We start from the raw sequence: 70437 nt of genomic DNA on the forward strand, positions 1-70437 counted from the left end.
GAAGTTTTTACATGATTCAAAACAGCAAATCAAATATCTTGAGAAGTTGAAATATTTTTTGGTAATTGAAATTGGTCGTTACCATTAAGGTATTTGCCTCAATCAACACAAATTTGCACTAGAGCTTATTGGTGTTTCTAGCAGCAAGCCTTTTGACACACCAATGGAGCAGCATGAGAATTTGACAATTGTGAAGTTGGATTCGATCATAATTCAAACTACAACTGTGCAACAAGATGATCATTTGCTCCAAATCAGGATGCTTATCAACGATTGGTTTGTCGTTTGATTTAACTTACTATCAGAAGACCATATATTTGCTAGGTTGTTCAACAACTAAATCAATTCATGCATTCTCTAAAAAAATCCTGGATGCTGCTGTTAGAGTGATAAGATTTTTAAAGGAGTCTTATGGTTTAGGGATTTTGATGTCTTCACAAGGTTCTATGTCTATTTCTGCTTGGTGATTCTGATTGGTCTTCTTGTCCTATGTCTCAACGATCTTTGACAGGTTTCTATATTAACCTTGGTGAATTTTTATTGTCTTTGTGTATCAAGATGTAGAATACAGTGTCAAGGTAATTAGCATAGTTAGAATATCAGACTATGACTGTTAGAACTTGTGAGTTTGTTTATATATGGAGTTCTAAATGACATGTGCCCAACAAGTTTATTATGTGATAATAAGACTGCTTCACACATCGCTGTGGCCTGCGAACCTAATGTATCATGAGAGGACTCACCATATTCAAATCGTTTGTCACTTGGTTAGAGAGAAAATTAAGTCAGACATCATTCACACGACTTACATTTCCATTTATAATAAACTCGTAGATATCTTCGCCAGGAGTCTGGGTAAAGATCAACATGCAACTTGTTATCCAAGCTTGATATTTGCAACTTGTACCAAGCTTGAAGGAAGGTGTGTTAGTTAGTGTTAGTGGTCAACAAATCCTTATTACGATTTTCTAGTTGTTCACAAGCAAGTTAACGTTTCTGTGGTTACTTTGACTAGATGGGTTTGAAATTTGTATAATAGGTTCTCCTTCTTCTATAAAAACAATTAAGCATATATGAAAATGCGTTCTTCAGATCAATTCTTCTGCATTTTTGTTAATTGTCCCACATCTGTTGGATAAATAACCTTTGAGTGACATATATAGGCTTGGACAATCCTCCCCCTTAGAGCTAGCTTTTGGGGTTGAGTTAGGTCCAAATTCCAATCTTAACATGGTATCAGAGCCCGCGCTCCAGATGTTCATTCCTGGGCGTGAGAGGGGTGTGTTAATTGTCCCACATCGGTTGGATAAATAACCTTTGAGTGACATATATTGGCTTGGACAATCCTCCCCTTGAGCTAGCTTTTGGGGTTGAGTTAGATCCAAGTTCCAATCTTAACAATTTTAACAAAGTTCGATCGAGCGAAGTGAGAAAAAACTTCTCTTTGAACAAAAGCGTGAAAAAATGGGTCAAGATTTTAGTTGATCGTGTTAAGAGTGTAAAAAACATGAAAAACGAGAAATACCGTAAATTTTAAATAAAATTTTAAGTTAATTTTTTTTAAAAAAAAATAAATTTAAAATTTATTTAAATAATAAATTAATAAAAAAATCTTAAAGGCGTCAGAAATAAAATTTGTCTCTTATAATTCATTTCTTTGTGATTAAGAGATGATACTTAACCTAACACAATTTTTATCCCACATTCATGGCTTGAAAATTTATGCACTAATTCAAAAAATTTGTATGTGTATATATTATTTAATATATTTATCAACTTAAAACAATTAAAATTATACTAAAATAAAAACGATTTTTCGTTCTTAATCTCGTTCTATACCAGCTTAAACTTGTGAAACTTGAAACTTGATAGTGACGCTTCACGCTTTAGAAACCTTGCATAAAAGATTAATTATAGAGTAACTTATATGTTTGATTTTTTTATTGCTATATTAATCTTAAAAAACAAAAATACACAATAAAAATAAATGACTAATCAAGTAGACCTAAAATATCAATTGGTTGATGAAAAAGTTAGGGATATAAATGAGCCAAGATGAACAATATCAGGTTCGAGTTGTTCATCTCGGCTCGTTTAAGATATATATAGGGTCGAGCTCGATTCGAGATTTTATCATGAGGCTCGAGCTTTCCAGTTTCAAAATTATTAAGCATGTGAATAGCTCAAGCTCAACTCATTAATAACTCATTTATCATGTTTAACGAGTTTGACTGGAGCTCGACTCGTTAAGCGGGTTCGTTTTCGAACTTGTTAAGCAATATCATTTTTGAGCTTTGTTGATAATTCTTAGCCAAAAGATTAAATAAGATATGAGTTTTAACGAAGTAGATTATCCATTTTATTTTATAGTCTTTCAAGCACTTTTTTTTACACTTAAATTGATACGAGACAATGCAAGTTATTCTTTACACTCAAAGTCCAACAAACTATTCGAGTGTAAATGAGCCGAGATCGAGCTTGAACTTACGAACAAGCTCGCGAGCTTACGAGCCGAATATCTTTAAACTCGAGCTCGTTTTGATAAGCTTAACGAACAATGTCAAACGAGTTTTTTACCGAGTCGAAATACACACTACAATTAACAACTCTCGACAATCATTTATTTTATGCAAATATTTTTAAATTTAATCAATCATTTTGATATATTTTTAATAGTTTTTTAAGCTTAGAGAGATGTATTAGTAATTTGGGAAAGCAAAGGAATGGAATAGAAGTTACAATTTTGCTATAAATTTATAATATTTCTAATAAATTTCATAATTTTGGGTGAACGTCGGTTTTGAATTTGATCGGGCAACGGTCAAAATCTTATATATTCTTGATTTCCAAGAATCAGAAGAACCTGTGATAGTTGTGTCGGTATAAAATGGGCCCTTGAAAACCAAGTCTGATCTTTCTGAAATACCCTTTCCCACCCATTACCATTTTCAAGATTGAAGGGTTTTATTGTTTTGCCTCCACTCGTCGCTTGAACAGAACGAAAAGAATCCAGTTTGGTAGAGTAGCTGTTGCCGATGTGATTCTTGGCCTATACTATATTGGCACAGAAAGGTCAGCTTTCAAATACAAGTTCTAGGATTTTTTAATGTGTTCGATTCAATTTGCTTATACTTTGACACATGTTTTTGATTTCTTTAACTTTACTCTCAATCCAAGATTATTATTCTTTGATGTTTCCGGTTTATCTAATTTTGGGTGGATATTTTCCCATCCAACTTTTGAGCTCTCCAAACTCCTACCTCATTTCCAAACATCCCAAGAATAAACGCATATTACAGTGCGTTTGGTTGTTAAATGATGGTTTTGTTGCATAAAGTTTCCCGAGTCCATAGAATATTTGTTCTTCCATTGAGGTGCTTTTTTGGGACAAACGTGTAGTTATGTACTGAAAGAAGTGTGATGGTGGTGGTATAACAACTGCCGTTCCTGAAATTTAAGAGAACAGCACGCAGAAAGGTGTTTGGTTCTATAAGGAATTGAAGGACTCAGAATAGTCCTGTTCCCCTTTAGGTCGGGGGTGCCTACGGTGATGGAGCACCAATTGAGAATGTCACAAAATGGTGATCCGTCTTTAGGTAGAAGGTCATTTGGAGGAGAGCATTATTGGGACAAACCTGGAACGGAGAAATGGTTTAAGAATGATAGAGTAAAGTACAGTGCTTGTAAGAGAGTTTGGGGGGGTAAAAAGCATATGAAGTGGCTACGAAGGCATATCAGGTCTATCGTGTTTACATTTATGTTGATGGTCTTTCTTTTTCTTCTGGACTCGTTATTGTCATCCGTGTTTAATCCCACACTTTTCAAGAATATGCAAGCTTCGAGAAAATCATATGATCAAGAGGTAAACCTTGATAAATTTAGCTTGCAGGAAGTGTAACTCACATATTCTTCAAATATCATATCTTTCTGCAGCATGCTTACCATTCGAGGTCCATTTTGACAACAATGCATCGTTCAGTTTATGTGTGATCTCAACGAAGTTTTCACTTTCCTGAGTATCCTGATTATAACTTTTCAAAGTAAATTGTTGTAGAACTTACACTTTGGCATAATTTATGATACTATCCAATATATGATCGCAATAGATCTACATACATAATAGAGTCCAGAAGATGATGTTTGTGCATTGTTTGTTGGTTTCAGGGGAGAAACACAACATATGATGACCAAGCGAAAAATCCAGTTATGTATTTTCGACTATTACATATGGCATCAGTTTCACTCGCAGAGGTATGATTCTAGACCTGGGATGATTTATAATGTCTTGTATAAAAAGATTTTACTGTCATGTTTAATGTTCACACTACAGAGAGAGATTGAGCAAAAGGAGTCAAATTTTTGGAAGGAACGATATCTTCAAGCTTCTTTGTGGAAACCTTGGGCTGATAATGGGTCACAAGGTACATCGTCATTACTAGATTTTAATAAGATTCGATCTATTCCCTTCGATACAAGGTAACTTTTATGACTTTAACTACTTATAGTAACCAGAGCTGTAACACTCAGGAACCACACTGGTTATGTATTAGTTAGTGCAAATGGTGGTCTAAATCAACAACGTGTTGCGGTTAGATTTCTGCTATTAATTTTTCTCTTGCTTATTGTGTCCCTCTTCAAGATAGATGCTTCGCTCAACTTTTGTTTCCCTTGCTGAATTTTGATTTATGACCAATAAAATCCAACCTTTTGTTCTATTTACAGGTCTGTAACGCAGTTGCGGTAGCATCTCTCCTTAATGCAACTTTAGTAATTCCTCGATTTCTTTACAGCAATGTATGGAAGGATCCAAGGTAAATAACGCTTCGAGACTATCAACAATTCTTTTGAATATTTCTTTAACCTCGGTTGGTTATTACACACCTGATTCATTTATGTGCACTCTATTGCTATTGCAGCCAGTTTCATGATATTTATCAAGAGGATACTTTTATGAATACACTGAAGAATAATGTAAATATTGTGAAGGAGCTCCCTTCGAATCTGAAATCAAAAGATCTCAAGGCAATTGGCAGTATCGTATGTGTCCTATATAATCTTTTTTAATCAAGAACAGGCTTTCTGGGACAATGTTGTAGTTTTCTGTTGCTGCTGTCAGGTAACAGATTCAGATCTTTCAAAGGAGGCAACGCCTGAAGAATACACAGAGAACATTCTCCCTATTTTAATTCGTAATGGAGTTGTTCACTTTCTTGGATTTGGTAATAGACTAGGGTTCAACTCAATGCCTTCTGATGTTCAGGTAAAAAAAAGTGATCTTCTTGTTAAGTACCTCTAGGATATACTTTTAAATTGATCTCTGATACCTTCAATTATTTCATAGAAACTAAGATGCAAGTGTAACTTTCATGCATTAAAGTTCGTCCCGAGAATTCAAAAAATCGGCTCTTTATTAGTGAAGAGGATAAGAAAATATGAGAGTGCAAAAAGCCTTTTAGACAAAGCGCTTCTTGGAAAATACATCTCAAGTATCCCTCCAAGAAAGCAAGTCGCCATAACAAGCTCTTCCAAATACCTTGCGTTGCATTTGCGGTTCGAAGTTGATATGGTGGCATATTCCATGTGTGATTTTGGAGGTGGTGAAGATGAGAAACGGGAGCTTCAGGCCTATAGAGAGGAGCATTTTCCTATTCTCCTCGAGCGGTTGAAGAAATTAAAGTATGGTATATGAGAAACACTTGAACTTTTGAGATCATTCTTTACATTAATATATCTAGAAAAATGCCCTTTTCTGTTAAATGGCTGCAGACAGATTTCTCCGACAGAATTAAGAATAACAGGAAGGTGCCCATTAACACCAGAAGAAGCGGCATTGGTTCTTGCAGGGCTCGGATTTGACAGTGGAACTTCCGTCTATCTTGCTGGATCAAAAATTTATGGAGGAAAATCAAAGATGAAATCTATTACTGGCCTTTATCCAAATATGGTTACAAAGGAGGATCTCCTTTCTCCCAAAGAACTCGAACCTCTACGGAATTTTTCATCTCAGGTGAACAAGAAGGATTAAGGCATATGCTTTCAGCTTTGCAAACTACTAATATATTATTAGCAGCAACTATTGAAAAGTAGTGGTTAAGCTTTTGTATATATTTTTGTTAGACGTTAAGACATAATGCTACCATTCACAGCCAGTTTTTACTTTTATTTTTGGTTTCAATGCATATACATTTTATGTACAAGATTCACAATATAACGAGACATGTTCCTTGTATCGGATGCAGCTTGCAGCTTTGGATTTTATCGCTTGTGCTGCTTCTGATGTTTTCTCCATGACCGACTCGGGAAGCCAGCTATCATCCTTGGTGTCTGGTTTTCGTACCTATTATGGTGGAAGAAATGCTCCCATCTTGAGGCCTAGCAAGAAGAGTTTGGCCTCAATCCTTCGTGAAAATAACACAATCAGCTGGCACAGTTTTGAGAGAAGAATACGAAGGATGATCGAGGAAGGCCAAAGAGTAGTGAATAACACGTGTTCTGGCAAAAGCATTTATCGACATCCAAGATGTAATGAGTGCATGCGCAAAGATCAATAGTCCATGCAGCTCGTTTATTTCTTGTTTCGGGTGTGTTTTCCCAGCTGATATTTGCAACTGTTCATCCCCTTTTTTCTGATATATCAGATTATAGTTGTAAGTATTTTATCCCGTTGAGTTAGGTACTTGTAAAAGATAGGCTACCTATAATCAGTGGCGGATTCACTGTAGGACTAAGGCCCCCCCAATTTTTTTTTTAAAATTATTATTATATAAGATATATTTTATTATTTAGTATATATATTATTTGACCTATAAAAAATATAAAGTATCTATAATTAGTCTAATGGTTAAAGATTTTCAAGGTTTACACATTTGGTCCGCGTTCCATTCTTCTTAGGCGTTCTGCAAATTTTTTTAATTATTGTATTCTTATTATTGAAATTTATATGCAAACATATAATAATTATTTTCCTATTTTTGTATGCGTGGGGTGGGCTGGCCCCCCAAACATATAATCCTAGATCCGTCCTTGTCTATAATGTTGAACTACAACACAAGGTAAAGACATATTTTTTGTCCCTATACTTACTTCATTACTAAAACATTTTGAGTAGGTTTCTTGTGAGATAGTCTCACGAATTTTTATACTGTGAGACGTGTCAACTTTATCAATATTCACAATAAAAAGTAATATTTTCATGGTTTTCCACGCGTACACATTGAATCCATGCAGACTATATATATATATATATAAAATTATATATATATATATATATATATATATATAATTTCAAATTTTACGTTGAATGAATAAAAAATATATATATATATATATAATTTCAAATTTTACGTTGAATGAATAAAAAAAAATCGAAAGAGTGGACCATGCATGCATGCATATTCCGTATATACACTATGAATTAATGTAACAATAATTAATTACATTTATGTATGGTGGATGGTCCATTCTCTCTTTTTCTCTGTCGTCCCAAATTTGTTGCTAAAGATTGTTGTTATGCACTTTAATGACAATGGAATATTGCTTTTATTGTTACGAATAGATACAAAAAATGAACCAACAAACCATCAAAAATATATCGCAAAAACTCGTGTGAGATGGTCTCACGATTAATTTTATGAAACGAATATTATATTCGTAAATTACGAAAGAAAGAAAAGAGGTTGCATGCATGTATAAGAGGGTTTAACATGTTCGGAAGGAAGATAATATATATTGATCGTGGGGAGTCTTCAGCAGTTGAACTTCTTCATCGGAAATTTTCTCTAAAAATATTACTTGTAGGAATTGAAAAACCTTTTCTTTAAATTTGAAATAAATTCCTCCAATCTATAATTGTACATGCTAGGGGCCAATTATGAGAGACAAGAAAAACGCACTAAGTCTGTTTTCACATGTGGGAGGCATCAACTCAAATCAACTCTAGAGGGGAAGGATGCAAGTCTTTGAGCAAACCCAAGACTTGTTGCATCGTGGGTCTCTTCCCCGGCGCTTGTGCCGTGCACAAGTACCCGACGCCAAGACACTCTGTCATCTTACCCACGGAGTTGCCACAAAGTTTCAGCCTCGAGTCCAGCGCATTCACCCCAAGCCCATCCTTCACCAACCGTCTCACCCAATCAACTGTGTCGGCCGAACCCAACTTGCCGGTCAGTAACTCCACAAGCACGACTCCGAAATTATACACATCGCCCTCGGAAGACCCACCGAGTCGACCTTTATCACCTAGAGAAAAACCCGCGATTTTAGGCTCTAGATCGTCCGTCAATAAGATATTTGACGCCACGAGGTTTCCATGCACCACGGGCTTGGACCGGGCATTGTGGAGGTAGGCCAACCCGCGAGCGATGCCTATGGCGATACGGTGGCGGGTGCGCCATTCCAGTTCTTCCGGGGAAGTGTAGTGGGACCCGGCTCTGATCTCCCACGTGTCGTTGCTCCAATCTTCAACATTTGGTGCTCCAGTCGGGAGTTCATGCATCCACCTGTGTAGATCACCGTTGGCCATAAATTCGTACAACACCAACTTTTCATTACCTGCAAAATAGGAAAGAACAATCCACAAACTAATGTTATCACCGAATTTAATGTTTCATTCTTTCATTGTCAAGTCTCTGTCGATTGCCATTCAGCACAAATATCTGCCTTTCATTAATGAAAGTAGGTGTGCAATTCAAGAAATCCCTCAATGCCTCAATGCATGATAGAATTTTCTACCATATTGACTCATTGGTATACTTCTATTCGTGTATGTATATATATATATATATTCAAATTTTGATTTTGTTATATCTAATATTAAATTCCTCTACAAAACGTTGATATGTATCTTTCCTGGAATAAAAATCCCAGTTGGCTAAAATCTCCAAGTTTGACTTTCTTGATGACACGAACATCAATGCATCCTCAGAAGGAGAATTTACAGAACTGAACATTTGAATTTTAGCGCTGCGCTCCAAGGAATTAATCACGAAAACCTATTTCTGGCAATAATCGAATGCGTCTATACTCTGCTAGACTGCTACTCTCTCAGAAACCAAATTTCACGTGATTCTATTTAATAAGGTAGCTAAGAAAATGCAAAATTAGGCAAAACAACAAATATCGTAGCTAAGAAAATGTAGAATCAAGCAAAACAACAATTATGCACAGTACAGTTACCTGCAATGCAGTATCCAGAGATGGGTAGTAGATTAGGGTGCTTGAGCTTAGAAATATCTTCAAAAATTGCCACAGCTTCATCATTGCTCAGGCTTCTGGCATTTTCTAGGACCTTGATTGCCACGTGGAGGTCTCCGGGCAGCACGGCCCGGTAAAGGGGCACGTTGTTTCCCTCTGCAAGAAGGTATTCTTTCCCGAAGTGCGAAGTCGAAGCGATAAGGTCTTTGAAGGTGAGCTTCAGCAATGGTTTCTCAAACATTACCACAGGAGCTGAAGTGGGCTCTTTTAGATCAGCTACCCACGAGGACCCGGATTCTGTTTCAAAAGAGAACGGACCCGATTTTTCTAACCTGAATGGGATTTGGATTGGCTTTGAGATTGCCCATTTGGTTCGTTTAGAAGTCGCTCTCTTCTTGCATAGGCAGTACGTAAAAAAACTAAGCAAGATTAGGAATAATGTTGAAGGTAGTAATATAGCTAAGATTAAGGCTTTTTCGGGTTTAACATTCTTGACAGGTTTGGGATTTTTGACAGTGTTTTTCTGTGGTGGTTTATGCGGTGGCGGGGCTCCCGGGTGAGGTTTAATGTGTAATTCAGGCCTGGCGGTGGCGGCGGAGGTGCTATTCCTAGTGATGAAATGTCCGGCGTGATTGAAGGCTGAAAAACCGAACTTTTGGACAAATTTTGAGTCCAATTCACCAGAAAAGTTATTGGATGAGACATTCAAGAACTTAAGGTTACCTAATGGTGGAAAATCAGCGGGAAAATTTCCAGTGAACCCATTGTTGGAAACATCAAGATATTTCAGGAACTGGAGACGGGAAATTGCCTTTACGTCCCCAGAAAAATTGCCACCAGAAAGATTGAGATATTCTAGATTAGTTAAGTTGGTAAACCAAGAAGGCAACAAAACAGCTCTGAAACTATTATGCGAAAAATCTAGATAAGTAAGATACTTAAAATTCGAAACGCGACCAAAATCCTTAAACCTGTTGAACGAAACATCAATCCTTCGCAACGATGAATTAAACTTCACCGAGCCGAGCTTCGGGAGCCCAAGTACACCTCCAAGCCGGTTGTTGGACAGGTTGATTTCAACGAGATTCGGAAGAAACCATATCACGGGCGAAACAGAACCAGCCAAAGAATTGTTGGAGAGATCTATTACTTGCAGCTGCGTCATGTTCGCAAGAAACTTCCATGAAATCGTGCCAGCGAGATTCCTCGAGGGGAGTTTGATTTCTGATATGGGAAGACTTGAACAGTTGGTGAAGGAGAACCAAGAAAAGTTGAACCCAGAAACAGAGGAGAATGCTTTGGAAAGTAGAGCTTGGTCTGCTATTTTGTTGCTGCATGTTTGTGTGGATTCTGCGACGAAGAAAGAGGTAATGATGAGGATTAATTTGAAAAGGGAATTCATGCTGGACGAGGAAGCAGCAATTCAAGCTCTGCCACTTTCATTTGTTTCCATACAAAGAGGGATGTTGGAGAGAGATGCAGCTGCTCATTATAACTTGGCTTGGTCTTTCTTGTTGTCTACTTCCCTTCTCAACTGCTCAACATCACCTAAAGCCAATTTTTAATATGAATGAAATATTTGAAATTATATTCAACTTTATGATATTTTAAATTTATCTATAAAAATATATCAAGCAGTTAAAATCTTGCCCATGTCTCTCTCTCGTTATGTAAAATGTATGTAACCATTCATATTGATATCCTAGAGTAGGGATGTAATTGAGTCGAGCCGAGCCGAACTCTTGAATGTTTGAGCTTGGTTCGTTTATAATCGAGCCGAGCTAGAGTTTTATTTAACGAATATATGCATGGCTCACGAGCTTATTCAAGCCTTTATCGAACTTAAACAAGCTTATAAATATGAATTATATATTTAAATTTTTATTAAATTAATTAAAAAATAAATTATATACTTAAAGAAAAATATATTATTCTTATTAAAATTTGTAATAAATAAATTTAATAGATTTTTCTATATATTTCATAAATAATATGCAAAATCAATAAATCAAATATCAAAACTATTATTTTTTCATCTAAAAGATTACTCATGAACTTACCAACGAATATGTTCACGAGCTAACGAGCCGAATACTGTAAAGTTTGAGTTTGGTTTGTTTATCTTAACGAGCCTCGTTAAACGAGTTCAAACGAGCTTTTATCGAATCGAGCTTCGAATAGCTCACAAACGATTTGGTTCGTTTACATCCCTACTCTAGAGGATAGAGTCGGTCCACTCTCGACAGCCCAGGTGGATTTGGGCTTAATATTCAGAAAAACCCGGAAGGTCATCTTCAAGAAAAGTCTGTCATAAAGTCGCGTCATTCATACGAAGCTGGTGAGAAGTCATCTCGGCCGATCTCCCATACGTCTGTAACCTCGTCAATCAGGAAGATGTGGTCGACCGCTCCTATCGACCTCCCATCATGACACGAGGCCGACCTCCCCGTTTTTGATATCGTGTTGATTGGGAATGTTTCGACCGAGCTCCCATAGTATCCAGATTGTAGACGGATCCTGCCTAAGAGAGCCTCCTACTCAGATATTAATGGGTAGCCCACAAAAATTCAACCCGCGAATATTTAATCTAATCTCGTCCAAGATTCTAAAAATCTAGACCTAACAAATCAAGATTTTATTCTTCTCCTATCAATATCGGATTTCATTTATTGATTCATATACTCACTCTATACACACAGTATTCTCTCTGTTTTCTATTATCTGACTTGAGCGCCGAAGAGCTACGCCGGAACAACCTTACGGCCCCTTCTAACGTTCTTGTTTGTGCTTCTAGATTTCGAAGGTCCGTTCCGAGCTTCCTGATAAGTGCAAGATTTGCACTTAATTTACATTTAAATCCATTTTGAATTATGCTTGTTTCGAACAGAATTATGCGTTTTTGGTTTGTTTATGTTGTCATTTCAGGAATGGAGAAAATAGCGAACACGAGGCCAAGTGGACCAAGAAGCGCACGACCACGAGCACATCACCGGACAGATGTGTGCGCGCGGCAGCGCCACTTCACGCGCAGGCGCGCGCACACCCATACAAATGAAAGACCAGTGAGTCGCGCGCCATCGCGCCACATCACGCGCACCCGCGCGCGCACAGAAGGGGCGAATGCACAGAAGCTGGCGCGCGGGCGCGCGAGATTACGCGCAACCGCGCGTACACATGCACGACCAGACACAGCAGCTCGCGCGCGATCGCGCCATTTCACGCGCTACCGCGCGCACAAACCCGAGAGGAGCACGCCATCGCGCGACTTCATGCGCAACCGCGCGCGAGCCAACACACAGCAGATGGTAGATGCTTGCGCGCCTCCGCGCCACATTTCGCGCAGCCGCGCGCAGAAAAGAGCCAGCGACCAGAAGCGTGCGCGCAGCCGCGCGACATCACGCGCCACCGCGCGCGCGGCGGCGTTCACAAAATCTATAAATACACGCGAGCTAGGTCAGAAAATCGGCAGCCGTTTTGGGAGAGAAAACACCTCGGAGGGCTGGAGAAATCAAGAGACGAAGATCCGGAACGCGAAGATCGATCACAGATACGAAGAACGACGGATCTGGACACAGAGACGACACTTCGGATTTGTCTTTTATCTTTCGTTTTTATATTTTCGTGTAACTCAATGTGTGAATCAACAAACATGCATTGTGTTTATCTAGATTTCGTGATGAACTAAATTCCCATTCTAGAGAATGACGTAACTCTGTTGATACGATGACTTGACACCGTTGTTTATGTGATTGAATTCCGCTTTCGTTTAATTGTGTTCTCTGCGTTTACTGCACTGCAATTTACTGGCCATAAATTGTTTGTTGTTTGATTAATCTTATAACTCGGGAGAGGGACTAAGATTATAGATCATTAGAGACACATCGTTGAATGTTTATAGCGTTTGGAAGGCGTATAACTTTAGCGAGGCCTAGTAAGAACATTGTATGCGCTTATCTATGAAACGTAGATTCTAATTAGGAATAATTGAATCGAAGTTGATAGATACACTTTATTCGTCACTTGGGAAAGGGGGAATAAAACAATCTAAGTGTTCTTGGCCATTAATCGATTGGAATTCAGGAATATAAATTAAACTGTGAATAATTATCGTGGAAACTTTGTGAAATCATTTCTCTAGATACTTTCTCTCATTATTATCTCTCAATCCGGTGATTTAATTTATTCATTGCTTTCAATTAATTCGTTTAAACAAACAAAACTGATTATTGATTTTTCTAGATAAAGTCTAGGCTATTTTAATTACAAGAATTGATATACATTTTTATACACACTCCTCGTGGGATCGATACCTGTACTCTAACCAGTACTAAAACTTGACACCGTATACTTGCGGTAGTGAAAACACGCAACAAGTTTTTGGCGCCGTTGCCGGGGAGTGTCAAATTTGAATTTATATCAGTATTGTTACCAAGTAGACTTGACTTTAATTTAGAGTTTATTTTTATTGTTTTACTTTGTTATTTTATAATCTTCTCTGTTTTTACAGTGCATGCGAAAATATACAAATCCCGACTTGCTGGTTTTTGATCCTGAAATCGAAAGAACTGCCAGGAGATTAAGGAAAGCAAGACGAGAGGAGATTAAAGAAATGGCCGAAAACAGAGATCATCAGATCGAGCTCCCACGAGAGGTGCCAATCCGAGAACATTTCCGCCCAGTCATTAACGCTCACTATTCTGGAATAGCTCGTGGAACCATTGCTGCTAATAACTTCGAGCTAAAGCCCGCACTGATCAACATGGTTCAACAGAACCAGTTTGGAGGTGCAGCCACAGCAGATCCCCATCTTCATCTCAGGACTTTTCTAGAGATCACGGACACGGTAAAAATTAATGGTGTTTCTGACGAAATTATTCGATTGCGTTTGTTTCCGTTTTCTCTCAGGGATCAGGCAAGGAGCTGGCTCCAATCTCTGCCGCTTGGGAGTATTACTACATGGGCAGATTTGGTCACAAAATTTCTGTCAAAGTATTTTCCTCCTGCCAAGTCTGCTCAGCTGAAAATAGACATCACTAACTTCAGGCAGAGGGAATTTGAAGTGTTATATGAGGCTTGGGAGAGATACAAAGAACTGCTCAGAAAGTGTCCGAATCATGGATATGCAGAATGGGTTCAGATTGAGCTCTTTTACAATGGTCTGGATGGGCCAACTAGAGGCAATGTGGATGCAGCCGCCGGAGGTACTATTTTTTCTAAAACACCTGATGAAGCTTATGAATTACTTGAACAGATGACCATCAACAGTTATCAGTGGCCAAGTGAGAGATCAGGAGTACAGAGAACAGCTGGAGTGTATGCCGTAGACCCGATCACATCACTGACTGAACAGGTTTCGGCATTGACAGCACAAATTGCAGCGATGAACAAGCCAGGCCAATCTACGTCTGATGTAGCTTTGGTAACTGCTGCGGAAGAGCCAGTTGTGGAAGAAGCTCAGTACATTAACAATCGTGGCTATGGAGGCTACAGAGGTAACCCTCCCCCTAACACTTATCATCCTGATTTGAGGAACCATGAGAATTTTTCATATGCAAACAATAAGAATGTGTTGAATCCTCCACCGGGGTTCAATACATCAAATGGGGAATGGAAGCCGTCATTTGAGGATTTAGTTGGGACATTCGTTTCTGAATCTGGCAAGAGGATGGCTAGGACTGAGTCTAGACTTGACAACCTCGAGACACACATGACAAATATTGGAGTTTCGTTGAAAATCCTAGAGTCGCAAGTTGGGCAGATAACGAAGCAACTCACGTCTCAACCGTCGGGCGCAGCACAAAAGACTGCAGATCCAAATCTGAGAGAGGTGAATGCCATTTTTATGCAGCATGAGGAGATTGGTGTGGTAGGCAGCGAAGAGAAAGAGGTTGAACTCACACATGTTCAGAATGAGAAGCCAACTCCAAGCAAAAGAACCCGAGGTAAGAAATCTGAGAGGTATGGTTTAAATCAATGCATTGATATTTCCTTACTTCCCTACCCTCAGAGATTTTTACAATTACAAGCTGAATTTAAAAGAAAAAAAGTCTTGAAGATCTCAAGACCCTACATTCTAATATTCAGTCTGCAGAGCAGGAAGATGTGGCATTTAATGGAGTAGATTGTAAGGAGAAGCAAGGAAATCTCCCTCAGAAGCTACAAGACCCCGGAGAATTTGTAGTACCATGTGAAATAGGGGGTAAATTGGTGGAAAATGCTATATGTGATTCAGGAGCGAGCGTGAATATAATGCCAAGTTCTCTTTACGAGAAACTTGGATTGAGCAGGATAAAGCCCACAAGACTAAGCTTGCAAATGGCAGATAAATCGGTCAGGACACCGCTGGGTGTTGTGGAAGATGTTGAACTTAAGATTGATAAAATAAGGCTTCTAGCAGATTTTGTGGTACTTGATATTCAAAACAGTCAAAACGTTCAAGTCATTCTAGGACGACCATTATTGGCTGCTGTTGGAGCTATTATTGACGTGAAACGAGGAAAGATGACCATGGAAGTTGAAGGTCAGCTGGTGGAAATAAATGCATCCAAGATATCATACGATCCACCATGAACAGGATTGGTATAGTCGGGCTGATGACGTTAAACCAAGCGCTGTGTGGGAGGCAACCCACAATTTATTTTCTTTAGCATTCATTTTTTTTATTATTATTTTATTTTATTTTACGTCATTAGTTGTTAATTTTACCCACCACCAGATCTATCACCTCCGCAGCCCATGGAAATGGATGACTCAGATGCTGCAGACAACAACTCGAGCGCCCGAGTTTTGACACTCGTGCGCGAGGTATGTGTTGTGTTCTTTATTTCTATACATCGAGGACAATGCATACTTTAAGTTTAGGGGAGGGTAAAATTGCGTTGCTCATTGCTTGTTAGAATTTTTCTGCAAATTTTTTTAATTTTTTGTTTTATCGATCAGTAGTTAGTTTGATTTTTTTATTGCATGCTAGATTTGATAGGAAAAGTCATGGATAAGTAAACCGTGTGGCCGATGATGAAAATTGAATTGTGGTCATGAGATTTATATGTGTTCATGAGAACCTAGGAGTCACAAATATTTTGCACTGTCGTGTTTATTGATACTATTGTTGCTTAGAGACAAGTTGTATGCCTGTGATGCTAAATAGACGACATATATATGATTCTTGGTAATTCTTGCATGACATTGATTGACACTTTCACAAACATAGAAATGATCTAGGCAGTCTTTCACAATATCTTTGGGCCTGTGTTCTTTGTTTACTGTCAGTTGTAGCCCTTTGTGCTTCAAGTTAATTGAGATGCTTAAATTTTCTTCGTGCACCTATTTCATCTACCATTTTTATGGAAATTTGCATGTGACTGGTTTGTATGAGTTGACTAATGGATTGACGGTAAGCTAGAACTTGTTTGAACACTTTTCGAGGCGAAATACAGATAATATGTGACATAGGAATGATTTAGGCGATCTTTGAAACCGTTGAGCCTTCGAGCCTACCAAATGAACATGAAATATCCCTAGTGTCCCATTTTGAGCCTACTAAAAAATCAAGTGGTGTGTGTCAATGACATACAATTAGCCCCCACTTGTATCTATTCTATATCCCACAGCAACTACCAAATGAAGCTTATACACTTAATTTCCTGCCTGCTTTTGAGAGAAATAAATTCATTGGTGTTGTAATGATTCAGATGCTCTTTGAAAAGAAAAAGAAAAAGTAAAGTGTGCGAAAAGGAGTTGGCAAAGAAAAGAGGAATAAAAAAAAAACAATGAAAAGGATCACACAAAAGTGGTGGAAAAAAAAAAGTGGAAAATAGAGGATATGATTGGGAAGAAAACAATAAAGAGATGGTGAATGAAATGCTAGCGAACCTGACAAAGATTCGATTATTTCTCTCAAATTTTGAATTCCATACCTTTTATTGTAGCCATGAGCCGTGGCCTAACGTTACAAGCCTACAAGACCTATTAACCTTGTCACATTTATCCAATATACTAGTGGAGAAAAGTTGTTCAAGTCAAGCCTATGGATACCTGAAAAACATTGTCAACGAGTATAGACTTTAATCACTTGCATGCAAGCATCTCATGGTGTGATTTCATCTTTGGTATACTTCTGTTGAATATTTATTGAGCCAATTGAACACCGATAAAGACCTTTGTGATCTATGAATGTGAATTTGTATTTTAATGAAATGTGAGCGGCACTGAGCTGATGATTTCTTGAGTTTGTAAGGCGAATGGGTACGACAACTTTATTTGAGCATTCGATTGGGTAAATAAACATTGACATAACACACACACACGTGACTCTTGGGAAATCGTGAATTACATTAAATGGATAAAATCTGAGGCCAATATCACTTCTTGCGAATCCATGACTTTTAAGAGTTTCTTTTCTTGTTAATTAACTTCCTGTTTTTATCTCATTTTGCTCGGGACTAGCAAAAGTTCAAGTTTGGGGGGTTTGATAAGTGCAAGATTTGCACTTAATTTACATTTAAATCCATTTTGAATTATGCTTGTTTCGAACAGAATTATGCGTTTTTGGTTTGTTTATGTTGTCATTTCAGAAATGGAGAAAATAGCGAACACGAGGCCAAGTGGACCAAGAAGCGCACGACCACGAGCACATCACCGGACAGATGTGTGCCCGCGGCAGCGCCACTTCACGCGCAGGCGCGCGCACACCCATACAAATGAAAGACCAGTGAGTCGCGCGCCATCGCGCCACATCACGCGCACCCGCGCGCGCACAGAAGGGGCGAATGCACAGAAGCTGGCGCGCGGGCGCGCGAGATTACGCGCAACCGCGCGTACACATGCACGACCAGACACAGCAGCTCGCGCGCGATCGCGCCATTTCACGCGCTACCGCGCGCACAAACCCGAGAGGAGCACGCCATCGTACGACTTCATGCGCAACCGCGCGCGAGCCAACACACAGCAGATGGTAGATGCTTGCGCGCCTCCGCGCCACATTTCGCGCAGCCGCGCACAGAAAAGAGCCAGCGACCAGAAGCGTGCGCGCAGCCGCGCGACATCACGCGCCACCGCGCGCGCGGCGGCGTTCACAAAATCTATAAATACACGCGAGCTAGGTCAGAAAATCGGCAGCCGTTTTGGGAGAGAAAACACCTCGGAGGGCTGGAGAAATCAAGAGACGAAGATCCGGAACGCGAAGATCGATCACAGATACGAAGAACGACGGATCTGGACACAGAGACGACACTTCGGATTTGTCTTTTATCTTTCGTTTTATATTTTCGTGTAACTCAATGTGTGAATCAACAAACATGCATTGTGTTTATCTAGATTTCGTGATGAACTAAATTCCCATTCTAGAGAATGACGTAACTCTGTTGATACGATGACTTGACACCGTTGTTTATGTGATTGAATTCCGCTTTCGTTTAATTGTGTTCTCTGCGTTTACTGCACTGCAATTTACTGGCCATAAATTGTTTGTTGTTTGATTAATCTTATAACTCGGGAGAGGGACTAGGATTATAGATCATTAGAGACACATCGTTGAATGTTTATAGCGTTCGGAAGGCGTATAACTTTAGCGAGGCCTAGTAAGAACATTGTATGCGCTTATCTATGAAACGTAGATTCTAATTAGGAATAATTGAATCGAAGTTGATAGATACACTTTATTCGTCACTTGGGAAAGGGGGAATAAAACAATCTAAGTGTTCTTGGCCATTAATCGATTGGAATTCAGGAATATAAATTAAACTGTGAATAATTATTGTGGAAACTTTGTGAAATCATTTCTCTAGATACTTTCTCTCATTATTATCTCTCAATCCGGTGATTTAATTTATTCATTGCTTTCAATTAATTCGTTTAAACAAACAAAACTGATTATTGATTTTTCTAGATAAAGTCTAGGCTATTTTAATTACAAGAATTGATATACATTTTTATACACACTCCTCGTGGGATCGATACATGTACTCTAACCAGTACTAAAACTTGACACCGTATACTTGCGGTAGTGAAAACACGCAACACTTCCCAAGTGAGATCAAACCTCCCAGCTACCATCTGAATTTCAGCAACATAACATATATAATATTTTAGTACGTCTACGTGAGACGAGTCAACCATGCTCATATTCATTAACCATATCTGTAATGTGCAAAGGTGAAGTGTAACCAAATAGGACCGTGTAATTGATAGTTGGAATTGTTTAACTAATCAATTTCAAAATTTTGTAATTATATATTCAAGATTTATAACATTCAAATTTTATTATATCTTATATCAAATTCTTATAATAATGTTGTTGGAGTAATTAGAAACATGCTTGAATAACATGTGGCTTAATTATGTTGCAATTGATACAGGTAACTGCATCATAGATAAGGTTAACTATGTTTTATGGCCATTAGGTATTTCAAGCCTCGACCATTAAAAGAATCAGCAAATTAATGCACGTGACATCCACTGAGAAATTATCCCATGCTAGTGTTTTTGGTGTTTACTGCTTGTCGGCCCTCGAGGTTGGTCGGAATGATTAGTGACTTAGGTAATATTTAACAAATTTCATGTGATATACTTGACATAAAAGGATATTGATTGAGCATAAATTTGAATCATGTAATTTGAGTAGATTTGATTTTAAATTCTCAAATCTATTATATTTATTTGACTCAAAATTAGAACGAAGAACTTGAAATCTCTTGTGTTGTTACATTATATATATATATATATATAAAGTACTCATTTGAAATGGAAAAATCCAATATTTGCACTAATATTATCGTCCTTGAAATCTCGTGTTGTTACATTATATTTTTTTCTTGAATTTCAAATTTGCTCTACAATGTACTAATTTGAAATGGATAAGTCCAATATTTGCACTAATATTATCGTCCATATTCGTACTTAGAGCAAATTTATGCTTTTTTTTGTAGTCGTTTGCAGTAATTAAACTTTAGCACATAACTTGCGACCGAAAGGGAGTGAAATGGAATGAAAACGATGAGCCTATGAAATGAAACAAAGTCCAATATGTAAGAATAAAGGTGCAGGACAACAACAAGCACATAGCTGCGCGAGATCCATGTGCAGTCGCGTGCCGGAGTGCCTAAGATGAATTAGAAGCAGCAGAACAGGACACAACACAACACAACACGCAGCATAGCGGAGTCTAAGAACGCATTTTCCGAGAGCAGAGTCGTTTATTCATATTGATCTTTCTTTTTCTATTTTTATTAGTTCTTTTCAGAGATATGATTTTGAATAGGACCGTAGTAAAATAAATCATTGACGTTTATAGAGTTTGGAAGCCCCCATTGAAGTCATTAAATAATTATTTTGTTATTTATATTATTTGATTCTTAGTTTGGTATATGGGATAAGGGAGAGATTGATAAATAATCATCTTTATCCCATGTTTGGTATATTTTTAAAAAGCTCATGATATTTATAAATAATTTTTTAGAAGGATAAAATATCCCTTCTATTAGGTGTGATATTTTTTATTTAAGGATAAAATACACTACAAATGACTTAATTACCCTCAATTTATAAATTATTTTTATAAATATATGCTAGTAGGTAGAAATTAAAATCAAATAAATATTTTTATTTATTTTTATATATTATATAAATGAATTCGAGATAATTATATAAATAATTTTTATAAATCTTAATAAAATTATTAGTATCACCCGATTAACATTAAAAATTGATATTTGACTTGACTCATAATATCAAGGGCTCAATTATCATATTATATAATATATAAAATTAGGTAAAAATAAATAAATCATGCAAGCACTATCGGTGTATGAACAAATAAAAAATATGAACTCAATTAACAACTTTGAAATTATAAAATTTATTATGATAAGGTTAATTTTGTCATTATAATCTAATATATAAATTTAATCACTCTTATTAAAATCATACCAAACATTAAATATAATATCCTACATCTTATTTATCCTTAACTTATCCTTATATTATATATCACATGCTTATCATATCATATGTACCAAACTATATATGCCTAAAGATATTAAATCGATATTAGATGATTAATTTCTACGTATCACTTGGGAAAGGGAGTTGGAAGAAGTAATAATTCGTGGTTAGTAAACATGTTGAATTTATGAAGATGTCAATAGTAATTAAATATAGCATCACTGATTTTGCATAGTTTGTATGATCCAATTTATCTTAGTTGCTTGTAAATAATAAAGATCCTTCTTAAATTCTCTACATAAAGTTCGACTATACTAATTACGGTACTTAATATAAATTTACATATACACTCTATGAGACAATATATGTACTTAATCTAGCATTAAAACTTGACACCGTAAACTTTCGACAATAATTCGTGCAACAAAAATCAACACATTTCAAAAAATTTCGCTTGAAATCCTCCAAATATCCAAATTAAAAATGAAAATGAACTGAATCGATTTGAATATTAATAAAAATTTAAGGTTTCAATTTGTCTCGAATTAATTATATTCGAGTTCGATTAGAAACTCAATTTTTTTTAAAATTTTTAGCTCGAGTTATGCTCGAAGCAAGTTTGAGTTTGAATCGAAATCTTCGAACCTATGCACGCGAGCTATTCAAACTATTGTTCAGATAATAAGGTTCGAAAGCTCGAACATCTGAAATGCTCGAAATATATAATTATATTACGTTCCTAATCTAAATCCTTCCATCCAATACAATCTTCTTGTTTTTTCTTAATCATTTTTTATCATTAATATGAGCTCATCTAATTAGATATTATTTCTCCTTCGTTACGGTTTGTGCGCAAGAGTGGACAAACAATCACGGATCTTTGTAATAATAATAATAATAATAATAATAATAATAAAAAGATGTTTGCATAAAGACTAAAGATGTTAATAATTGGTTAATTATGAAAAATGCATTGCTTTATTGATTGATTCATTAATTTTTGGAATCGGCCCTTTAGTCAATTCAGGCTTTTGTGGTGAAAAGCGACGTGCTTTATGTTTATATACGTGTTGTTTATATACGTGTCGTGTATTTGTATAGTTTTTTTATTTATTTGATTTATATTAAAATCGTAATTATAAAAAATAATGAAAGATTTTAGACAAAAACTTGTGTGAGACGGTCTCACAAAATACTCACGGGTCGTATTTTATGAGACATATATCTTATTTGGGTCATCTATGAAAAAATATTATTTTTTATGCTAAGAATATTACTTTTATTGCGAATATCGGTAGAGTTGACCCGTTTCATAGATAAAATTCGTAAAACTGTATCACAAAAGACATACTCAAGATCTTAATATTTAAATAGTTTCATACCATAATTATAAAAATTAAAGAAGAACTAAACTTTAATTCGAAAAGATGAATTTTTAAAAAAAATAAAAATTAGACCAAAATATTTTTTTTTGTCTCTGTTATATATATAATAAATCTCGAAGTTATTCTTAAATTTGTAGGCTCCAATTTAATTTAATTTAAATAGTAAATAGAGGAGACTAGGTGGTATACCCTAATTCGTTGTCAATGGATTTGGAAGCTAGCGGACGCACTTGCTCCATATGGGTTTGGTCATTATTTTGATTAGGTAAACAAATTATGCTGATTACTAATTTTGGAATCGACTCAATAAATATTCGACTTGTATTCGAATTTATTGAACTTGATTCGAACTCGAACATGTTCGAATTTTTTTCTAGTCAAACTCGAGATAAAATTATTTTTTCGATAGTGTAAAAATAGCTAGCGAACCATGATATTTTATTAATATAATATAATAATGAAATAAATATATATACATTTCGAACTTTCAACCAAAGTTCTCGAACCTTAATATCCAAACAATATTTCAAATAGGTTCGAATATTTCGACCAAACTTCATTGCGAGCTGAGATCAAGCCAAATTGTTTTAAAATTTCGAGCTTCAGACCAAGCTCGAAATCGAACATACTTAATTTGAACATAACTTTTGACTATAATTCGGCTCGTTTCCACCCCTAAACACACGATTATCGGAATCCGCTTAATGAATAACTAAATTCATTTTGGAATAATCATTCACCTAACCCGAGTGGAATGAAGGCCAACTGACTTCTGGATTTTCATCATATTTTCCGTCTACCTTAAATTTCCAATCCCGTTGGACAAGTCATATGTTAAAGTACACAAATAGAAGGATCCGTATAACCTAACACTGATTGTGTTACGATTACCACTAATTATTAATTTTGATAAATTTTGGTAAAACCACTAAAGTTTCTTTTGACACTATTTAGAACTTGTAAAACTAGTTATGGACATTTTAAAAGCTGAAACTACCAACCAACAATAAAAGGCTTCAAATCATCTTCTACTATTATTGGCACATTGTTATTAGGGGCAAAAACTTGTGTGAGAAGGTATCACATGTCGTATTTTATGAGACGAGTCTTTTATTTGGATCATCCATGAAAAAATATTACTTTTTATTGTGAATATCGATAGGGTTGACTCGTCTTGCAAATAAAGATTCGTGAGATCTTCTCACAAGATACCTACTCCTGAGTAAGAATGCTAAAATCATCTAAATGTTGACATAAATATTTAAATTTCAAGAATCGTATGTGCATCAATATTTGTTTAATACTTGTTCACATCGCAATACTTTTCTTGATTAAATTATTTATGTACACACTAGATTTTAGACATAATACTATATTTTTTAAGCTTTTCGTGATATTAATTAAAATCAAATTGAAAACAGAACAAACAAAATGAAAATATTAAAAGATAATAATTTTTAATTATTTTTCGATTGTTTTAGTTTGAAATTAAACAAAATAATGTATACTTTAAAAAATTGATAATTATTAATTAGTTTATCCAAAATTAACTTCTTCCGACGGACTAAATAATGGAATTGTTGGGAGTTTTGAGTGTCTTGGTCCTTTTGTTGGCAGAATATCTAGCTTCGCGCTCATCTTAATCGAAATGGGCTTTTATTGATCGAATGGGCCAAGTCCTAAAACCCATATTTCAAGAGTTTGGCCCATTAGTTATTAAAGAATAAAATGACTACTATGTGATGATTGATATTCCATATGAAATGTTGTTTAAATATTGTGATTATCCTATTGCAACAATCATAGTAGTTATATATCTATTGTTTGGTCGTATGGTAAGTGATACGACGTATTTCCAATAGAGACCTATATTATTACTGATACTCGAGGTTGTTCAGTTAATAAATGAATACATGATATCCATAAAAAAATTTGTTGGGAAGATGATATTTAAGTTCTGATTCGGCATGTGATGCAGATATAAATATTGATCTACTGCACGATGTGCATACACCCAAATTTTTAAATGGAATTAGCTGTATCGGAGTTCCGAAACACGAACTAAATTTGAAGGTTGGAACTCATGTTATGTTGTTACGGAACGTAGATTATTATTTTGGATTATGCAATGAAACTAAATTTTTTATCCGAGAACCGTGTTTTGAAAAGAAAATTTATTACAAGAAATAATGTAGGTCACAAAATCTTTATTCTAAGAATGTCATCGATCATTTATAACCCAAGATTTCATTTCAAGTTCAAACAGAGATAATTTCTCCTTATTGTTTCGTATGCAATGACAATTAACAAAAAGTCGTAGATAATGATGATCATATATCATATCTTCTTTTTTTTTTTTTTTGAAAAAACTCGTTTTCAGTCATGGTTTGTTGTACATTTCTGTATCCAAAGTGGCAAATCCTAAAAGTCTCAAAATTTTAATATGTGATATAGACGGTAGCCAAAAAAACTCCACGACAAATATTATATTCGAGGAAATTATTCATAATTTTGTAATAATATTTTTTTCTCATGTTAAATATATTATTAGTGACTGTCAAATTAGTTTTTGTTTGCATAGCCAAAATTTTCATATTATCTATTTTTAATCAATATATATGATATACAGTTCGTATATCCGATATCGCACATGTAAAATATTAATTAAAAATTTTAAAAATAACTTTCAGATCAAATTGTAACCGAACCAGAACTAGAACAAGAACCTAAATAGTAAAACAAATTTTAAAAATTCAAAACCGTATCCAAGAATTTGTTTTTGGTTCTACAATCCGTTCAAAGAGTGAGTTTCATGTGAGACCGTCTCACGGATCATAATCTGTGAGACGGGTCAACACTATCTATTTTCACAATAAAAAGTAATACTCTTAGCATAAAAAATAATACTTTTTCATGGGTGACCCAAATAAGAGATCTGTCTCACAAATACGACCCGTGAGACCGTCTCACACAAGTTTTTCTCTCGTTCAAATTGGAACCGTTGATCTTAGAAGCATATAGTTGGAACTTGTAGATTTGGTAAAATATGGGACGTGATATTCACTTCATCTATTTGTTCAATTAAAACGTTTCTCAGTAGAAATTTGAAGTTTCAAGATATTTGATCTCACACCACACGACACAAATATATCCACGTTATTAATTACTTAATGGTAATGTTTTATTAAATATCTACGTTATTAATTACTTAATAGTAATGTTTCTTAGGTCTAGGTGGTGTCCACATCGATTAATTTTGTGTGACAAATATTTTATTTGAGTAACCTGTGAAACTGTATTATTTTTTATTATAAATATATATAAAATTGACTCGACTCACGAATAAAGATCTGTTGGACCGTTTCACTATAAACTTACTAATAAAAAATTACTTTTAGAAATAGACTGTGTTTATTGTCTAGATTCGTAATGAAACACATTTCGTATCTAACAAGAATACTTTCAAAGATACGATGTTTTGATTAAGAAAAGGTTTGATTTGGTCGAGAAAATTCTCCTAAGTTAGTTATTTAAAGGGAAATCCTTAATATAATTTATTATCAAGTAAGATAAACAAATCTAGTCAACAGTTCAACGTAGTTACCTAAATTTAAGTCCGTTCAGAAATATTTATTTAATTTTACACCCTTTCGATATAAATATATTAAGTGTGGCTACATATTACATTTTCCAATTCTTTTCCACGCAATAACATCAAATAATGTAGACTACACAGAGTTTGGATCGATTATTCGTGGCTGTTGTCAGTTGTTAGACGCTCATCTTTATTTCAAAATTCAATATGTGCGAAGACAAGCAAATTGGCGGCTCACACATTGGCACGAGCGGCACTATCTTTAGCAGAACTTTTTATTACGTATCACCCTCTAGATATTATTTGTAATGTCATTAATCACAATTGTGGGACTCACAGCTGATTAATGGAACTTTTCATTTCCAAAAAAAAAATCTAACGACCTCTATTGTATATAAAATTTGTAAATTTTAATCAATGATAATTTTTCAGATTACACCTCGCCGCCATGTTAATTATTGACTATTCATCAATATTGATGAACAAGTTAGGCTACGTACCACCACCTAAACTAAAAAAATTCCATGTTCAAGAAAGGAAAAAAGAAAAATTCAAAAATTGGTAGAGGAAGAATTGAAATTTAGGTATAACCAAATTTTTTATGGGTTTTTGAGAGACCAGACTTGTAACGCAGTGGTCTCACCTAACCAGATTAGCTGACTTCCGTCATCAAAATTCGATCTTCCATCCTCTCTTCTGTTGTAATAAAAAAAATAAATAATGTGTATTTATGGTAAATTGATAAGATATACTTCTGGGATTTAATTATTTAAATCAAATCCTCACATTTCCCCATATGGGTTGACTTGACTATGGTCTAGTTGCACGCGTGACTCACGAACAGCCGTCGGCAAATGAGGCGTGACTCGTCACCAAGTTCTCCTCTATTTTTAATAATTATTTTTTAAGTAAAATTTAATTCCCCGACTATTTTTCAACTTTTGACCCTTTTTCATCCAATCTGATTTTATACATGTTTTGTATTTTTATTTATTTTTTTAAAATATATCATTCTTTCGTAAAATAAATTAAACGTCGTATCTTTTGACCAAAATGTCGATACATTACCCATTTATTTCCAATCACAATATAACTAATCTCAAAAAATCAGAAATAATATAAGCATACCATAACAATTTATCAAATTTTCACCCATTTATTTCCAATCACAATATAACTAATCTCAAAAAATCAGAAATAATATAAGCATACCATAACAATTTATCAAAATTTTCACGTCACATCTTTCAATAAACCTTCTTACATATCAGTAAATTTTCATATTTGGAAAAAAAATATAAAAATGAAAAAAAATTCAAAGTCGGAGAACTACAAATATAATTTATTTGTTAACAGAATTAAAAATAAAATGAAAAAAAATAAAACTACATGATGAAAAATTCATTTTTCCGAATTACCAGACAGATGACCGCCACCATTGTAATGGATCCGTTTGTAGCCTTGCAGGGTTTGGCATTTGAATCAAATTAATGTCGGTTCCAGTTGTAAGCGGCATTCTAAATTGAGTAGATCTCTTGTGATACGGGTCAATTCTACCGATATTCACAATAAAAAATAATACGCTTAGCATAAAAAATAATATTTTTATATAGATGACCAAAATAAGAGATCTGTGAGACCGTCTCACACAAGTTTTTGTCTTCTAAATTTATTTATATATATATATTTATTATTATTATTTGTTGTTTAATTTTTTTTAAAAAAATTACAAATAATTTTCGGTTTTAAAAAAAATGTAGTTAAGAGGATGTAAACAGATAGGGGTGATCAAAATTTTTTATTAACCGCCCGAACCGCCCGAACCGAATTTCACCGCACCGTTTTTCATAATATTTTATAAAAACCGCGATTAAAAATATTAATCATAAACCGCACCGCATACGCGGTTCGGTTATTTTTTTTGCTAAAAACCGCACCAAACCGCACCGCCTAAACCGCTTGCCATAATATTTGGCCTATAATTATAATAATTTGTAAACAACATATTCAAATAAAGAAGTCATCATTCATTATATCCTAACTATCTTTAAAATTATTATTCTTACAAATAAAACTTATCTTTTTCTTAATTATTCTTCATATTAGTCTTTTATTAAACTTTTTTTTTTTTGCTACAATATTTTGTTTGTAGTCTGAAAGTAAAAAAATGATAAAATAGTGTAAATGCCATTTTTGTTGTGAATGTGTTGTGTTGTTAAATTATTAACTTAGTTTTGAATCTTGATTATTGTTTAATCTATTTTGATCTTTATATGCTTTGAACTATATTTTATATTTGAAAACAATATATTGTTGTTGTTTTCAAATAAATTAGAATATATGTTCTAATATTTTTCATTAAAAAAACCGTAAAACCGACCGCAACCGCTCAAAACCGCTCAAAACCGCAAGGCTGAATTTTTACGTAAAACCGCAATTAATTTTTCAAAATACTAACCGACCGCATATGGCAATTCGGTTTGAATTTTTTTAAAAAAACCGCAAAACCGCACCGTGATCACCCCTATAAACAGATGGTCCAACCCCAACATTAGTTCACAAATACTTCGAATATCTCACATATCAATTTTATGAGGTAAATATTTTATTTGAGACTACAAATAAAAAATATTATTTTTATATCAAAATATTAATTTTTAATGTAAATATATCGTCTCACAAAATACTTATTTTAATTAATTTCGGATCCAATCCAAACATAAAAATTGAAGAATGCAAGTTTATATTGTCTGCATACTCTATATTTTGAAAAGTTCGAATTTTAATAATAATGATGATGATAAGATAGTGAATAAATGAAAAAAAGATACAACTAGTATAGAAGATATACATCCACCTTTTAATTTTAGAAGACTGAAATTATTCTTATATATTTTAATATCATTGTTCTAAAAAATGTCGTCGGGAAACTTAAATTTATACAAAGTTTACTTTATATGTTTACATCACATTATATTATAAGGGGCAATTGTACTAAAATCCCTAATATCATTTCAAAGTTTGTGTTCAGTCCCTAGTGTAAAACAAATATATTCTCATTCTCAGACAAAATCATTTCATATGTTTTAACTCCCTTGTAACATCAAAATACCTAATTGACCTCATTTGTAATTAAAACTCATTTTTACTCTTATTTATTTTGTTGAATTCATCTGTATTTGAGATTTTAATATCATCACCCCAATCCCTCCTTCGGCTTCGTGAGAAGAAATCACATGGTGGGTGTGGGGACCCGGACGCTAATCATCTTCTTAATCATCTTTGGGATTTAATTATCAATTAAATTAAACAGGGTCTAAAAATTTTTCTTTTAAAATACAAGTGCGGAACGTAATGGAATGTAACTAATATACATCTCAGTATATAAGTACAATAATGTACAACAATTATTCAAACTAGTACTAATTTTCAAGTAGTAAACCAAATCTACAATAAGTCCGGAATCACCACTCTAAACTCGTCTTCTCTCATCATCTTCTTGACCCCGATCTTGTCCCACCTGTTGTCATGCACACATACAAAACAAGACAACAGCCGGATACTCCGGTGAGAATAAATCTCAGTATAAACAATGTAAGCATGCAATCATATAAAGCATATAAACGCATAAACAATCATTAAAACATGTATCTAATCTGACTACTTGAAACAATACAAATCTGTATTTAAGTCAATGACTCGTTATCTCATCTCAACTTATTTCTAATCTAGGGATCCCGATCTAAGTTAGACTTGGACATGCTATATCGAATGTCTACAATAGAAGTCGATCTACATCTAAGCTCATCGATATACCACAAGTCTAGGGTCTTCGCGGTTCTGACAAATACTTGGCGGTTCTGCCCTAGCTAGGCTGATCTGTCCTAGACTCGGACTCTTGCTCTGCTATAATTCAATAGACTAAACGTATCAATCTGATAATCTGTAAATATCAATGCAATAAAATAAAGTATGTGATTTAGGGAAACTCAAGTCAAACTTAACTCGAGTTGTGCAATCCCGAATCAACATTTATTTATACATTTATCTTCTCGGTCTGATGAAGACGAGGTCTTGTATTCCAATCTTTCCATACCCAGTCTGGCAATGACAATCACATAAATACAATATCAATATATAATTCGACTCAAAACCTGTTCTGATCAATACTCAAATCAGTATATAATCTGATTCATATCTGAACAAGATATAATCTAATTCATATCAACGATATCACAATACAATCGAAATCATTACTGAATCTGATCAATATCAATCAACTGATGGTTCGACAACATAACAATACAGTCTTGATACCCCGTCAATCTCAACATCACAGATTTAATACCAGAATTCATAATCTCAATATCGGTACACTTAAAATCAGTAACAACACAACTCTGATATCAAATTTCAATTAATTCAACTCTGAAAATCATAACAATTGTATAAACAATCTATTCTTTAATCTGAATTCAATTATACAATTTCTACTGTAGCAGAACCACTATATCTGATTCATATTCAATTCTGACAATATCGTAATTTCAAATCATGTCTAAACGTAATAAAACTTACGTCCAGTTGTAGCCTGTGTTGACAGGAACTCGGTACTGTATTCGGATTCAAAAACAGACTGACGGATTTTGCGCACATTCAATTTCTCACCCGCAAGGACTTGGAGCTCTCCTCCTTCGATTCTTTTCTCTTCCACATTTATCTTCTCGCGTATATGCGCGAGATGTTCTGTCTCGCACATCTCTTCACTCGCGCATATGCGCGCCTCCAGCCGCGCATATGCGCCCAAGGTTCTGGACGTTCCGCGCATGTGCGCGCATTCAAGCCGCGCAGGTGCGCGCATGCTTCTGACTTCCTCGCGTATGTGCGCCCATATATGTCGCGCATGTGCGCGGGGATCCTTACTTGCACCTCATATCAAATCTTCTTTCGGCTCTCCCGGTCTGATCCGTTCCGTCTATAATCATCTCAATTAATAAATAATTCATTTCAGATTAATCTCAAATTACAGTAATAAAATCTCGAGCCTTACATTTCTCCCCCCCAAGATCTGATTTCGTCCCCGAAATCATAGGCACTCAACTTAGCTATATCAGAAGAAATGTATAACAAAGTCTAATCAGAAACTCATCTCAATGAAACCATTTTGAAATCTCAATCTTATATTAGATTCTATCTTCCACGTAGTCTCTTTGATATATAGAAATTCTTACTGTGGTTTCAACAACAGAATAATCTTCATTTTCTTCTGAATCAGTTTCATTTTTCTTGCCCTATTTCTGACTGTATCAGATCTTATATCAGATATCTTTGAGACATTATCCTTATATACAGGAAATCTGCAGTTCTCATTGTACCATGTGCCGTCTATAGCTATCCCAATACTCATCTGATGTTTCTCATTGTACCCGAATGAACAAAGTGACAATGCTTCGTTTTCACTAGTGCTAACATCCAGCACTACGGCTCCATAAATAACTTCCCAGATCTGGATAGTATAGAAAAGAGTTTGTGGTATATTCTGCCACAAGTATAAAATCAAGCAAAATCACAATCTGATATACTCTACTTCGGCATTCTGGTTACTTTGACCACTTCTCTGACATCGATCTGTGTCATTTGGTCATGTTTGTACGTTATCTGGTACAAAATATTATATATAGATTGAACAATCTGTCAATCATAATCACATTCCATCACACTCGTAGAAAAATTGTGATAGTTTCGTTACAAACTCTATAGGAATGTACTCCCATTCCTATTCAGATCTATACAAAATCTGCAATAAATATCTTGGTTTATGTCTTTCTTTCTATTTTCATTTGTCGGCAATTTAGACATCTCAGTACAAATTCTGCCACATCTATTCTCATCTGTTTCTATCAAAACATTTTCTGCTATCAGGATACATACTGAATCGATTATTGGGCGTTTCTGACCATATCTGTCATTTCAATTCTAAATATCTGGTACAACCAAATCAGTTAATAATATAAATTAAAGAAAAATACCTACCTGGTATTAGGTTCTGACTATCGATATTAAATTCCGCTGTACAATTCTGAAACATTTGACATCACAAGATAATCATCCTCATACAGTAAAAATCACATATTTGTCACTCTGCTCTGATTATCGAAATTAAGTTCTGAACATTCTGGTTAAATCTCTGAACTGCGTAATTCTCGAATTCAGCTCTGATTCGGTTTGAATAATCTGTATCAAACACTGACTCAGAATAACAGTACTATCAAATCAGATTCACAATATCAATAGTCTATACTGATCTAGTGAGTTCAGTAAACTCATAAAACGGCAATTTCTGGCAATATTGTTAATTCTGACTAATCATTCACGTCTTCATGTCGTTCTGATCAACTGCTATATATCATCTGCAAATATCATATGCCTCTAAACAATATAAGTTGTCTCAAATACTGTTTTAGAACAATAACAATAATCAAGCAGATACAAAACAATAATTGTATAAGAAAATCTGCCTACTCAGACCAAAAGTAAATTTCTGACATTTCTGAAATTTCTGAAATTTCTGATCTTTCTAATATCGGTATCATTCTCAGTCACTGATCATGATCTCCAATGTGTTAAAATCAATCGGTATACTAACTTCAGATATCACATACTCTGAATACAATCTGTTTCAAGCCGGATTCATATCTGAATAATTTCTGTATACAATAATCACAGTTCTCAGAGTATTCAATACAATCTTCAGATATTTGATTCAATCAATCAGATGCTGCAAGTATATCAAAATATCATAGATACAACAAGCATGAAATCAACAGAATATCTCTGAACATACTGAAACATGCCAAAGAGAAACACTAAATCAGATGTAACTCTTGGTCGGTACTCTACTACTGATCTTTCAATTCTTTCAATTCATTCAGTGTCATTCTGTACATTCAATATCATTCTGTACTGAATTCTAAGACAACAAACATACCTGGTATCGATTCAATTCTGAAATTTATCTTTCTAATACAAGGCAAATCTGAAATCTTATCTGGGCAAACATCAGTCAACTCGTACATCACTGACAAATCTGCCATTGCTAGGCTCGATTTCAGTACATCTACTGAATACATAAGGATACCATCTGCTCCTTTCTGTATTAATCGAGTCATAGACAATACAGATATCAAAGAAATTCTAGATCTAGAATCATTACCGTAGAATTCCTGCTGATCAGTCTTATCTGGTCTGAATCTTATATTTTTCTGGAAGGAATCTACAATAGTTCTGTACTTGTTCAACATATTAATATCAATAATGCGGTCTAATCAGAAACACAAGTACATCATAATCTACCTTGACCTCATTCTCATCTTACTGTAGTATACAATATTTTACAGAAATCTGTGATATCAATCTTTCTTTCCCAAAAAGTAAGGGAATCAATACTACAGTACAAACAGACTCAACAGATACAACATATATCAATGCAATTCATTCACAATTACTCATAACGAATGCATTAATATATATCAATACATATGCAATATAATCATAAAAGAACAGTACCTGCCACTATATCATTAAGTGACTCTTGGGTCTATTCCTCGGTCACTACCACCAGATGGTCCTGATCCCTGAAATCTTCGGGAATCTCTCTGTGGACAAACTCTAGCTAAGTGTCCCCGCTGTTTGCAGATATTGCAAATACCAGTCACTCCCTGGCATTGCTCTGTAGGATGTCTTCCTCCACAAGTTCTGCAATACACTACAATGTAACTCGAGCTAAAACCACTGGAGCTAGATGACCCGCTCCCTAACTTCTTGAACTGCTTCTTTCGAGCTTGTAACGGTTCTTTCGTCCCACTACTGCTACTGCCCATCTCAACTCTGTGGGGCTGTTGCTGCGAACTCGATACTGGAAGAACATACGATGCTCTCTTTTGTCCTATCAGAACTGTTTCTGCTCTTTTAGCTCTGTTCAAGGTATCAACAAAATTAATAGGTCGTTTCACATTCACCAATGTACGTATCTCCTGATTCAATCTCTGAATGAACTGACCAGATATAGTTTCATCATTTCTAGCCACAAGCGGAGCAAAACGTAGTAAAGTAAAGAACTGGGCCAAATACTCCTCAATACTCAACTGACCCTGTCTCAAGTTTGCAAACTCTGCGCCTTTGTCCTGTCTGTATGATACAGGGAAAAATCGTTGATAAAATTCAACCTTAAAAATTTCCACGAAATTACTGAATTGCGCTGTTCTAGGGCTTCTTTGGTGACCAGCCACCAACTTCTTGTAGCTTTCTGTAACTGATGTCCAATCAACTTAACTCTACACTCATCTGTGAAATAAAGAAATTCAAATAGCATTTCTATGTCTTCAAGCAAATTCTCACAATCTACTGGCGTCTCAGTACCCTTCAGAATCGGCGGTTGGAACGACTGAAACCTCTCCAACTGTGTTTCTATCTGAGTTTCTGATACATCTATCTGCTCAGTTGAAGTATTACCCCTTTCCGGAATTCTTCGAGGAGGTATATCTACTTATGAAAACATTAGTAACCAAATACTACAAATCTGTTCCAATCTTTCTCTGATCATCTTACTGCTGATCAAGAATCAAATCTGATTCATACTCAATAATACATAATACCAATTCAAATCAGAAAATCAGGTAACATGTAGTTTAAAGCAGTAAAGCATAATGAAATGCTAGCACACACAATGTAAGTCAACATTAGAATAATCTCATGCTAGCAATCACATGCAAGGAAAGAAAACTCAATCTACCCCGCTCATTCTCTTCTATCTCAGTCTAAAGGATCTATCTCTCTGATACCACCTGTTGTGGGGACCCGGACGCTAATCATCTTCTTAATCATCTTTGGGATTTAATTATCAATTAAATTAAACAGGGTCTAAAAATTTTTCTTTTAAAATACAAGTGCGGAACGTAATGGAATGTAACTAATATACATCTCAGTATATAAGTACAATAATGTACAAAAATTATTCAAACTAGTACTAATTTTCAAGTAGTAAACCAAATCTACAATAAGTCAGGAATCACCACTCTAAACTCGTCTTCTCTCATCATCTTCTTGACCTCGATCTTGTCTCACATGTTGTCATGCACACATACAAAACAAGACAACAGCCGGATACTCCGGTGAGAATAAATCTCAGTATAAACAATGTAAGCATGCAATCATATAAAGCATATAAACGCATAAACAATCATTAAAACATGTATCCTAATCTGACTACTTGAATCAATACAAATCTGTATTTAAGTCAATGACTCGTTATCTCATCTCAACTTATTTCTAATCTAGGGATCCCGATCTAAGTTAGACTTGGACATGCTATATCGAATGTCTACAATAGAAGTCGATCTACATCTAAGCTCATCGATATACCACAAGTCTAGGGTCTTCGCGGTTCTGACAAATACTTGGCGGTTCTGCCCTAGCTAGGCTGATCTGTCCTAGACTCGGACTCTTGCTCTGCTATAATTCAATAGACTAAACGTATCAATCTGATAATCTGCAAATATCAAAGCAATAAAATAAAGTATGTGATTTAGGGAAACTCAAGTCAAACTTAACTCGAGTTGTGCAATCTCGAATCAACATTTATTTATACATTTCTCTTCTCGATGAAGACGAGGTCTTGTATTCCAATCTGTCCATACCCAGTCTAGCAATGAAAATCACATAAATACAATATCAGTATATAATTCGATTCAAAACCTGTTCTGATCAATACTCAAATCAGTATATAATCTGATTCATATCTGAACAAGATACAATCTAATTCATATCAACGATATCACAATACAATCGAAATCATTACTGAATATGATCAATATCAATCAACTGATGGTTCGACAGCATAACAATACAGTCTTGATACCCCTTCAATCTCAACATCACAGATATACTATCAGAATTCATAATCTCTATATCGGTACACTTAAAATCAGTAACAACACAACTATGATATCAAATTTCAATTAATTCAACTCTGAAAATCATAACAATTGTATAAACAGTCTATTCTTTAATCTAAATTCAATTATACAATGTCTACTATAGCAGAACCACTATATCTGATTCATATTCAATTCTGACAATATCATAATTTCAAATCATGTCTAAACGTAATAAAACTTACGTCCAGTTGTAGCCTGTGTTGACAGGAACTCGGTACTGTATTCGGATTCAAAAACAGACGGACGAATTTTGCGTACATTCAATCTCTCACCCGCAAGGACTTGGAGCTCTCCTCCTTCGATTCTTTTCTCTTCCACATTTATCTTCTCGCGCATATGCGCATATCGCATATGCGCGAGATGTTCTGTCTCGCACAACCCTTCACTCGCGCATATGCGCGCCTCTAGCCGCGCATATGCGCCCAAGGTTCTGGACGTTCCCCGTATGTGCGCGCATTCAAGCCGCGCAGATGCGCGCATGCTTCTGACTTCCTCGCGCATGTGCGCCCATACATGCCGCGCATGTGCGCGAGGATCCTTACTTGCACCTCATATCAAATCTTCTTTCGGCTCTCCCAGTCTGATATGTTCCGTCTATGATCATCTCAATTAATAAATAATTCATTTCAGATTAATCTCAGATTACAGTAATAAAATCTTGGGCCTTACAGTGGGTATGTGTGAAGCATCATTTACTTGAAACTCAAAATCTTGAAGACGTCGTGCAGAAAAAATTAATCGAAGGGAAAATAAAGTGAATGTGAGTTTTCTTTCCTCAAACTTTCTCATTTTTCGTGAAATTCCAGCCTCTAGGGCCAGTGAGTTTATGTTTATTTTTTTCAATTTAATGATTCTCATGTTTCTTGATTGTTATTGTGTGTTTTTATTTTTTTAAATTCACTACTTTCTGAATTCCACCGATTGAATTTTGAAAATTTAGGGTTTTGTATTATGATTGATTTTTAGAATAACTTAAAAGCAATACACGTATCTTGTGGCCTTAATCATACGACTGCCTAATTTGAATACAAAGCAGTGCAAAGTTCAGTGCATAAATTATTTTTAGATTTCTCTATTAATATAATTTTATCCTCAATTTTTATGTTTTAGTTCTTGAATGAGAAATTTGTTAATTTTGTTTGAAAATTTTCTGAAAATTCTTTAAATTCTTGAAATGTGCATATCAATTACTTTTGTATTTTTTTTGTATTAGGTGCAAAATGGAATATGAAAGTGGGTCTTGCAACATGTTGTTTGTTTGTGATTTCAATTTTCAGCGGTTGTAGTTTGATGGACATTTTTGAGAGGCTTGGAAAAAAATGTGATGAGATTACTCCTGAAGCTATGATTCTGAAATACGTAGCCCCCCAACACAAGATGCACGTGAATTTGAATAACGATGATGATGTCCTAAATATTATTCATCTTCATATGTGTATGAAGCTCAGCATGATTGAATTGATGGCAGAGAGTAAAGACGAACGTGTCCACAACCAAAATATTCGGAGGTAAAATATATTAGATTTATGTCCCTGTTTAGTATGATAATTTTTTTTATATTTTAGTTTATCAAGCATGAAATTGTGCATTAGTTGAGATTATTGTGGTTATATAATTTGTTCTATGTTATGATAATATAAATATGTTTTGTTGCCATGATATGAATTATTTGACAATACTAATATTATTTATATTCCATATTTTGCATTTCTTTATGTTAAGTTATTTTTGTATATTGCACTTAACAAGTTTATATCATATTGGTAAGGGTTGATGAGGAAAACAGACAGAGAAATTGTGGTAACGAAGCTGATCAAGCCTCTTTGAGCAATACACTAGATGCTTGGATTAATTGCATTCGTGATGTAGGTCAAACATTCAAAGATGCTGCTGACTTTAGAAGATGTGCTAAAAATTATGATGTTGCTACAAGACATTTATTTTCGTACAGAAAGAATGATAGCGAAAAAATCACAGTTACTTGTACTGAGACTAGTTGTGGATGGAGAATTTATGCTTCTAAATACAAAGTAGACAATATATCTGCGATTCGAAAATGCAATTTAGAGCATACATGTGGTGAGAATATTCTACGTAGTAGAGGACATCTTAGAGCAGATGCAACATGGATAGCTAATGTGATGAAAGACAAACTTATAGGAGAGCCCTCTTATCGTCCTTGTACAATTCAAAAAGACTTACAAAGAGATTATGATGTAGAGTTAAACTATCGCAATCAATGACGGATCTATGCTTGGCACGTCCTAGGCTGTAGCTCAGCCCATTTTTTTTACAAGGATTTATATAAATTCAAGTCAATTCTAATTTTACTTTTTTTTTGATAAATATATATAAAGATTTAAGCATATTTTGATTTTTTTAAAAAATATTATGAGATTCAATGTGTCCATAATATCAAATTCTTTGTACCAGGTATAGAAAAGCTAAAGTTATTGGTCACTTCATTTTTTAATTCTCCCACGTCAGACATTAGTATCTCCACGGGTGCAAGCCATATATTTTTAAAACTTTTTTAAGTAATACTTTTTATGTGGTTACATATTAATTTAAATAATATATAAATTTTGAAAATGATATTGGTTAAACTTCTTTTTTGAAAAGTAAATCTCTTATTTCAAATACGCTAGAAACAATAGTTTTTTTTTTAAAAAAATATGCCAAGATCATTTTGCTAACTATTTTCATATTAATATCTCATATTTGAGATATATATACACACACATACACACACACACATACACACATATATTTATTTATTATATTAAGTTCAAGCCCACCCTAACTTTAATTTCTGTATCCGTCTCTGATCGCAATGTGTGGAAGGGCAAGGAGTTAGCGATGCATGATATTCATGGCACAGATAAGGGATGCTATGATAGACTAAGATGGTATTGTCGAGCTGTTAAATAAACGAATCCTGGAAGTGTTTTTGAGTGTGAGATTGATATCGAACCTAACAAATTTAAACGACTGTTCATTTGTTTCCACGCATGTATAGTTGGTTTTGTTACTGGTTGTAGACTGTTGATTTTTTTGTACGGGACTCATATAAAAAGTAAGTTTAAAGGTTGTATCCTACTTGTTGTGTCTAAGGATGTCAATGATGATCTTTTCACAATTGCTTATTCTATAGTGGACGTGGAGAATTATATTAATGGGAATGGTTTTGTTATCATCTGAGAAGTGTTTTGCTTTCGTATCAAAGCATTCCATTCAATGAGTACAATTTTTTCTCTGACAAACATCATGAGATTATCAAGGCAGTTAAGCTACTATTTACGGGCAGTCACCATTTAAAATACAACGTAAACCAAACTCTGAAAAATTAACAGATGATACACCAAAATTTCCCAGAAACAAATAAATTTTAACATAAATAGATATTGAAGTGCGTAACAGCTAACACAAACACGATAATAATCAATTGTGTGTCTTCATTACATAATTTAAACCAACAAAACAACAAAAAGTTGAAATGTTCAAACTTCAGTACTACTATAACTTCTTAACCATCAGAATAGTGAGGAGTAATTAATTACTCAAACTTGTTTTTCAACAATCCATTTTCATCAGATAATATTGTGGCTGCCAAACGTGCTCGATAAGTGTCCATCTTCACATCCTGTGCATAGCTCCAGATCTCATCTGTGTCACAGGCTAGACACTCCAACAACATGCATGCATAGACGCCACAATCGAGGGTTGCACCTTGTTGAATACAAGGTTATCTTAACACTGGCTCACTTACAAGGTTGAATCTCCATAAGTGACGTACGGAACCAGCCAAAAACTTTGTCTGCAACAAATAACACTTTCAAAATTTAATCTTAATTTGTATTTAAATATATTATGGTTAAACTTACATAAACTTTGGCTTTCCCAACTGCGAATGGATCATGCATGGAGTTCCACAGTTTAAATATCCCTTCATCTCTTTTGTAAACCAACAAAAACTAATGCCACCTATCATTCATATGGAAAATGATGTATCTGCATATTCTAAATAATTCTCCAGTCAGTTCCTGCAGTCTACCCATCGTGAAAGATGTCATCAGTGAAAGAAATGCTCCATAATCATCCCGATGTACCATCGATCTTTTCCCATGTTGTTCCAATTTCGTAAGGACTTCTTTCTACACATTCAAGAACACATATACTCATTTATCTTAATAAAGTAAAACAAAAACAAAAAAAAATGCAAAACTAGGACTGCTACAAACCTGCACCATTGTGTCCATGCAATAAATCTCAAATCAATACTGGAAACTTTGCTTTTACATAATTCTCATGTAAACATTAATTATCTCAGACTCAACAGGATCACCAAAAAGAAAATGGTATAATATCGGTCCACTTAAACTCATAACCGTATCGTGCCAAACGACAACACTACAAAATAGAAAATCCAATTTCATTAAAAAAAATTAGGACACATTATTAAGAAAATAAGAAGAAGAAACATACGGAAGATCAACGTACTCCAATTCTTTTCTAGCAAGAAAGTTTGTCACCAATTTTCTCTCTTCATCATCAGCTTCTTCATGTCCACATAAATCTGATCTACCTTGAAACTCATCCATGGCAACCTTGCTAGGAGTATTGCCATTCTTCTCAACGTTTTTAACTTCCTGTCCAAAAGCGACGATATATTCAGCAATATAACAGAGAATCCAAACATCAATAACAACAATAGTACTGAAAAACAAAAAAACTAAATTAAACTTAATACAATCGATTTGGAAATAATTGACACTTCAGTTATCTGTTTTGTCACCTTCCTCTTAAGTCTTGTTGTTGAGCTAGGTGGAGTCACAAATATGGAACCTTTTTTTTTCTTCACACGATCATCCCTAGCCGTCACAAGATCCACAATTGAAGATTGAAAAATAGTTTTCTTCTTCATTTCAGAAGTGGCAACAAAACTACCTCCTATGCTCTCATCAACCGAAGCATTCAAGATGAGATTCATCTAACTCTTTCCTTTCTTTAGCCAAATCAGAAAAAACTTCTTTTATCACTACATCAACAAAATCACCAAAGTTAGCTCTTGCATCATGTGCTAACTCAGAAGTCATCTTTTCTTCTGTTTTATCAACCTTTCCTCAGATTCAACAACATTGTCACGTTTATCCACCACAAACCTTTTTCCCTTCATTCTACGTTGAACCTTTTCACCCTCTAATTCAGCACATCTCTTTCTCAACATCTTTATATCATTCATTTGTTTCATGACAAGTTTCTCAAAACCTTTTACTTCAGATCTATTCGTTTCTTGCTTTAAAACAATATTCATGTCCACTAACAACTTCCCCTCCTCATAAAATGGATGTATCGATAGAACCTATTCACAAATAAAAATAAATACAACTGTCAATCAACTAAACATTAATTTTGCACAACTAGATTAATAACTAAAATAATTATAGTACCTAAGTTGAATTTGTGCGTTTCAAAAATGTTTCAGTGTCACCTGCATTTAGTGGGATCTTGCTTTTCCCCCAACAAAACAACCAAGAGTAAACATTTAAACCACGTCTTACTCCTAAAACTAGGACTGTCTCATATAACCAAGCCTAAAACAAAAAATAAAATAAAATTTAATGAAAAATACTAAGATCATAATTAGTAAAGCTGAATACTAACCATCAATCCAACCGTGCATCCATCAATATAAAGCTTTTTCTCGATCTGACATATTTCTCGATATAAAAATCGGAAGGCAGCAACTCTCCTAGCATATTTAAAAAATATTGTAAGATCATCGAGATAAGGAAATATAAATCCAGGAGTGATATAATTGTCTGTGGGAAATATTATGCAGTTGAAAATGAACAAAATGAAACTTCTCACAAAATCATCAATATCACATTCTTCGTCACTTCTTGCAAGGAAAATCAATTTTTCATAAATGGCTATTTGGTTGGCATTGGTGACCTTGCCGTCAAAATGACGTGTCAAAAATTTGGACTTCGGTTTCATGTCCAAGTCAACTGGTTGCATATACACAATTAGAAACACAATTACAAAAAAGAAGAAGAACAGAACATAATTGCATATACACAAAACAAAAAATAGCATTTTGACATGTCTATTTGATGTACAAATCTAGCCATGGTATTAGACGCAAAAAATTTAATTGCACTGGCCACAACAGTAGACGAAAAAATAAATAATCACATAAAAATTGAATTGTGCATAACACAAATAATTTGGAACAACAGCTTCGAAATCAAGCACAACTACTAATTTTGAATTTAATCAAAATTTCATAAAATATTAACAGTATGACTAAAAAATCGAATGAATAACAATATCAAGAACAAAGCCTATAAATTGGGGAAAAAAAGGTTGTCAATAACCTAAAACAAACAATAACAGTTTCAAGACCACAAAAAAGTTTCCACAATTAACAAACCCCAGACATTGAGGAAAGTGTGGTTCTCGTTCGTACATTGCTTGGATTTCTTCTTATTTCTAGTTCTTCGACATTTATTCGAGGTGCTAGCTTCTGCAAATTTGTTTGTCGCCTTTTTTTCCCCATTTGCTGCATCTCAGTTGAAGCTTTCCCTCTTTGTGGTGATATTCTTTCACTCGGTCGAAGCAGCTCTGCAGAAGAAGGGAGAGAAGATATAATACAATAATAAAGTAATAATATCAGCAAAATAATATAAGTAGGAGTGTAGTAATGTGTTTCAAATATGAGGGTAATTCGATATTTTCCTTTTCATTGAGGAATTTAAACATACAAATACAATTTTTCAAGCATTGAATATAAATATATTAATTATTGGGTACTGATAGTAAGGTTCAGAACTCAAATAAGAATTTATGGGCAATTTGTTGATATTATAATTTAATTTCATTATTATTTTTTAATAAAATTTAATTAAGCTGTGAATGCTGGCGGAAGAGCTTTCCGTGAAATGAAACAAACATTTCTTGCAAAATTGTAGGCCTTACAATTCAACAAAGGGACAACAAAAACAGAACACAGAGACAAACCCCAGCTCACAACCTCATACACAATGGCAAAATCCACCACAATCGCACACCACCAACATTAAATAGGACTTTTGATACTCTCAATCCCAATTGGGTTTCCATGGCCGCCGCCAAACCCTCCACCTCCACCGCCACGAAGGTTGGGAAGCAGAAGGAAATGAGCGGCTTTCTGTTGGGCCGATACGAAATCGCTAAACTCCTGGGGCACGGGACGTTCGCCAAAGTGTATCACGCCAAGAACTTGAAAACCGGGGAAAGTGTTGCGATTAAGGTGATCGATAAAGAGAAGATCTTGAAAGTTGGGTTGATCGGTCACATCAAGCGAGAGATCTCCATTTTGAGGAGGGTTCGCCATCCCAACATTGTGCAGCTGTTCGAAGTCATGGCAACCAAGACTAAGATCTTCTTTGTCATGGAATATGTCAAGGGTGGCGAGTTATTCAACAAGGTTGCCAAGGGCAGGCTTAAAGAGGAAGTTGCCAGAAAGTATTTCCAGCAACTGATTTCTGCCGTAGCCTTCTGCCACGCCCGCGGCGTCTATCATCGCGATTTGAAGCCCGAAAATATTTTGCTTGATGAGGATGGGGATCTTAAAGTGTCTGATTTTGGGCTGAGTGCTATTTCCGAGCAGATAAAACAAGATGGTCTTTTTCATACTTTTTGTGGCACGCCGGCCTATGTGGCGCCGGAGGTTTTGGCTAGAAAGGGCTATAATGCGGCCAAAGTTGATATTTGGAGTTGCGGTGTGATACTGTTTGTTTTGATGGCGGGTTACTTGCCATTCCACGATCAGAATGTTATGTCTATGTATAAGAAGATTTACAAAGGTGAATTCAGGTGTCCGAGGTGGTTTTCTCCCGAGTTGATTCGATTTTTGACGCGTTTGCTGGACACGAATCCTGAAACCCGGATCACGATTCCGGAGATCATGGAGACTAAGTGGTTCAAGAAGGGGTTCAAGAATGTGAAATTTTTCATTGATGATGATAAGTTATGTACTGTTAACGATGATACTAATAACACCGATGTTGAGTGTTTATCGGATCAGTCTTTGTCCGAATCTGATTCTGAGTTGGAGACCCGAAGGAAGATCAAGAGTCTTCCGAGGCCTGCTAGCTTGAATGCTTTCGATATCATTTCATTTTCGCAGGGTTTTAACCTGTCAGGTTTGTTTGAAGAAGGATCAGATGGAGGAACAAGATTTGTTTCAGGGGCACCGGTGTCAAAAATCATATCAAAATTGGAGGAAATTGCGAAAATAGTGAGTTTCACCGTCCGCAAAAAGGATTGTCGAGTGAGTCTCGAAGGATCCCGGGATGGTGCAAAGGGACCCTTAACGATTGCCGCAGAGATATTCGAATTGACACCATTGTTGAGAGTGGTAGAGGTAAGGAAAAAAGGAGGGGATGGAACGGAATATGAGGATTTCTGTAACCGTGACTTGAAGCCGGGATTGCAAAGCCTTGTGCATGAAAATGTTTCTGATTCTTCTTACTTGCCCTCAGATACCGAATAGATGAGGGAGAAGGGAGAAGATTCTACTTTTCTTTTACCTCCTTTCTTTTACATTCTGTTGCTTTTGGTTTTTTTTTTTTACCCTTAGTTACACTTCTGTACGTGCTAGCTGAATAAAGATCGAATCTTTCCTTATGTTTTGTTAGATTTTTCCTTTTCTTTTTGTGCTACGGCTGGTCTTGTTAAACCCTCTAGAAGATTAATTTACCACTGTATCAGTGTCTTGATTAATATTTTAAGATCCCTCGTATCAAGTAAATAAATAAAGCTACCTTGTTATTGATCATGAGTTGTGACCATGCTCCCTTTTACTCTTTAATGAAACAGTCCAATTCTTGCTATGCATCTCTCTTGTATACCACAAGATGGAAAATGTTTCTAATGCTGCATAAACTGCATTGGTTTAGGGAAAAGTTTTCTTTTTGAACGACACTTTTACGTTTACTAGTTATTTGTTGAACGGCTCTCTGCCGGGCTCTTTCTTGAAAACAATGCAATATTGATTTTTGATTGTAAAGATGATCAGTTTCAAAGGTTTCACAGATTTCTGGTTGTGTGGAACAAAATTTGGTTACTCTGTCATTCGGTTACTCCTTTATTCGGATTGGCGCCATTGGCGCCTTGTGTGCTTCGCTGCTTTAGATCCTCGTGGAACAATTGAACTTCTTGCATGAGTTGCATCAAACTAAACAATAGGTCTTTGATTAGAGTTAATAGAAATGTAACCTCACTGGTCACTTAAGGACTAAGGTTTGGTAAAATCTCTAATATTAAATGAAATACGACTGTTAGCCTTTAATCTGATGGAAAGAACTTATTATTCACTATTTTTTGTACATACTACTTGGAATCAATATCTGTTATGCAGTTCTTATCTGCAAAGGCATTCCTTTTTTGCGGTGCGCAGCAATAAATCTATGCTTATAATGCATTGCTTCTCCGTTTAGCAGCAAATATTACCCTCTAAACATGGCCTTGATCTGATAATTTCTTGGTTTCAGGTCGTCTTCTTTTACTTTTTCCATATTTCCCAAACTTCTTGTTCGTTTACGGAAAGTTTTAAGACATACACAAAGAAAGAAACAACCTCGTCTTGATTGGCCGCTCAGCTTTTTCGGTACACATTTTGTGCTTTTGCATGTATTAAGTTACATTTGTTGCAAAGAATCTTGTAATGGTATTAGGTGGGGTGAAGTAACATCAAAACATAAAACTCCCATATATTATATTCGTTGTTACAATGGTTGAATATTCTTTTTGTTGAATTTAGGATAAATGTGGTAGGTAATTATTCTCATCATATTCCGACATTTTTGGGTGATCATGGGCTATCCCGATCTTAGGCTCCCTCAAGGGACCTCTGTCCCTCGCGACTTTTTCATACGAGCCATTACTCATAGGACTTCTCCTGCCCAAGCACTGAAACTTTCATCTTCCTAAGATTCGAACCCAAGATATTTTGGACAGCAATCCTGGTATCAGTTATATATCAATTTTCATAAAAATACGAAAATTCCACACTATATAATAATAATGAAATAAAGAAAAAAACATTCTTAATATAACATAAATTAAGATGGTTGGGGACCTCAATTCCTACCATAACATGGGGGACCATTTGTTAGTGATTTTTACACTTGTGGATGTCATGTTAGGGGTTGTGATTGCAACTTATATGGACATTCGATTTTTAATTTGTTTTCCCTTCTTTCCCAAAAAGTCGGTGCTGCGGAAATTTTTGAGACGTGTTCGTTTTGTTATTTCAAAACGTGTTTGATTTGATTTTATATAACAAAACGTGTTTGATGGATTTTATTTAAAATAAGTACATATTTAATATATTTAAATCGTGGGGTGACAATTGACATAATAAATATATGTTAATCGAATTATTATTAATTTCATTTTTCAAACATTGTAACGATTAAAGAACCAAACCGACATGTTTTTTTTTTTAAACAAAAAATATTGGATTGTTTTCGGAGTATGATTAATTTCAACCATCGATCAGATTCTCTAAATCACTTTGCCAAAGTGAATGCTTAATTTGTTACAATACGCGACCGAAGCAATTCCATTTTTTATGATCTCGAACCAAAACTTCAAACATGATACATTTGATTCAGTATTTCTTCATTCACAAAAGATAAGTGATGATATTCAAGTGAATCGGGTATGATGTAAGTGGGTGATCCATCGGATAATGAAAGTGATTGAGTGTTTAGGAATTTGAGTGAAGATAATGGCTTCAACAACACCTGCAAACAAAAAAGAACTCGTGAATGGGTGCCGGAGGAGTCTCCGGCGTAACCACTCCGATGCTTAAGTCAGCTGGTTGAAGATGAACACAAGCGATATATGTGAGGATATATGTGAGTGCTTGAGAATTCAAAGATTCAAGATCATTAAATGAGAAATATACTTGCTATTTATAGGAGAAAATTTTATCATTATCTAGTTTTCAGTGTCACCTACTAAGTATGGCAAGTCGGCTGCCCATACTATAGCTTATGATGACTTCTAGAACACTCCAAACCTATGTTGCTCTGATAAATTTAGAAAACCCGTATCAATCACACTCGAGTGCGGTACAATTCTCTAGGTGGCCCGGGTGGGAAGGTGCCCGAGTGCTTGTATGAGGGCCCGGGCTATTGATTACCCAGGAGGAGAAGAAAAACCCAGCTAATGAGGAGAGTACCCGACATATTGGCTCTGATCTGGACTATCTAATTAATATCCCGGGTTATCAATAACCATGATCCTTATGAGGTATCACCGGTAAGTAACGAGATTGTTAGGGCAACATATGATTCAATCCAACGACAAATATTCTGACACATGTTTTATCATTTCAGCTCTCTAATTTTTTCAAGCGAAGACTAAAGATATGTAATTGAAATCGTGACATAAATGTAAAAATTATTCATATCCATAAACTCTAGTTGAGTATATCACATTGTTTTTGGCCAATATAAGTACATAAAATTGAAATTATGGTACAAATTTACATATTTGGTGTATCAAGTGGCTCAAATTGGGTAAGAAAGCTATAATTTTTTGCCACAAAATTAGAACAATTTTGGGGACCGACAAAAAAAAAAGGTGTTATGTAACACTCAAATTACAAATTTGGGGTATACAAGATTCATTTGATTTACCCATTCGATACTAACCGACTCAAATTGGGTATGGAAGAAAATGGGTTAAGAACATAACTAAGCAAATAGAGATCAAGCTATGAACTTTGTACTCGTCGTCGAAGAGTAGGTTTCTTGTGAAACGGTCTCACGAATCTTTATCTGTAAGACGGATCAACCCTACCGATATTTACAATAAAAAGTAATACTCTTAACATATAAAAATAATACTTTTTCATTGATGATCCAAATAAGGGTAAAGTAGACCCTACCCCTGCGGGCACTGCCCGCAGGGTAGATCTAACGGCTCGGATTTTTCCGAGCCAATTTTTTTTTTTTAATACATGGTGGTGGGCTCGGATCACTCATGTGGAGTGATCCGGGCCGTTCCCTTCCCGTGCAGGCACTGCCTGCACGGGCAGGGTGAAATAATCCCCAAATAAGATACTCGTCTCACAAAATACGATCAGTGAAACCGTCTCACACAAGTTTTTACCCTCGTCTAATTATGAGTGAAGTCATCTCTTTTATTATATAAAAAAACGACGGAAGTTTGTAAAAGAATTATGCATAAATCTAAATCGACATGAAAAAAATGGATAATAAAATCAACAAAATCGAATATTATGTTTATAATAAACAGTAATTAATTAAAATCGCCTTCTTGCTGCTGTAAATTGTCCCCACTACCTTGCCAACTCCACACTATGTCCTTCAATGAAGGCTTCAAATCTTGGTCATAAAACTTGCGGTACTCCATGGTGTCGCCGGCAGTTTTCTTGACCTCCACCACATGAAACGACGGCGTAACCTCGAATATCTCCGCGTCAATGCCCAACTGCCCTTTTCTCCCCTCTTTGCTCCCTTGCATTTTCACCACTCCATCTAGCTTTTTGATCTTGAAACTCTCCATTAATGCCACTTCCTCCAGCTTCGAAACCACCATTGATGGTGGCTTTTGGGTCGTAAACCACGCTTCCGCCTTGCTGTTGTTCGTGTCCTCTTCGAACAGTCCTGAGAGATCAAATCCCTGGGAAATATTGGATATGATGTCAAAAGCGTTGAAGCTGGGTAGTCGTTTCATCGAACAGGTTGGCTGCGCCTCATCTTTCTTCCCGGAGCAGGATTCTGAATCCGAATCCACGACTTCCAGAATGCTGCGCGGAGAATCCTCCTTGTTTACATCAAAACTAGCGCATTCCACCCGCTTGAACCCTTTTCTGAACCAGTAATTTTCCATCAGGCTTGAGACGCTGATTCTTGAGTATGGGTTCGGGTCAAGTATTCTGGAAAGAAGTTTCTTGACCTCCGGGGGAAACCAGTTCGGGCATTTGAATTCCCCTCTACTGATCTTTCTATACATTTCCACGAGATTGGGATCTTGGAATGGGAGATAGCCCGCCAATAAAACAAACAGAATTACTCCACATGACCAAATATCAGCCTTTTCTCCATCGTATCCTCGCTTGCTGATGACCTCCGGAGCAACATAAGCCGGTGTTCCGCATGTCGTGTGCAGAAGTCCGTCCTGTCTTTTCGATTCAACCAAGGCGCTTAACCCAAAATCCGACACCTTCAAATTCCCTGACTCATCAAGGAGTAGATTTTCTGGCTTCAGATCACGATGATACACGCCACGGCTGTGACAGAAATCGACAGCAGCGATCAGTTGCTGGAAATACTTCCTTGCAGCATCTTCTTTGAGCCGCCCTTTCGCCACCTTGTTGAAAAGCTCGCCACCCTTAACATACTCGATCGCAAAATAAATCTTAGATTTGCTCGCCATAACCTCGTACAGCTGTACCACATTTGGGTGTTTGATGCGCCGCATCACGGAGATCTCGCGCTTAATTTGATCTATCAAACCTACCTTGACGATCTTCTCTTTGTCGATGATTTTGATCGCTACGCTCTCGCTCGTTTTCAGGTTTCTTGCATGATAAACTTTTGCAAATGTACCCTTCCCAAGCAATTTCCCCATTTCGTATCTGTGCATCAAAATATTGGTTCTTTTCTCCATTTTTAAGACACCCTCTGATCAAAGCACCAAATTTCAGAAAATCAAAGGATCCCAGTAAGATTCAAAAAAAGGCGTTAACCCATTAAAACTCAAATCTTGGTTTAAAAAAAAGATAGTGAGAAGTTCGAAGATACTGGAAAGAAAAATTAAGCCTTTAAAGGATGTTAAAACCTTGCCTTATGGGCAAGGTGAAAGAAATCTCCTTGCAGTAAATTAATGAAACGATGGCCTAAGGATGGGACGAATACTATGAGAATATGGAGGTTCCATCATCCATGTATTCTTTGCCTAGATTAAAGGAAGGCCGAGTAAAACTTTGTAAGTTTTATAACAAGTAAAAAAAACAATGTCCACACGGTTTTTTTATCTGAGCTAAACGTAGGCTTGATAAATTAGTTAATAATCAGACTTGTGTGGTTGGAATTTGAGGGATCATGCAAAAGAAATGCACTAAACAAATTACTGTTCCTTTCTTTCCTATATTTAGCTTCAGGAGTTGGTGGATAACGGGACAACTGGGCGAATATTTCTTTGAAAATCGTATCAGCCACTGATGTATATATGATATTGTGCAAATTTTGTTTCAATATTAAAAGCGACGAACTTAATTTTATGTTTTAAGAGTTGAGTTTCTGATATTATGCAAGAATGCTATTCAACACTGAACGGGTTTCAAATCTGTATTTGATTTCTATCATCGGATGTGGTGGAGTAATAATAGCTAGCTACTCCGCCCTTGTAGAATGGGAAACCATATTTCTCATTTAGTCCAGATCTTGATACGCGGTGTGAAAATTCTGTTTTCTGTTGTAATGCATACAGATTTTTTTCTGGGATAAGAGGCAGATATTTGTACAATTGTATGCATTGTTCTTGGAGGCTTATCTTTCAAAACTTTCGAGAGCATGCATGCAGACATCACGTTTTCAAACTTATGGAGTGAAACAAACCATTTTGGCTAGGGGACTGTGCAGAACTTTCTTGGAGGTTTATCTTTAAAAACTTTCCAAGCTCCCTTTTTCTGAAGTCAATATGGAACTTGTAATTGAAGGTGGTGATGTAATAGGAGCGTTAAGCGACGTAGTCGTCTGTTGCAGTGTAGGTAATGGAAGAGGTGAATCCTGCATTAACAATTTTTAACATGTAAGGCCAGATTTCCTTACTCGAAACACAAGCAATAATTTATAAAGATACTCGAGTTTTTTAAAAAACTAATATTCCATCGGTGTGATACATAATGTTATTTTATATAATTAATTATTAAAATTAATAAGTAGTGACGTTTGAATAAATATTTAAAATTATTGAAAATAAAGAATATATTTAAAATTTAAATATTATTATAATAAATTATTATATAAAAAATGTTTATGTAATTTAAGATAACTATTAAATGAAAGTAAAAATATTATATTTTTCAAATTAACTTATTTATTTTAATTGACTGAAACTCTTACAAATAAAAAGAATGAAAAATATATTTTAAAAATCATAATTATTTTGTCTATCAAAATTTTAAAAATAAATAAATATTTTTCAAAAAATGAATTTTTTTGCCATATATTAGATGAATAAATTTGATTAAATTTTTTAATAATTTTTGAAAACATGATAAAAAATATTTATATTAAAGTTCTAATGAAGATAATTTTAATAATAATAACAATAGCAATTTACGGACAATCAATATATCAAAAATTTGCGACTACTCTCTTTTAAAAAGTTGTAGGATTCAACGAACTATTTAGAAGGAGGTTGAATAAACACTTGATACAATTTTGTTTCTTCTGGTTAATTTAGTTGGGTTAGCTACTAAATTATATATATTCTTTAGTGTCGATGTCAGTTGACTAACAAATAAATGCGGGAAAAAGCCAAACTGACATATTAGAACAAATCATCAACAAGGTTGGCTAAATAAATTAAAAGGTAAATTGAAGTGTAAACAATTCACACGTATGTTTCTGCATGTTTAGATACTCAAGCTCATACGTCACTTTTTCTTTCGTTCGGAAGGCTCACACTAAAAGAGTTTGATTTATACAAGTGATTTATAAGATCTCAGTTCAGTTTGAACTTAAACACTGTCAAACTGAAACCCCTAGTATATATTTGCCGATAATAGACAATATACAAACTGATATTCGAATTAAATAAATTACAATACTATCTTAGCACTTAATGATCTAAATGATCAGATATAACTGTAACGTACCGTATTTTCATACTTAAAAATTTGCGGAAAAATTAAAAATTTTCTTAGACATAAAATAACATTCAAAGTTTGCCATAAAAATATCCCAACCAAGTCCCCCATAAGACATGGCGGTTCAAAGTACTACAATAAAATTTGCTCACAAAAGTTTTGCTCAAAGTATTTCCCTCGAACCAGGAAATCAGAGTTAATTAACATTTGCGTAAAAACATAAACTTTGCAGTCCTCGGGTTAGCCTCCCGCTCAGTCCAAGCCTGCCCCTTGGTCGCCACCTCCTGTCTCCTCATCAACATACTCACCTGCATCGATCAAGTCTAGTGAGTCTAAAGACTCAACACGTATAAACTGGTAGTAACGAGTAGTACATAATAAAATCACATGCAACTTTAAAATAGGACATACATAGCTTGAAACTTGAACTTGCATAATAAACTTGAACATACGTACGTACATAACTAGACGTGCCATCAACATAAACTTTCATAAAAATACTGCATACTTGAACATACATAACTTCATCATTTTACGTAGAGGATGTTTCAAAGCAAGTGACCCATACATAATAAATGCCTGATCAGACAAACCACAGTACTGGGCTGACAGGGACGTATCCACTGCCACATACATGAGATCCCCGTTCATAATTTAACGGGCTGGTTGGTCCCCGTTCATAATTTAACGCTTTCCAACCACGATCTAACCCGTTCATAATTTAACGGGCGGATTGGTCCCCGTTCATAATTTAACGCTTTTCAATCCTAAACATAAGTTGGTCACAAGACATTTAGCATAACTCAAAAACTTGAAATATTTTCTTGCACGTCAACATACTTACTTGGCGTTGAGGGATTCGTTGGATCTCACTTGGGGCCGCTACTGCACATACTAACATAAATTTTAAATACTTAACTTGCATGTCTTAGACGTAGGTACTCGAGCTCACCACCAAAGTGAATAAGTAGCTTAGGACATTCTAGTTCGCTCCTGGCTTGACCTCGTTTAATCATCGTACTAAACCATGACGTAAAACCACAAAACAAATCCTATATTTATACATAAATAAATTTTAACCATGGTGCTAAACCATGATATAGAACCCCGAAGCAAATCCTAAAAAAAAAATAAAAAATAAAAAAAAAAATTTAATTTTTTTTTTTAAAATTTTTTTTTTTTCAAAAAGGGTGTACACGGACCCCGTGTAAGGGTCCGTGTACGGGTCCGGGTAGGCTCTGGAATTTCGTATTTTTGAAGGAAAACGGACACGGACTCCGTGTAGGGGTCCGGGTAGGCACTGGACTTGAAAACTCACGAAAATTCAATAACTTATTCATTCACCCTTTCAATCCAAGCCTAAGGATCATGAACCAACACCTCTAGACTCATCCTAGGATGTTATTACATTGATTCAAACCCATAAAAACGCCCCAAACGTCCCTAAGCATCAACAATTAATTCCAACACAACAATAACTCGTAATTAGGCATCGTTTCGCTTCCTACGACTTCTATTATATCCCAAGCCAAACCCGACCCGAACGAACCACCAAATAACACCTAAATACATCTCGTAACATATATAAATGCAGTAGCACAAGCCCGGCGATGTCCAACGAAGCCTGCAACAAATAACTTCAAGAACACATTTTACATAAAAGTCGCAGCTTGAGCAGTCCCACGAAAAACGTCATAACTCACTCAATTTTCATCCAAAAATCTCGAATTTTATATCAAATCGAAGGAATCGAAAAGTTCTACAAGTTTCTAGTTGAAAGTTTTCTCAAATTCCCGACAGAAAAATCGCAGTTTTCAACGGAACAGTAAGTTACGAGATTTCAGATCTAAAAGTATTTCAAAACGCATCCAAACCATTTTCCGCTCAAACGACGAACGTCACACATGAATTTACACGCATAAAAATAACACAACGCGTAATATGACAAGATCGATGCAGAAAGAACAGAATATACGTGTCTTTTGATGATAAACTTTACCGAAACGGCGATATCGATGCGGGAACGGAGCGAGGCTTGATCCGGGACGAACGTGGCACTAAATTCTTGCAATAAAACTCACGAAAATTGCTGGGAGACTCGAAGAGAAGGGGACGGCTGCTGAATGCTATGGAACCCTAGGTTTCTCTCTTTTAAATTCTGAAAATAAAATGTGTATGTGTTTGTGTATTGTGTTTTTACGTGAGTGTGTGTGTGTGTGTGAAATTGTGTGTGTGCGTGTGTTTCTAATATCTAGGGAATAAATTATGCTTAATGACAATTAGCCACTAATTAACATGCCAACCTTCAATTAATTTTAACAAAATTCCTAATTAACATGCATCCCCACTAATTTTATAAAATTCTCTAATTAGAACAATAGAACACCAAGAATGCTAACTTTAAAAATTTTAAACTCTTAATTCACAAAATACAAGATTAGGCTTTAAAAATACTACCAACCTAATAAATTAGTTAAAATACCCCAACCTCAACTTAAGATAAAATACCACATTTTAAAATCGCCTAAATTCGTCGTCGGTCTCTTTCCCTCGATCCCGCCTCGAATAATCGCCTGAAATATAAAACTTGAGGAAAACGTTTTTACGTGCATCATATAATAATTTAACATAATGCAAATTCATAGATCATGAATTAAAACGCAAATTAATGAAATAAACATGCATTAAAACCATTTAATAAAATACATGAGAAATTTAATAACTTGCACGCACGTGGTTCATGTGGAACTCAATTTTCGGGACGTCACAATCCATCCCCCTAAATTTGAATTTCGTCCCCGAAATTCGCTTATCCTCGATAATCCAAAAGTTATATTCTTAATTCTAGTATCCCAACGATCCACGCTACCGCTGCGCTACTCTGAATAAAATTAAGTCTTATGTTGTCCTTACATCTCTTCAATCCTAATTAAATTGCCTTCCAAAAACTTCGTTTGCGAATCACAACTTAAAACGACTTATGGTAACTTAGTTTACTTTACTACGACCTTGAATTCTGACTTTTCTCGTTGTTCCCAATATTAGAAATGGAGGTTCAAACTTATCGTATCTTACCTTCTTTATACTATACATGTAATGTCAACGACCTATTACATTAGCATTTATGCAGTTCAACTTAAGAACTCTTAGCACCAAAGGTTACTGATCAACTTCTATCCTCGACAATACACTTAAAAGTTAAACCTTATCTTAACCCCATAATAATATTGGCCTACAATCCTTGAATTAAATTTTTACCTTACGATGCAAAATTACATAACTTAGCTATTTACGTGTACATCCAAAATATAAAATTGTTGCCAACCTTTAATTTCGAGTAACATAAATCCGTAAAACCCCAAAATATATAATATCGATCATCTTCTTAAATAATAAAAACTTTCTAGCATCAATCATAAGCTTAAACTATTTTCTTCACGATTACAATATAGTTAAAACCTAAGACACTTGAGCCTTCCTCATTGGAACGAATGTCCCACTTAGACGTATCCCCAATACTCAATTAATTCTAGCGTATAAAACTTAATAAATTTCCTTTATTAATAATGGACTAACTCTAATGAATCAACTCCACTTATAACCCATAGAATTTTAGAATCCCCATATCAAGCTTGTAGATTTCTTACTCAATAAAAATCTTAATATTCATTTATTGATAACTTATGTTGAACACCAATAATTCTCTTTGTTTATTTCACCCAAAAATTCCGTATGAGCAAATATCCCATAAATTTGAAATTCAACCTTACGCAGTCCAAATAGTTTTGGATAACATAATTCCAACACACATATTCAGTTACTCCCAAGTTTCTTCATAATTTACAAAAATTTCCCAAGACAAGGTGTCTACCTCGATTCTTACATGCGTCGTCTATCAAATAACCTAATCATCAACCATACCCAACCTTCTAGAAAAATCAAATTCCAACAAAGGTACAAGCTTAACTGTTACAATCATGACTAAAACTTATGACACATCAACTTAAGTTCCCAAAAAAAAATTCGCTAACTCAATGTCTATTCTTATAACTTAGCTAACCGATCGACTTTACCTCAAATTGTTATCACCCTGAATTTTAAATTGCCGCAACATTAATTCACTAGCGCTTAACTTTTCGAGCCCAATGTCGATTCATCTTACAATCCCTTTGATTACCATTTCTTATAATATTATAACCCCGATACTTTAAGGTTCTAATGATCCCTTCGAGCTTAAATCATCGAAAATCCCTATCATTTAAACCATTCAACTCTCACTTACTACTAAACTAGTCCCCCAAATTCCTTAAAATTGTAGCATTAATTCATTATTTCCTCAAAATTATCCAGTTTGTCCTAAATTTCGGAAATTCCACATTTACCCATAAGTTCTTGGTGTTCCTAATTCCATTGTGTAAGTTTCTCGCAACATAAAATTCAAAAATTTGAAGCTTATTAGACCCAAATTCAATTCTCATAGCCTCGAACTTTACTGATTTAACCCAAGTGTTCCTCAAAAATTCGAATTTAATCCCCAAAATTTTCTGAATTTGCAATTTGACCCTTAAAGTTCTCGAACTTACATTTTTGGCACTACAACTCTTCAAAATTTGCATTTCCGGTCCCCAATAAAATTTTCGATTTTAGTCTCATTAAACCTTAAAATCCTCGAAACTCGGAATTTAATCCCAAACGATAACTTCGAAACTAGTCCCTTAGGATTTTTATCTTTGCACTTAGGTCCTGAAACTATTGGTCATTACCACTAGGTCCTTAAAATTCTCCATTCGTGCAATTAAATCCTTAAATCCAACTAGGGGGAGCATGCATACTAAATAAATTCTACGCTTTGTATACTTCCAAAGATCGTCGTTTTCCCGAATCATTAATCCTTACATGGAGTCTTCCAAAAATCAACTCAGCTAGCAACCACGAACCATCAGTAATTTCATAGAAAATCTACAAGTCCCAAAAGCATTCATAATTGTCAAGTTCAACTCATGACCCACGATTATAACATCAATACTACTAACCAAAAATTAAAATAGACAAATCATTTACAACTTTTCCTAACACCCAAAAGCAAAATTCTTACTCATTTCCAATTCCACCACCCAGCATGCAAGAAGATTAAACAATTTCTCATTTCATGTCGTAACATGCATAAAATTTTAAAGACCCAATCTCAAGTCATAACGACAGGTAAGCCTGTACTCTAAAACGTATGTCATGTAGACACACAGGTGATGTATAGCATTAAAACATGCACATGCGAAAATCATGACTTAATGCTTACTACATAACATAATGCAAAACTTTAAAACTTACAGACTTGAGGTGTGACTTTCGTGAGCTTCTTGCGACTGGCAGTAGGCATAACCCTTTACAAGAACACCGCTCTGAAATAACTGGTAAAATTTTCTGTTGAGATTATGTTTTACGCCTGTGGCCACTGCACTAAGCTGAACTGATCGGTAACTGACTACCGGGGAGCCTGGAACTGAGCTGGCGGTCACTGAAGACCCGATGGTACCAACCTGAACTGAGCGGTCACTGAAGACCCGATTGTACCAACCTGAACTGAGCGGTCACTGGCGACCGTAAAAATAATGCTCCCACATAGTGAATGAACCACAAGCCATATCGCATAAATCTCAAAAATAATCATTTTCTATTTAATGCACGTAATATAATTAAATCGCATACTGAAATATCTTATATTAAAATCATGTACTTGCGATATTTAAAAATATCTATATGGCTTGATTGAAGAGTGAAAGAAGATATAAACATGTCTTGGTTTGTTTTGACAGAAAACAAACAAAATAACGACGTGGCGCGGCGGAGACGGAGTGCTCTTCACTTTCTCACTTTTTCTCTTAATTCCTTTAAATTAAGCATGCACCATAATTATTATAATAGCGTAAAAATCGTAAACGTGATGCATTAATATTTAAAAATATCATGATTTGTGCTCAGGGCGCTGCTAGGACCAAAATCTCACCCCGGGTGCAAAATGACCATTTTGCCCCTGGAAACCCAAATATTATCGTTTTAACCCTGGACCTCTAAAATCGACCCGAAACTTACCAAACTCCTTAAAATGTCCCAAAACATATTAAAAACCATTCCTAGACATAAACTCGAGCAAAATTCACAACTTAACCGATTTGTTTTAAAACTTTGACCGGGATCCCGATTTTAACCCGAATCGAATCAAAACTTACCCGAATTTTTCCCAACTTTTTATCATATTTTAAAAACACTATAATGATTCTAAAATCTTATCCCAAGCCATTAAACCTACGGCTGATGGTCCAACAAGTGAAAAAAAATCTCGGCCACTCCCACTTGCACTATCATTCATCCTATACATGGCTCCACCCTATGTCATTATCTCAATACAACACATGTCCCCCCATTTCCTCACCTTCGGTCCTCTCTAAACCCACCACATGGACCTAGCTTTATTACACACCATTAGGCACTTAATGACTCCATCTAAACTACCGAAACCAAAACAAAACCGCAGCTCCACCCAAAACCACTCAAAATGCGGCTCCTCTCTCGCCCGACTCACCACACCCCGATCTAGCTTGCAAGCCCTCCTACTCTCGGTGTAACAGCCCTTCCACACCACCCGCAGCAGCCCCCTTGCAATAGTTTAAACAAAGCATGAGTGGGGGAAAAGGAAACGTGCATGAACTCAAACAAAAATGAAGCATTTTCTCACGTTACTTGACTGGATCGAAAGGTATCCTGCACACACGCATACATGACAGTAATATTGAACAAAAAAGAAAATCTCATGCAAAAAAAATCGAAGATGTTTCATGCGTGAAACTGGATCGAACTTTTCTCATAAAAGTAGAATTCATGAGTATGTATATGGCGTGAAAGATACATAAAAGAAAATACCTGCGTGCCTTAAGAAGTTTGATGACCAAAAATGAGGAGAGTGAGGCTCCCTTAAACAAGAACAAGAGACCACCGAAATTTTCTTGAAGAATGGTGCTGAAACCGAGAGAGGGGGCAGCTGGGGAGGGGGTGTCGGCTAATACACTATTAGGTTTAGGGTAAAAAAAGTGTTTAAGAGCTAATTAAATAGATAGTGCTAGGTTAATGGGCCACAAATTTATTTTAAAGGTTTTAAAAGAGTTTTAGGCCCAAATAGCTCAAAAATAGGTCCAATAATTCCAAACACACTCTCGAAAAATATTTCGCGTCGAAAAGATTTTTGAAAATATTAGCCGAACCCTTAAAAAGTCTCTGATTCGATAAAATTAGCGTACCGATAAAAATAAAAATCATGCGGGTAAAAATACCCAAAAATTATCATTTTTAAAAATACACTTAAAATGCTCTAAATTAATTTATAAAAATTAATCATGTAATTAAAATAATTTTCTGTAAATTCCCCGGTCTCCGATCCTCGTTCGAACGTGAAATGCAACTTAAAAATCTTAATGCACGAACTTTTAAAATTTCTTGAAGCAAATCCTATCATGCATGAATTATGTATAAAATGCATAAAATAATTAAACATGACTTTATTAATTTATCTCAATATTCCATCTCCAGACCGGCCTCACTTATATACTGAAAAGATGACGATTAAACTACTGCGTAAAATAAATAAATTCATAACTTCATCATTTTGCGTAGAGGATGTTTCAAAGCAAGTGACCCATACATAATAAATGCCTGATCAGACAAACCACAGTACTGGGCTGACAGGGACGTATCCACTGCCACATACATGAGATCCCCGTTCATAATTTAACGGGCTGGTTGGTCCCCGTTCATAATTTAACGCTTTTCAACCACGATCTAATCCGTTCATAATTTAACGGGCGGATTGGTCCCCGTTCATAATTTAACGCTTTCCAATCCTAAACATAATTTGGTCACAAGACATTTAGCATACCTCAAAAACTTGAAATATTTTCTTGCACGTCAACATACTTACTTGGCGTTGAGGGATTCGTTGGATCTCACTTGGGGCCGCTACTGCACATACTAACATAAATTTTAAATACTTAACTTGCATGTCTTAGACGTAGGTACTTGAGCTCACCACCAAAGTGAATTAGTAGCTTAGGACATTCTAGTTCGCTCCTGGCTTGACCTCGTTTAATCATCGTACTAAACCATGACGTAAAACCACAAAACAAATCCTATATTTATACATAAATAAATTTTAACCATGGTGCTAAACCATGATATAGAACCCCGAAGCAAATCCTAAAAAAAATAAAAAAAAAATTTAAATTTTTTTTTTTACATTTTTTTTTTTCAAAAAGGGTTTACACGGACCCCGTGTAGGGGTCAGTGTACGGGTCCGGGTAGGCTCTGGAATTTCGTATTTTTGAAGGAAAACGGACACGGACTCCGTGTAGGGGTCCGGGAAGGGGTCCGGGTAGGCACTGGACTTGAAAACTCACGAAAATTCAATAACTTATTCATTCACCCTTTCAATCCAAGCCTAAGGATCATGAACCAACACCTCTAGACTCATCCTAGGATGTTATTACATTGATTCAAACCCATAAAAACGCCCCAAACGTCCCTAATCATCAACAATTAATTCCAACACAACAATAACTCGTAATTAGGCATCGTTTCGCTTTCTACGACTTCTATTACATCCCAAGCCAAACCCGACCCGAACGAACCACCAAATAACACCTAAATACATCTCGTAACATATATAAATGCAGTAGCACAAGCCCGGCGATGTCCAACGAAGCCTGCAACAAATAACTTCAAGAACACATTTTACATAAAAGTCGCAGCTTGAGCAGTCCCACGAAAAACATCATAACTCACTCAATTTTCATCCAAAAATCTCGAATTTTATATCAAATCGAAGGCATCGAAAAGTTCTACAAGTTTCTAGTTGAAAGTTTTCTCAAAATCCCGACAGAAAAATCGTAATTTTCAACGGAACAGTAAGTTACGAGATTTCAGATCTAAAAGTATTTCAAAACGCATCCAAACCATTTTCCGCTCAAACGACGAACGTCACACATGAATTTACACACATAAAAATAACACAACGCGTAATATGACAAGATCGATGCAGAAAGAACAGAATATATGTGCCTTTTGATGATAAACTTTACCGAAACGGCGATACCGATGCGGGAACGGAGCGAGGCTTGATCCGGGACGAACGTGGCACTAAATTCTTGCAATAAAACTCACGAAAATTGCTGGGAGACTCGAAGAGAAGGGGACGGCTGCTGAATGCTATGGAACCCTAGGTTTCTCTCTTTTAAATTCTGAAAATAAAATGTGTATGTGTGTGTGTATTGTGTTTTTACGTGAGTGTGTGTGTGTGTGTGAAATTGTGTGTGTGCGTGTGTTTCTAATATCTAGGGAATAAATTATGCTTAATGACAATTAGCCACTAATTAACATGCCAACCTTCAATTAATTTTAACAAAATTCCTAATTAACATGCATCCCCACTAATTTTATAAAATTCTCTAATTAGAACAATAGAACACCAAGAATGCTAACTTTAAAAATTTTAAACTCTTAATTCACAAAATACAAGATTAGGCTTTAAAAATACTACCAACCTAATAAATTAGTTAAAATACCCCAACCTCAACTTAAGATAAAATACCACATTTTAAAATCGCCTAAATTCGTCGTCGGTCTCTTTCCCTCGATCCCGCCTCGAATAATCGCCTGAAATATAAAACTTGAGGAAAACGTTTTTACGTGCATCATATAATAATTTAACATAATGCAAATTCATAGATCATGAATTAAAACGCAAATTAATGAAATAAACATGCATTAAAACCATTTAATAAAATACATGAGAAATTTAATAACTTGCACGCACGTGGTTCATGTGGAACTCAATTTTCGGGACGTCACAATAATACTTTTTGAAAGTGTGCTAGACTGATTGAGTTTTATTCAGATGAAAGTTTAAATATTTATCTTTCTCAGTAGTTGGAATCCTATACTATTCAGCTGAATTTCTTCTCTATATATACATGGTTCATGAAATAAAATATGTGTTCCAATGAAAAGTGCCCGTCGGCTTGTTTTTTAGTCCATGTCAACATATTTCTGACAATCATACAATATTGCAATCAGTTTTGTATCGTACACTGTTGCGATTATTTTTTCTTCTTGTGTAAATTGATTCTAGTAAACTGAATGTGAGTAAACAAAAATCTTTGAAACCGAGTGAGAAAATATGATAATATGGTAAGAGCTATATCAATTTATGACCGTATCAATTTTGTTCGTCTAGACCAGTTCAACTTAGGTCAGTTTTATCTTAATTATTTGTTAACACCAAACATAAAATTTCTTTATCTAACAATTTCCTCCTTTTTGGTGTTGGATAAAATAAAGATAATCATCCGGTGTAGACTACTGAAATTGATGAGAAAATACATAAACTGATAATGTTGATATGAGCAATTTTCCGAAACTGGTAAAAAAAATCTGATAAAATACTATCTCTTGTCTTCATTCTTGGATTCTGTTTCATTTGCGTTTTCTTCTGGTTTTTTGTCAACACTAGGAACCACTACATATTTTCTGAGAATATGCACAACCGAGGCCATCTAAGCTAACATAGTGTTGATCTTAGAAGAAAACTGAGTGTGAACTGAGTCAATCTTTGAAGCGAGATTGTCATAAACTAAATCAATTTTATGAGAAAGAGCATAATGAGAAATGGATAGTTAGGACGTCGAAGCATAGTTCTTTCTCATGGAGTCTATTTGGATGAATAGGGAGTGAACATCTTTGGATAAATTTTAATATCCTTGACCACTTTTTCTTTGAGATTCTCAATAACAGTGTCAGTCAATTTTTGACTTGTCCTGACTTGAGATAGCAGACCACTGATTCAAGTCAAATTGGAAAGGATGTTGTCCCATGGATACCCATCTGCTATATTTAATTCTGGTGACTCAGCAATGACATGTGCTTTTGGATCAGAGAATATGATCAATTGGTTTCTGGGCTCAACACTGTCAACTAGTTCATCCACCTAAGCAGCTTCAGTTTCATTCGATTGAGATTCCCTATGGTCTACTATGACAATTGTGTCTCTTCAATGATTGAAGAAGTCGGGGAAAGATGGGTTTTTAGAGAATCAATGATGAAGAATGTATCTGGAGTTTTAAGCCAATAATTTGAGCCGATTCTTCCAATGATGATTATTATGTTGTCATCACAATAACATTAGATCTTTCAATTTTTGTAATGCTGTTAACCACTGTTATCACAATTTGATCAGCATCAATCAGTGGTGCCTCCTCAAGCAGTTCAGTTGGTAACTGTACATCTGAGGTTAAACTTAGTGGCAATTCAATTGAGGCATCAACATTTTTAGTTGAGCTGGATGAGGGAACCGATAGATTATTTGTTTCTTGTTGTTGATCTTGAGTCAGATCAGTCGATTTTTCGGGTAATTTTTTACTCTTTGTATCAACTGGAATGAACAACTTTTGGTCCATCACCCAGTGACTTGCATTTGAAGTGAGCCCAAATCTACATCCAACTGTGTGAATGTAGCACCATCATATTGGACAGTTGGAAATGTTGGATCATAATTCTTCTTCAGCTCCTCACAGATCAGAGTTAGTTTCATAATATGCATGAGATCAAAGAAGTATTCCCTCATTTCCAATGCATGAGTTATTGGCACATTTTTTACAACTTTTATTTCCATTTTCTCAAAGCAATAAATTTCTTCATCGTCTTTTTATTCTTCATTTTCCTTGCAATGAAGACTGTTCGAAACTGATACCAATCATCATAGAATTCAGTCTTGGTCTCAGAAAATTCATTTACTTCGTCCATCAAGAGGTCGATATGAGTTTGGATACCAGACATGGGTATGAACTGCTCAACTTCTTCCATATTTTCTTTTCGTTTTCCTTCTGGCACTTTAGAAGTGTATGAGGAGGCTAGGCCAGATCTATCATATTCAATAGGAACCCTGATTATTACGCCTTTGGACATAGTTGCTGGTAGAATGGTAGGTGGAGCAGCTGACTAAAGAGGGGCAACTATTCCAATCAAGGTTAGCTTTTGTGTGGGCTCAACAGAATCTCCCTTGTCAGCTGTCTCAGTGGTAGCTATCTCGACAACAGTTTTGGGCAATGATAGGTCGGTTTTCTGAGCTATGATCTCCTGCCTCTTCTCTTTTTCAGCAAGCAATGGTTTTAGTTTGTCTGACGTTGAGATCGGTTTGGCTTTGGTGGTTCTGACTTTCTTGACTGGTGTAGAACCCCGGTTTCTTCAAATAGACTACTCAACGGGATAATAATGCAATAATTTAATAAAATTATAATAGTTTGATAATTTTTATAATTTATCGCAATAATTCGAGTTAATAAAATAATGAAATTCAAATATTGTCAATTTTTTTATAAAATTAAAAGTTTGGGAAATTAGAAAAATTAGTCGTTTGAATATTAGTTTAGCGCTATTTAAAGCTAAAAATAATATTTTGCGACAAATTAAAATATAAATGATTAATTTTAGGCATTTTAATCGAATATTGTAATTTTAGAAATTTAAAGTTCCAAAATAGTTGAAATTAGACTTTTAGTGAATTAAAATGGTTGTGAAATATTTATAAAATAATAAGACAATTTAAATTAATATTCATGTTATTTTTCTGAGTTGCTATTTTCAGGATTTTTTTGTGGATTAAATTACTGATAAATTGGTTGAGGTACGGAGAGATCAGTTATCTTCACGATGTCTTATAGAGATATATGATAATCTTGTGTATGATTTACTTGTTATTTGTTGATTTATGTGATATTATATGATGATTTGTATATATCAGCGAGTAATTGATGTGCAAAATAAAATAAAATATTTCTTTTGTCCACACACATTTTTGTTTTAGTTACACATCAATACTACTGAACATTCATGTTATTGAGATCTATTTCAGGGGCGTAGCCAGAATTTCAAAATATGGGGGGCTAAAAAATAAAAAAAATTAATCTAGAAATCAATACATCATTTTCCACATGACATAAAGATTAAGTGCAATCCACGATTTTCACAATATAATCATCAAATCTGGATAAATATTTTCCAAAAGTTCAAACATTAATCATATGAAAGGGTACACATAATAATAAGAAAAACTTACGCGAAAGAGGGTAACTTAAATAAACACTACTTTAGTCGTAATCTTCGATTTTTCAAAAGATCAAATCTATCAATTATGTAATCTATATCAATTTCATGAGCAATCTCTCTCTCAATATACAAAACCATTGCATTGTTTAAATATTTCTACTCCATTTTATTGCGAAGTGGTGTCTTGAAAAGTTTTATTCCTGAAAATGAACGCTCAGTTGTAGCAGTGGAAACTGGAAGAGTCGAGACCAAACGAATCAGTCTATCAATAATGAAATAAATCCCCGACTTCTTTGTTTCAACTAGTAGTCGGCATAATTTAGTAAGAAAATCAACATCTTTAAGCCTTGGATCCTAAATACATCAATCTTGTAATGATCCAATTGAGTATTCAAATGTTTCATGTCATCTTAGGAAAAATCATTGAGATAAAATTTATCAATCAAAGAACAAATAACACTTTCAGATAATGATTTGAAGCCATCATTGGGATTTAGGGCTTCACAGAGAGTGAGAAGCTCTATTTAGATGAGAATTCCAATTTTCAGGCGCTCATGAAGCTGTGAGAGATGAGTTTTTTTTTTCTATCGTATTTTTACTTTCTCTCTTTTTTTCTTTTCATTTTATATGGGCTTAAGGAAATAATTGGACTACATTATGTCTATATAAAAAAATGAAAATCTTTGCCGGGGTTGAGCCCAGCCCAGCCCATACTATGGCTACGCCCCTGATCCATTTATATTTATGTTGAGATGCGTTATATATATGATATGATATTGTGTCATGGAGATGTTTGGCTACTTTGATTTGGTTTGGTTTAGATGTTGCTGGTTTCGAGGCTGAGCCATATCTCAGGCACGGTTTGCTGAGTCGTTGGACAAGTTCGAGCATATTATGTATGATTGTTGATATCGATAATTTGACTTCTGATATTCTGATATCTTGCACTCATTTATGCATTACATTAATGCATGACATCATTGAATTTCTATGTCATATATCATGATTTCTTGATGTCTCGTACTTAGGTTTCTGACTCCCGAGAGAGGGCTGTCATGTTTTTTGTATGTGGACATGACATGTGGTACATATGGTTCAACCTCAGGAGCTCGAGAGGAAGCATCAGGAAGTACCAAAGCTCCTTGAGAGTGAGCTCAGTTGTATTTAGGTACTGTGTAATGTTGCCGTCTCCTAGATACTATATGTATATATTTTGAGGATTGTATTATGTTATTATCAAGCCTTGTCGGTTTTATGATATTTTTGGTTTGTATATGTCATGATTGTGCATGGTCTACACTTATTTATGTTGTTATGTTTATTGAGGGCATATGTTGTTTATTTTGAGCATTTGATTTTCTGGCAAGTCCTAATTACATGAAGGTCGTGCCAGAATTTTTATAAGTTCAAACACAAATTTTTGACTCACTTTTCTATTGTTTACAGATTAATATAATCATGATTTTATGTTAATAAATCGTGATTAGGATAACGAGCTCTCACATTTTCGATTGAGAATAAATCCAACAAACATACTAGGTTAAATAATAATAAGTGAATATAAGTCTAAATATCATTCCCACATAGATCATCATTTAAATAATGGAATATAAATTATTTTTCAACCTAATCCGGGTGAGGTCAAATTAATTAAAACTAAATTAACTAAAGCAAGAAATCAGAACTAACTAGAGGGAGATTAATTTGTGGGAAAAGTCAAATTCTTATAAAATATTAAGGCGCACAATATTGGATTGGGGGGGGAAAAGGCAACTTTGATCATAAATGAGCTAACGAACAAAATTTATGGTTGTTACAGACAAGATTTTAGGCGAATTTCTTCATTTTGATTTTAGGCGAATTTCTTCGTTGCGGTCTTCAAAATAAACACGAAATCTTTGTTAATATATGTTTCCGCTACATAAAAAAAATGGTTGCTACCATCCAAATTTCATATACGCGGGGAAAACACGTGAACTTCAAATGACACAGAATGCTAGATTCTACGCATCCTTCACTGATGCATACATAAACTGAAGACTTTATCGTCTTGTACCCTGTCTCATCACACCTAGTTGATCAGCTCTTTTCCTTTAATTGTCTTTTTTGTGTAAAAAAAAACAAGGGAAAAAAGATAGAAAGCGCCACGAAGAGATGACACTAAGCTTTACAAAAACAGTTACCACCCCAACTGTCAGATATGTCCATTCAAATAGGTTGATTTGTTTGTTTCCAAAAAGATGTCCGTCTAATGTTAATGTTGGTTTAGCATCATAGCCAAATGGCCCAAATCCCTTTTTCGATCAGTATCAAGATTTTACACTGTCCAGTAAGTTTCAAGATATAATTTCCCACCAACAACATTTTTGTCACACATCGCATGAAGGCATACAAGAAAACAAAATACAGAGGATGCTGCTTCCCGGCCTGAAAACGGATGCATGTTTTCTCGATATCAGGGTGAATATATATCATCTCTTTCATCACGCGTACCTTTCAGAGAATCTGAGCTCCATATTGAGAAAATAATCAGAGACGCACCTTGGTATCTAGTTGACACGTATTTTTTGTGAAGAAGGAACATAACAAGAATGATTTGGAGACTCAAGTTTTCGGTATTACGTTGGGAAATTTTAGGATAAATAGAACAGATATTTAAATTGAAGACTTTGTCATCTTGTATCATAAAAACCCGTCTTATAAATTCAGAACATGCACCTGGCCGAGTCATCAGAAAAAACTATTTTATAAATTCAAAACATCCCTCTTTACAAACTAAGCCTCGATCCCCTTGATTAACGTGAACTCGAGTTCTTATTAATTTTTCTCATATAGATTGCATTCTGAAAATATATATTGCTGAAAAACGGAGAGCATTACCACAATGGAAAATAAAGGCCGGGGTTCTCAATTCTGTTGCTTTCGCCAATGGATGGATCTCCAAGAAGAAGACCTCTTGGAGCTCCAAAAAGCACTTGATCTAAACGCAGATGGAGGTGATCATCATACAGTAGAACTAAAGCATCTTGCAGAAAAGAACGTAATTCACTTTCAAGAATACGCAACCATGCGCCATAGCCTGGCCCGGGACGACGTATCTTCTTACTTTTCGCCCTCCTGGTGCTCATCGTTGGAGGGATCCATGTTGTGGGTGGGAGGCTGCAGGCCATCTATCTTCATCAGGCTTGTTTATGCCCTCTCCGGGAGAGAATTCGAGTTGAATCTTCGCGAATATCTTCAAGGCAGGAGAATTAATGGTGGGCTTGATTTATCAGCGAGTCAGATTCGGTCTATAAACAGTTTACATCTCAAGACAGTTAGGCTAGAGGATAAGCTGTCCAGCGAATTGGCAAGTTTGCAAGAAGATATGGCGGATCAGCCGATTGCTTCAATGGCTCAGGAATCCTACGACCATGGGGTACCGAACAGGGAGGTGAATGGAGCGTTGAATAAGCACGACGAGTCGATGTTGAATTTGCTGGAAGAAGCAGATAATCTAAGGTTGAGTACGATGAAGGAGGTGATCAGCATACTGACACCGTCTCAGGCTGTGGTATTTCTTGCCGCGGGGAAGAAGCTTCATCTTTGTCTTCATGAATGGGGTAGGATGAGGGATCATGAGCATGGAAGGCACTGAATTTAGGATATGATGTCAAGAAATTTCAAGTAGTTTTATGTGTGATATATGTTTCTTATGGATATGGATATGGATATGGATATGGATTCCAGGGTCTGTGTCAGTGTTTCGATTTGCTTAATCATATACTATCCTGTTAATTATGTGTTGTTCTAAAATATGTAACAGTTTGATCCGTTGATTATGCCAAGGAATGTTATATTTAATGTTTCGTTTTCAGTTCTTGTTATAACAATTTCAATTTGTTTTTGGCGATCCTTCATTTTGAAACACTCGGATTCCATCGGTGAACGTGCCGATTGTTTGGATTCCATTGATGCAACAAGATGAGATTCAATGTACAGGCCGATTAAAGTTTTGTAATAATTGGAGCTTGAAAGTATTCTGGTTAACATGAACGTGCTAATTGTGTGTATCATATATAAACATCGTCTCAGATGTCATAATTGTCACAACCCAAGCTCAACCCCACCAGCGTGACTCTATAATGAGCCTTTATAGCAATTACTTCGTATTCGTCTTCGCTTTACGAAAATGATTAACTAAAGTTGTTATAGAAGTCTATTGTAGTCAATTATAAACTCATTTTAAATCTTTGTGAGACAAGAGGTATCACAATCACCGCTTCTTCAAAACGCGACCTCCTCGTCGCGACTTGACCACTCGATCTACCAGCATCGAGCGTTCCCGTCATGTAGCACTTTGTCCCGCAGGTTCGAGAGGTGGCTATCATGCACGTAGCACTTTACCCGTACATAACACTTATTTCTCGGTACTGTTCCATGCCGTGACTGGCTCTGATACCATTTAGTGTCACCCCAAGACCGACCCGTGATTGCATAATGGACCTCTATAGCAACTACTTTGTATTCGTCCTCGCTTTACGAAAAATGATTAACCCAAGTTGCTATAGAAGTCCATTGTAGTCCATTATAAGTTTATTTTAAATCTTTAATTTTTAATATGTGAAAACAAGAATATCACAATAACACCTCACGACAACATACACCAGAATAATAATACACAAATAATTAATTTAATTAAAATAACTCAGAAATAATTATGTACAAATATATTATTGTCTCGTGTGCAATCTTTCACAGTTATATATAGAGAGGTATTATAACATTGATAAGAATCCTACAAAATATGAAAAAGAATATTTTATTAGGAAATCATTAGTATTATTTTTTATTAAAGAAACTCAATTATTTTTAACATATAAGAACAACTCTTTTAATTAGTCAATAGTCTTTTAAAAACAAAACTAATAAATCAAATATTATCAATTCGAAAAATATTAATAAATTTATATCTTGCAAAACAAAACACAAGTTTCTTCTAAGAGTTAAAAATAATTATGATATTTTCATCTTATTGTAGATAGTGTGAGGCACTAATTTCGAAAGATCTACACGCACAACATAACGCATAAAGACTTATATGCGAAAAAATAAAAATATACACAAATTCTAATATTAGCCATTGATGTTGAAAATTGAGACTCCAACATACGAGATATCACGAACACAGAAATAACATGAATAATATTCTAAACATTTGTGCAATTGTATAACTTCATTGATTTAAAGAACTTGTATGTCGTTATTTATACCTAACTATCATAAAGAAACTTGATATCAAAT

At 35.2% G+C, this 70437-nt stretch overlaps 6 protein-coding genes and 3 long non-coding RNA genes across 12 annotated transcripts; 4 read left to right on the forward strand and 5 right to left on the reverse strand.

The window, feature by feature from the left end:
- The first annotated feature begins 2903 nt into the window (after positions 1 to 2903).
- LOC140838745 (O-fucosyltransferase 8-like) lies at positions 2904 to 6866 on the forward strand. Of its 3 annotated transcripts, XM_073205269.1 has the most exons (10): positions 3098 to 3862; positions 4165 to 4251; positions 4331 to 4421; positions 4506 to 4588; positions 4723 to 4811; positions 4917 to 5037; positions 5117 to 5260; positions 5342 to 5676; positions 5767 to 6007; positions 6240 to 6865. In XM_073205269.1, the coding sequence occupies exons 1-10, from the start codon at positions 3551 to 3553 to the stop codon at positions 6549 to 6551; spliced, it is 1815 nt and encodes a 604-aa protein (XP_073061370.1). In that variant the 5' UTR covers positions 3098 to 3550; the 3' UTR covers positions 6552 to 6865. The 3 variants fall into 3 exon arrangements, with proteins under 3 accessions (XP_073061372.1, XP_073061370.1, XP_073061371.1); XM_073205271.1 differs by lacking the exons at positions 3098 to 3862; positions 4506 to 4588 and adding an exon at positions 2904 to 3072 and having other exon boundaries at positions 6240 to 6866; XM_073205270.1 differs by lacking the exon at positions 4506 to 4588 and having other exon boundaries at positions 3638 to 3862; positions 6240 to 6864.
- Positions 6867 to 7800: 934 nt separating this feature from the next.
- LOC140838746 (calmodulin-binding receptor kinase CaMRLK-like) lies at positions 7801 to 10748 on the reverse strand. Its single transcript, XM_073205272.1, has 2 exons — positions 9175 to 10748; positions 7801 to 8550 (listed from the first exon to the last, which is right to left on the reverse strand). Exons 1-2 carry the CDS (start codon positions 10592 to 10594, stop codon positions 7925 to 7927), a joined length of 2046 nt encoding a protein of 681 aa, XP_073061373.1. The 5' UTR covers positions 10595 to 10748; the 3' UTR covers positions 7801 to 7924.
- LOC140838935 (uncharacterized) lies at positions 10593 to 15762 on the forward strand. The gene is made up of 5 exons (XM_073205562.1): positions 10593 to 10696; positions 12118 to 12193; positions 13700 to 14684; positions 14934 to 15134; positions 15248 to 15762. The coding sequence occupies exons 1-5, from the start codon at positions 10593 to 10595 to the stop codon at positions 15760 to 15762; spliced, it is 1881 nt and encodes a 626-aa protein (XP_073061663.1).
- Positions 15763 to 39483: 23721 nt separating this feature from the next.
- Positions 39484 to 40810, reverse strand: LOC140837741 (uncharacterized). Of its 2 annotated transcripts, none has more exons than XR_012119447.1 (3): positions 40593 to 40810; positions 39992 to 40261; positions 39484 to 39886 (listed from the first exon to the last, which is right to left on the reverse strand). It is a non-coding gene; the product is annotated as an uncharacterized lncRNA (long non-coding RNA). The 2 variants fall into 2 exon arrangements; XR_012119446.1 differs by having other exon boundaries at positions 39484 to 39924; positions 40593 to 40809.
- Positions 40811 to 41121: 311 nt separating this feature from the next.
- Positions 41122 to 41989, reverse strand: LOC140837742 (uncharacterized). The gene is made up of 3 exons (XR_012119448.1): positions 41772 to 41989; positions 41558 to 41701; positions 41122 to 41469 (listed from the first exon to the last, which is right to left on the reverse strand). It is a non-coding gene; the product is annotated as an uncharacterized lncRNA (long non-coding RNA).
- Positions 41990 to 43079: 1090 nt separating this feature from the next.
- LOC140838747 (CBL-interacting serine/threonine-protein kinase 12-like) lies at positions 43080 to 44931 on the forward strand. Its single transcript, XM_073205273.1, has one exon. The coding sequence runs from the start codon at positions 43231 to 43233 to the stop codon at positions 44644 to 44646; it is 1416 nt and encodes a 471-aa protein (XP_073061374.1). The 5' UTR covers positions 43080 to 43230; the 3' UTR covers positions 44647 to 44931.
- Positions 44932 to 48317: 3386 nt separating this feature from the next.
- On the reverse strand, positions 48318 to 49814 carry LOC140838748 (CBL-interacting serine/threonine-protein kinase 20). The gene has a single exon (XM_073205275.1). It carries the CDS (start codon positions 49800 to 49802, stop codon positions 48429 to 48431), a length of 1374 nt encoding a protein of 457 aa, XP_073061376.1. The 5' UTR covers positions 49803 to 49814; the 3' UTR covers positions 48318 to 48428.
- A 7535-nt stretch (positions 49815 to 57349) lies between these two features.
- On the reverse strand, positions 57350 to 59057 carry LOC140837743 (uncharacterized). The gene is made up of 3 exons (XR_012119449.1): positions 58927 to 59057; positions 57584 to 57878; positions 57350 to 57545 (listed from the first exon to the last, which is right to left on the reverse strand). It is a non-coding gene; the product is annotated as an uncharacterized lncRNA (long non-coding RNA).
- Positions 59058 to 67925: 8868 nt separating this feature from the next.
- LOC140837744 (protein DELAY OF GERMINATION 1-like) lies at positions 67926 to 68979 on the forward strand. Its single transcript, XM_073203854.1, has one exon. The coding sequence runs from the start codon at positions 68039 to 68041 to the stop codon at positions 68789 to 68791; it is 753 nt and encodes a 250-aa protein (XP_073059955.1). The 5' UTR covers positions 67926 to 68038; the 3' UTR covers positions 68792 to 68979.
- Positions 68980 to 70437: the final 1458 nt, after the last annotated feature.

The sequence above is a fragment of the Primulina eburnea genome, chromosome 8 (genome assembly GCF_022965805.1).
Source record: "Primulina eburnea isolate SZY01 chromosome 8, ASM2296580v1, whole genome shotgun sequence".
In the NCBI taxonomy this organism is placed as follows: domain Eukaryota; kingdom Viridiplantae; phylum Streptophyta; class Magnoliopsida; order Lamiales; family Gesneriaceae; genus Primulina; species Primulina eburnea.

What these genes read in the sequence shown, in the direction of transcription:
- LOC140838935 (XM_073205562.1), top strand. Translation starts at nt 10,593, where the DNA reads ATGCTGGACGAGGAAGCAGCAATTCAAGCTCTGCCACTTTCATTTGTT. An exon ending in TGGCTATGGAGGCTACAGAG is followed by an intron (nt 14,685 to 14,933) that starts GTAACCCTCCCC and finishes TGAAAATCCTAG; the next exon opens with AGTCGCAAGTTGGGCAGATA. An exon ending in TCCAAGCAAAAGAACCCGAG is followed by an intron (nt 15,135 to 15,247) that starts GTAAGAAATCTG and finishes AAAGTCTTGAAG; the next exon opens with ATCTCAAGACCCTACATTCT.
- LOC140838746 (XM_073205272.1), bottom strand. Translation starts at nt 10,594, where the DNA reads ATGAATTCCCTTTTCAAATTAATCCTCATCATTACCTCTTTCTTCGTC. An exon ending in CTCTGGATACTGCATTGCAG is followed by an intron (nt 8,551 to 9,174) that starts GTAACTGTACTG and finishes CCTATTTTGCAG; the next exon opens with GTAATGAAAAGTTGGTGTTG.
- LOC140838747 (XM_073205273.1), top strand. Translation starts at nt 43,231, where the DNA reads ATGGCCGCCGCCAAACCCTCCACCTCCACCGCCACGAAGGTTGGGAAG.
- LOC140838748 (XM_073205275.1), bottom strand. Translation starts at nt 49,802, where the DNA reads ATGGAGAAAAGAACCAATATTTTGATGCACAGATACGAAATGGGGAAA.
- LOC140837744 (XM_073203854.1), top strand. Translation starts at nt 68,039, where the DNA reads ATGGAAAATAAAGGCCGGGGTTCTCAATTCTGTTGCTTTCGCCAATGG.
- LOC140838745 (XM_073205269.1), top strand. Translation starts at nt 3,551, where the DNA reads ATGGAGCACCAATTGAGAATGTCACAAAATGGTGATCCGTCTTTAGGT. An exon ending in CATCAGTTTCACTCGCAGAG is followed by an intron (nt 4,252 to 4,330) that starts GTATGATTCTAG and finishes TTCACACTACAG; the next exon opens with AGAGAGATTGAGCAAAAGGA. An exon ending in AATGTATGGAAGGATCCAAG is followed by an intron (nt 4,812 to 4,916) that starts GTAAATAACGCT and finishes TTGCTATTGCAG; the next exon opens with CCAGTTTCATGATATTTATC.